This window comes from Lissotriton helveticus, chromosome 3_1, assembly GCF_964261635.1.
Source record: "Lissotriton helveticus chromosome 3_1, aLisHel1.1, whole genome shotgun sequence".
Taxonomy (NCBI): Eukaryota; Metazoa; Chordata; class Amphibia; order Caudata; family Salamandridae; genus Lissotriton; species Lissotriton helveticus.
Window position 1 is genome coordinate 836,418,908 of NC_136061.1, and position 72,089 is coordinate 836,490,996.

Consider the following 72,089-nt stretch of genomic DNA (forward strand, 5'->3'; position numbering starts at 1 on the left):
TAGACCTATTGCTGTGGAGGTGACAGTATTTGAGTCCTGATCGAACTCTGGTGAAGGGCTCCCCCCAGCTTGAGTTGGCAAGGATGTTGCTTAATCGATGAGTGAGGTGTTCCTAACCAGTATATATATATATATATATACATATATGTTCTACTCTTTGCTATTTGTACATACTGCATTTTATTTCAATTGCTCATTTAATTGTCCTCTTGATATGTGGGAATCCGCATTTACGATATATTTGGCCTACTGTTTTAAACATTGCATTAATAAACTTGTGTGTGTTATTTTTAAATGCAACCAAATTTGTTTTCTTGCTTTGCCTAATGGGAGTGCTGCGTCCATTCCTCGTCTCTGGCGAAGTGCTGCTCAAAGTGTATTATTAAAGGCGCAGTAGTAAATGTTTCAGGGGTTGGGTGTGTCCTTTTAGTGAAAAGCACATACATTAGACTTTGGGACAAAAGATAACTTCCTGACTTCCTAAGGTTATGACATACAGAGGACTTGGTGCGCCGGGGGTACTTTAGAGGGAAGGCTATGCTCATTGACGAGGCAGGCTACTGAATATTTGATATGCAATGACCTGATCCAAACATGTCAATCTAGTCTTCGTCTTTTCATTAATAGACCTTGGAGCAGTAAAGGAAAATAACACCAATTGACAACTTTCATTTACACTAGTAAGATAATTACAATAGGAATCAGTGAAGGCATGTTATCTTTATTATGGCCTGGGTACTTTGTGAGAAGATTTTCATTAAAAAAAAGACACTTTTTTAAAATTCACGATTCAGCCTTAACAGAATCCCAGTATTAACTGTAACAAAGGGGATTTCTTGGGGTGGGCCGTCGCTCACCTCAAATAATAATAAGACTTTCCTGTCATGGTGAAGCTCAAGAGTCACTAAATAGTAAGGTGTACTTAAAGGTCCTTTATTAATACTTAAAGACAAGGTTTAATGCTTTTCAAAAAGTGTCATTTTTACATGTATTTAGGCTGCTGCAGTCAGTCTACACATGGTAGGGCTGAATCCATGTTTTCTAGACTCAGTCTGCGGATAACTCAAAAGGTGCGGCAGTCCTCAGGTGGAATTTAAAGTCCAGGCTGTGGGAACAAGGACATAGAGGCAGGCTGAATAAGTCAATTAAGGGTAAACAAGAGTTTTAAGTGCAGCAAAAATAGAGTCCAGAAAAAAGCAAAAAATCAGGAGTGAGTAGGCAGAAAATGCGGATGTCCTACAGTGAGACTTAGGTTTTGTAATAATTCTGCACCCACCTATCTGTCAGTAGAAGTACTAATTTTACAATAAGCACAGTGAAGGAAATTGGGTTACTTCTGGAGGGAGTGAAACCCTTTTATAGTAGCAGCCACAATTCCTGTCAAGGTGAAGTCACAAGTAGTCAGGCTTAACTTAGATGCAATGTGTAAAGTAATTATGCAGCACTTCAAACAGTAATAAAGTGAAAACAAAACACAAGAAACATTCCACTTCAATTTAGAAGACTAGAGTAAAATCAAAAAAATTAATTTGAAATGAAAACAACAAAAATCCAATCAGTAGAACCGAAGATATGCAATTTAAAACATTTCTGTGAAAATAGTGCCTAAACGCACAAAGTACCAAATGTGGTTATTTGGTCACACCGGACCGGGACAAATTCACAAATTCTGACCGACTGCAATGCATCCGGGCCAGATACAGGGAGTATGAAAGGTCAACTGAACAAAGTACCATAAAAACTGGTTGCAGAGCACTGAGATATCCTGCATCGAGGATGTGTCTTGTAGCGCAGTTCTGAGAAGCTGTGGGATGTGATGTGAGGTCCTCCATCGAAGATACATCACACAGCAGCGGTTCGGATGAAGCCGGTGACAGGGCTTACGACGTGAGGACCTGCATCATCATCGAGGATACTGTCTGAGAAATCGTGCGATGCAAAGTCCTGTGACAGGGATGCATTGCGCAGCAGCGATATCAATGACTGCAGGCTGCAATGCAAGGTGCTGCATCAAGGATGAGTCCCTGAGTGGTGGTTCTGATGTGGACCTACGAGGAGATGCATCACTCTGCATCTGTTCTGCCCAAGAGATACAGCTGGGCAGGCAAAGCACATTTAGACTTGGTTCCAAGGTTCCAGGACGGGGATGGCACTACTTGGTGGGCATGACTCACAGCAAATAGAGTCCTTGTGCTAGGTTTAAGGTGGTTTGAGTCTTTTCTTTTTCTGAGGCTCTGATCCGGCGGCTAGCCAACTAGTCCATGGAGTCACTCAGGTGGTCCTGGGTTCAATATGTAGGTCAGTCCTTTTTGTTCAGGTAGCAAGGCATCAGGCACTATCACAGCAGAATAGGAGGGTAGCATGCTTTCTTACAGCATTGCAGCAAAGCAGTCAATCTGAGTCTTCCATAGGTTCAACTGTGCACTAAAGAGTTGGGTCTAAGGTTCCAATATTTATACTTGGTGCCAACTTTGAAGTAGGAGAAGATTCTGGAGGTTTCCATCACCAAAGGTGTTTGGAATTTTCAGCCTCCCTGTCCTTGCCCAAGCTTGTTTGGGGCGACAAAAGACTAGTGTGAAACCCTTTGTGAGTGTGCTCAGGCAGAGCTTTTTTGATGTGCAAGTGTGCTAGGTGAAAGCTCCTCCCTGCCATTAAGTCAAAGATGGCCCATCCTCCCAACAGCTATTCCCTCTTTGTCTCTCAGTCTGGTCTGGGAGCAATATAGAAGGACCAACTGCAAGCTACACCTTGTTATGAGACAAAGGATACAGGCTGAAAGCACCACATGGTTTGGAGAAGAAAATGCTAAGTTTAGAAAAGTAAAAAGAACAAATGATGGACGGAATCTGAACAAATCAAACATTCAACCCCAGTCACAGATTGTTTTAAAAGTTTCAGCACTCCATCCATCATCTTGTTGTGTTAAAAGGTGACATTTTCAGAATTATGGCCTAAAATCCAACTTGGCCATTGAAGGGTGTTTTAAATTACAATTCTTTAGATACCAAACTCAACATTCCTTTCTACTCCCAATTGAATGTTATCTCTTATTAAATGTAATAAAGTAACCCAACATTATCCTATGAGAGAGGTAGGGCTTGCAGCAGTGAAAAACAAATGTAAGAATTTTTTATTACCAGGACATGTACAAGTTTAAGGTAAATGTTCAACTTTTTAAATACATTGCACCCTGACTTATGTGATGCGTAGGGCCTAATATAGGGGTGGCTTATATGTATGAAAAACTAAGGTTTAAGACTGGCAAGAGGTTTATCATGTCAGGTAGAAATGGCAGTTTAAACTGCAGAGACAGGCTGCAATGGGAGGTCTGAGACATGTTTGACAGTCTACTTAAGTGGGTGGCATAATTAGTGCTGCAGACCCACTAGTAGTGTTCAATTTACAGGTTCTGGGTACATGTAGTACCACTGTACTAGAGACTTATAAGTAAATAAAGTATGCTAATTGGATATAAGCCAATGCTACTGTGTTTTAGGGAATGAGCACATGCACTTAACACTAGTTAGCAGTGATAAAGTGCACAGAATCCCTCGGCAAACGAAAATTAGAACAGAAAAAATTGAAGCAGAAAGCGAACAGTTTGGTGGAAGACCACCCTAAGACTGACAGGTCTAACATGTGCACCCCTCAATTGAGAGACGGGAGAACTACACAAACTCCTAGGAGTTTTCATCACTAAGGTAGACAAATCTGGATAAACCATCATCATTTGTGTGGTCTCACCCAGGATGGTGCTCCACCATCAAGTCTATTCCCTGTAGGGAGATGGATCATCTCAACAGCTTAGGATTTTCACCCCTAATTTGTATGAGCTTTCCAAAGGATTTGTGGTCTGTCTGAACCCGGAAGCAACTCCCCAAAAAAGGTATGGTCCCAGCTTGTTCAGTGCTCAGACCACAGCAAAGGCCTCTCCCTTAATAGCACTCCACCTCTCTTCCCTGAGAAGTAATATCCTGCTAATGAAGACTACCTGTTGGTCTAGGCCCTCTTCATTTAACTGTGCTAAGACAGCCACTACACCATGATCTGAAGCTTCTGGACAATTAACTACTTGGAGATGTAGGGTGTCTTGAGTATAGGTGCCGTACGCATGTCCTACTTGAGGGTGCCTAAGGCTTTCTGAAAGGCCTCTGTCTAGATCACCTTTTGGGATGCTTATTTGAGGTCAGCTCAGTTAAGGGTGTAGCAATGTTGCTATATACCTTAACAAACCTCCTGTGAGGCCCATGAGATTTGAGGGGATTCCAGGCCAGGATAGCCACAGTCTTGGCCTGGGAGGATTTCACATTACCCACAACCACCATGAGGCACAGATGCACCATGGAACCCTGCCCTATTTGACACTTGCTGGCCTTGATAGTCACGCCGGCCTGCTGCAGGGCCTTAAGCACCTCCTGGAAGTGGAACAGATGTTCCTCCCAGGTGGAACTGAAGTCAGCTTTGTCATGATGTAGGTAGTCAGCACATAATGCCTCCTTCCCAGCCAGGACCCTCTGTCATCAACCTCTAGAAGGTGTAAGGGGCATTGTTTATGCCAAAGTGCATTACTCTGACCTGGAAGTGGCCCTCTGAGGTTGATAATGCAGACCTCTCTTTCGACCCTTCAGTCAGGGCAATCTGCCAGTACCCTTATGTGAGATCAAAAGTACTGTGGAACCTGGCAGAGACAAGCCTGTCGAGGAGCTCATCAGCTCAGGGGATGAGGTGAGTGTCAGTCTTAGTGACAGAATTGAGTCCCTGCAGTCGACACAGAACCAAAGCTCTGGGAAGGCACCCAGTGGAACAGTGGCACACCACCAGCACAACTGGGCAGGACCAGAGTCTGTTGGAGGGCTCAATCACCTGTAAGGCAGGCATCTTGGAGACTTCCTCTTTGATTCCAAATCTCACCTTGTTCGACAACCTAGAAATGTTGTTTTTATACAGGCATGCCGTCTCCTGTTTCTATGTCATGGGTACATAACTGTGTGAGCCCAGGGATGAGGGAGAGCAGCGAGGCAAACTGACCCAATGCCAGAAATGAATGAGGAGAGGTTAACACCCTGTAATGATCCATTGTATGCCCTGGAAGACAAGAAGTCAGGGAGAGGTCACTGCCCTCTTCCAATCTAATCTGTCACCAGGAGCATGGTGACCTTGGACCTCTCAAAGTGTGGACTGAGGCGGTTAATGTGGAGCACCCTTTAGGGGCTTCTAGGAGTCATTATATACGTCAGCTAGGCGGTATCCCCCTTCAGCTCCATATGGCTCTGTTCAATGGGGGAAACAGCCTTTATATCATGGCTCGAACCATGCTTTGCCTTAACAGTGCGGTCCAAATCACGGATGCATCTTTACAACAAATTCCTTTACCAGGCAAGTTGTTGTTACAACGACTTGCCTTAAGGAAAGCATTGTTGGATTGATGTTGAACTTTAACACTTTCCATACTGTTGTACAGACTTGAGTTAGAAAAGTAAATTATACTATTCCAACTTCAGCGCTTTCCCTAAGGCAAGTCATCGTAATGACTTCCGTGGTAACGGAATGTGTTGTAAAGATCCATTTGTTGTACAGACTGCATGATTAAGGCAGATGTGATTAACACCTGCGTGGGTCTGACATAAAACCATTCAATGGTCTTGGAGAGCTCTGGGCTTCTGACTAGGCTGGAACCCCACCAGAGTCGCCTTCTGGTCGTACTGGAGTTTCATTACTTCTTGACTGGCCTCAAGACTGTCTTTAACCTTGTTACAGATTTGATGCAGCTGGTTACAGAGAGCCAGCAGATAGCTGACTACATCTTGAGGGGGTTTCCCAGGAGCTTGCCATACTCCTCTTTCACAAGGCTGAGAGATCCCCTAACAGGGTGCCCATAGAGGAGATCCAATGGGCTAACCCCCACCCCCTTCTCTGTAACTTCCCTGTAGGCAAACAGCAGGCTTGACAAGAGGGTGTCCCACTTCCCCCTCATGGACTCAGGCAGGAACATTGTCATGGCTTTCAGGATGTTGTTGAACTTCTCAACAAGCCTGTTTGTTTGAGGGTGATAGGGTGTGGAGAACTTGAAGTTTCCCCATACTCATTCACATTGACTTCATGTATGCTGGCAAGAAGTTTATGCTTCTGTTAGACACAACTTCCTTGGGGAAACTCGAATGGGTAAAAATCCCCATCAGGGCCCTAACCACCGCAGGTGCAGACACTGTCAGAGGGATGGCCTCTGGGTACCGTGTGGCCTGATCCACCAAGACCAGGATGAACCTGTTGTCTAAGGCTGACGTTGGGTCCAAGAGACTAACAATGGTGATGCCCACCCGTTTAAAGAGGGTGCCAATGACAGACAAGGGTACCAGGAGAACCTTTAGCTTTTACTCTGTTTTCCCGCTGGCTTTCCAGGCGAGACACGACCTAAAGAATTTATCTGAGGCTGTCTTCATCTGGGGCCAATTTATGTGGGGACTAGCCTGATGAATGTCTTGTCCTGCCAAGGGTATATCATGAGTAGGGCTCCCGGTTTTATGGTATTTATTTTTTGGGCATTTCCGTCTGTATTTATCCATATTTATTTTTTGGCTATTTTATCTGTATTTATCTATATTTATTTTGTGTTTTGCGTATAAATGGAGTTGTAAAACTGTACATAGCTATTTAACTGATAGACGTGCACTTCTCACTTTGATGTCTGTGGTGTTTTAGCTATTTAAGCTGCCAAATATTACATAACAATACATCTATTGGTAAATACTAAGCCTGGGCGTAGCACTTCGCTACGCCCACGGAGTGAGCGTAGTGTTGCCTACTTCGCCATTTGCGAAGTAGGCGTAGCAGGCAACACTACGCCCACTCCGTGGGCGTAGCGAAGTTGCCCGCCACCCGCCTCCCTCCCGCCCTCCCTAAATACTGAAATAATTATTTTAAAAACAATAAAACACAACTTACCTTGCATGCGCATTTCTCGAGAAATGCGCATGCGCGGGCGGCCGCGCATGCGCATTACTATCCATGATGGCGGCGCGGTTACCAGAGGGAGCCCCGGAGACGCAGCCGACAAGGTAAGTGGTGTTTTATTGTTTTTAAAATAATTATTTCAGTATTTAGGGAGGGCGGGAGGGAGGCGGGTGGTATTTAGCGAGGGCGGGAGGGAGGCGGGTGGCGTGTAGTGGGGCTACGCGAAGTGCGTAGGTGGACGTAGTTTCTGGTCCACTTCGCGTAGCTTCGCGTAGCCCCACTACGCCTACTACGCATTATACCATAAATTTCTAATTTAAAGAAATTTCAACCTGTTTTTAATTAACAATGCTGTTCGTCTGCTCAGCTGCTGGCATATAATTCATGAAAGACAGCACGTAGAGTCACTGAAAAGAAGCACAATTTTCTGTATTTATCCACTTTTAAAAATAAATACAGACTGAAAACACATTGTTTTCTGTCTGTATTTATCTGTAAAAATCCGTAAAAACGGAAAACAGGGAGCCTTAATCATGAGCCAACTCTATTAGGAAGGCCCTGTAACATTGGGGGACCATCAGCACATGGGTTGCCCCAGATCCATTAACCTTAGGCTCATTATACGGGAGGTAATTCTCCAAGCAGTTAAAGTGATCGCCAGATCCTGGGCTTCAGTTTGCTGCCTAAAGCCCCATAGAGTTAGGCACTTTTTCTGTGCCTTCCTGAATTCTTCCCAAGTGGGCACACCCTCGTATTGCCATCGACCAAGCTCAGGCAGGTCTCCCATGGCAGCAAGTCCTCCTCAGTAGGCTCAGGGGTGGCTTCCTCAGGTGTCCCATCACCTGGGTCTGCTGGACTGTCAGGACTGGTTTCTTATGCCCTTTCCTTCCTGCCCTTATTCTTTTTGGCAGCTGCCTGGGCCATTCTTTTAGGTTCCAGGATATCTGGGCTTATCGTTTGGGCAGCCATGGACCTTTTGGTCATACAGGCCCAGGTTTGACTAGAGCTTCACTTCCTTCCAGACAGTGTGCTCTAGGTCATTGCCTAGTAGAATATCTATAGTCATGGCAGGGCTCGCAGCTACTTTTAGAGAACCTTAGATTCCCCCACAACCCCCTCCCCCCCCACTCAAAGGGAACAAGAGCCACTGGGAAGTGACACTCACCAATGTTTGCGACTTGACCTGGTGGAATGTATTATGGATGACTAACTCTGAGGACACCAGATGACACCTCACAGTAGTCACACTGACCACTGTGTCTCTCAGAGCCCCCACCCTTCAGCCATTGATGGTGACCCACTGCCTATACTTGGACACATTGGAAAGCATATGGTCTTTTGGCACCATCTCTCTATCCCTAGTGACACTAATGTAACCTATGCTCTCCCCTGATGCTAAATGGGACCACCTCCTCCCCAAGCGCTACACTGCCCATCCCAGGTGTCTAAGGTCTGTGTCCTTTGGGACATTTGGTGACTCCACTGGAATGCCCATATTTGCAATACTCAGTACACTGGGGGATTAAACTCCCGGCCTGTTTGTCACAAAGCCCTTTTCATTTAGGCTCAGACTGGGACTGGTTACTGTTATTTCCTTGGGGATTATTTTGGGGGCCTTTAGAGAATTCTTTATTTTTTAGATTTTCTCCCCCCTCTTTCCTCTGGTAGGACTCCTGACCATACTTATGGTAACACCCCCCAGATATCTTCTTGGACACTCTGGTGCTGACCTAGAAGTCCTCCTCCTTTGCAAACTCCCTGGGAGCAGTGAGCTTACTATTAATAAGGTAATGGCACAACTCTGTAAAACAGGTATTGAACATGTGCTCTCTCAATATCAGATTAAAAAACCCAGTAAAACCATTAACTTTTCTGCCTTGCACCCAACTATTCAGTGCTTTGCTGCAATAGTCCAGGAAATCCTCCCATGACTGGTTCCGCAACTTCTGGCTATCCCTGAACCTAATGCTGTATTTCTTTGGACTGAGCCCAAACTTGGTGAGAAGGATGGCATTATTGGGAGTGTACCTCATCTGGGCCCCTACCTCCAGTGTAAGTAAGGCATCCCCCTCTAATGTAGGAATGTGTTACCCAAGTGATGCCAACCAATATTCTTCTGAGACCCTGTGCATCTTAAGGGCCACCTTTTATGCGGAAAACCACTTGTCAATGCTATCACCTTACACAAATCTGGACACCAGATCTTTAGATATGTGGACTTTCTTGTACCTCCTCAGAGACTGCAGGTATGCTGCTACCATCGATGCTGCAATCTATTTGTCTGTTCTTAAATTCCAGCTCTCTCATCCCCACTTCATAAGCCAGAAGTAGTTTCTTTTCTTCTAAGGCTCTCTCAGCCTTCTTTTGTTCGACTTCCATCTTAACTTGTTTGGCCACCTGCAGCCTAAATACCCTGTCAGTGTTCCTGTTCACAGCTCCTCTTGGTGCAGACCTTAGGAGGACGCATTATTTTCCGCTATGGGAGTGATCTGCAATCTAGAGGTAAGACAATCCCCTACCCTGTATGCTGTATCTCAGGACCTGAACACAGGTCCTCTCCTTGCCGCTCCATATAATTTTCCTCATCCTGGTCACCTGTCACGGTCAGAGTCTGGTGAGCTCTAGCCCAATCCCTCAGAGCTTTCTGAAGCTCCAACTTTTTGGTGCCCTTTTTTGCCGAAGTCCGCCAGAACTCCCTGAGCTCAACCACATTGTAGCTCTCCAGGTTGAGGAGCTCAAATTCCATTTCTGCAGGTATTGCAACAAAAGGCGGTCAGGTAGAATGAGAGTGAATATGGAAAAAGCTAAAAGTTCCAATTGAAGGAGAATTAAAAAAACAACTCAAATTGGTATCAAATTATTTATCTAGGTTTTTTAGAGTAACAGAAAGTCACTGAATGGCACTGCACAAACAAGCCCTAATCCTCACCACTAAACACAAATGTAGGAAATCGGTTACTGGTTGGGTGGAATGAAATCTTACCCAAAGAGAAACCACAATTCCTGTCAGGGTGAAGTCACAAGCAACCTCAAATTAACCTGTGCTTAACCCTCTGGTAGTTTGCGACAAAATCAGCTAGGCTTAGCTTAGATGAAATGTGTAAAATATTTATGCAGCACTTCAAACAATAAGAAAGTGAAAACACACACAAGAAAAAAATAATCCACGCCCATTTAGAAAAATAGAGTAAAATGTAATAAATTATTTGAGACCAAAATAATTGTAGAACCTGAGATATGCCGTTTAAAAAATTTGTAGTGCCTAAAAGCACAAAGCACCAACTGTGGACTGAGAAAAAGTTACAAGTTCTGGCCGACTGCAATGGGGTGAGGACCGGATACAGGGATCAGGTTAGGACAGCTGAATAATGTACCTTAAATGAAATCCTGGTTGTGGATCACTGTGAGATCCCATTTGAGGTTGCGTCATGCAGTGACAGTTTAGAGCAGCATATTGCACAGCTCCGGTTTGGGAGAAGCCTTCGACTGTGCTTGCGATGCGAGATCCTGCGTTGTTGCTGAGGATGCCTTATAGGAAAGCTTGCGATGCAAAGTCCTTCATCAGGGATGCATCATGCAGTGTCAGTTCCAATGCGGAGCTGTAAGGAGATGTGTCACGCTGCATCGGTTCTGCCCAAGACACCATGACTGGCTGGCAGAGAACCTCTAACCCCACTTCAAAGGGTCCAAGACTAGGGAGGTGCCACTTGGGGGGCAAGATACACAGCAAACTGAGTCCAGGCCATGTACAAGTTTAAAGTACATGTCCAAGTTTTTTAATACACTGGACTCTGCCCTATGGGTTGTTTAGGGCCTATCCTAGAGATGCTTTATATGATTAAAAAAGAAGGTTTAGGCCTGGCAAGAGGTTTATCTTGTGAAACTGGCAGTTTCAAACTGCACACACAGGCTGCAATGGCAGGCCTGAGACACGTTTGACAGGTTTTTTAAGTGAGAGACACAATTAGTGCTGTAGGCCCATTATTAGCATATAATTTACAGGCCCTGGTTACATGTTGTACTACTTTACTCGGGATTTATAAGTATATTGCATGTGCTATTATGTTGTAGTCGAATGCTATCATGTTTTATTGTGTTGGCATATGCACTTCAGCACTGCTTAGCAGTGTTAAAGTGCACAGAGTCCTATAGCCAATGAAAAAAGTCTGCAGGAAGACCACTCTAAGGCTGACAAGTCTGACACATGGATAAAGATTATAGGTGTAGCTTGTAGTTTGAGCCCTCACTACAACATTAAAAAAGCATTTGGAATGCAATAGGTCTCACATTCACGCGAGGTTGAACTATTGGCATTGCAAATGACAATGCCTTTTATTCATGATTTGGGTTTTAAAACATAAATAAAAGGCATTGTCATTTACAATTCAAATAGCTTAAACTCTCGCAAATGCGATACCTATTGCATTATGTAATAATGGGATAGACAGATGATCTTGATGTTTCCAAGTAATTTATTGGAGTTAGTTACAAGTTGGAGATATAGTAGTTATAAGCCCCACCAGGAGTACCTAACCAGGCACTCAGCCCCAATCTAACTGACATTTACTACTCCCAACATTCCATATTGCATCACTGATGCATGGTTCCACTGACACAGCATATCACATGTCAGGTTAGGATATTACACATTACAATAAAGAGCCTTCTCAAACCGTTGGTAGATTGTAAATATCAAAGGAAGAGATGGGCCTGCAACGTCTTCAAAGTAGTGATAAATAGTACAGTGAAGAAGATGTGTAAGTGTTTTAAATTACAAAGACACAAAGTGTTAAGTGGGAGTTGCATAGGATCTGAGCTATAAACACTAACAAAGCGCTCCAACACTTTTCGCTCTGTGATTACACTGTCGCGGCTCAGGAGGAAGAGCGGGAGGGAAGGCTATTTCCTGCCCTCTCCTTGATTTGAGTGTGCAGTGTGACATTGCGTAATGCCATTGATATATTTGGCCTAATGAAAAACACTCCAGCTGTAGTTGGGCCCTGGCTTCACCTCCTGGTGCAGGCCGGACTGTGCTTTATGGCCGGCATGGAGGGAGGGATGGTCTCGGCTGCAGCTCGTGCCTCGTGCAGTCCCCCTGCTGTTACTAGTGAGCTAGAGGTTCTGAGGTGGTGGTATTGGTTTTGGTGGTGGTGGTATTGGTGGTGGTGGTATTCGTATTGGTGGTATTGGTGTGGTGGTGGTATTGGTGGTGGTGGTATTGGTGGTGGTAGTCTTGGTGGTGGGGGTATTGGTGGGGGTATAGGTATTAGTGGTGGTGGTACTGGTATTGGTGGTGGTGGTAGTGGCGGAATTGGTATTGGTGGTGGTGGCATTGGTGGTTGTGATATTGGTGGTGGTAGTGGTATTGGTGGTGGTATTGAAATTGGTGGTGGTATTGGTATTGGTGGTGGTATTAGTATTGGTACTTATGGTATTGGTATTGGTGGTGGTTGGTATTGGTATTGGTGGTGGTTGTATTAATGGTGGTGATATTGGTGGTGGTGGTATTGGTGGGGGTATTAGTAGTGGTATTGGTGGTGGTATTAGTGGTGGTGGTGATGGTGGTATTGGTGGTGGTATTGGTGATGGTATTGGTGGTATTGGTGGTGATGGTATTGGTGGTGGTGGTATTGGTGGTGGTGGTATTAGTGGTGGTGGTGGTGGTATTGGTGGTGGTGGTTTTGGTAATGGTGGTGGTGGTATTGGTATTGGCAGTGGTGGTATTGGTGGTGGTATTGGTGGTGATATTTGTGGTAGTGGTGGTGGTAGTGGTATTGGTGGTGGTGGTATTGTTGGTGGTGCTATTGGTGGTGGTGCTATTGGCGGTGGTAGTTTTGGTGGCAGTGGTATTAGTGGTGGTATTTGGTTGTGGTATTGGCGGTGGTGGTGGTATTGGTGGTGGTGGTGGTTGTATTGGTGGTGGGGATATTTGTGGTGGTATTGGTGTTATCAGTGGTGGTAGAGGTGGTGGTATTAGTGGTGACAGAGAGTATTATAGCTGTAACCGGTCAATGTCAGTGGCGCTTCTCCCACCCCTTAATGAGATGCTAGGGGTAGCTGATCTGCCTTGTGATTGGTGAGTAGAAAAATGGAGGGGGGTCCGTGGAATGCGATACCAATATAGAAAAGCCTCCATTGCGAAAATTCAAGTAGCGCAGTGCAGCTACAACGAGGGGGAGGCGGAATGCCAATGGCACCATCAGGCAACAGATGCAGCTGGGGATGAGGGGTTGCTAAATCATACGAGGGGAATTCGAAATACTCTACTCCTCCTTCTTCTGACCAACGACTGCCGGCAATGGATAGGGTTGTTCAAATGGCAGAGTAACAACTGGTGGTTGATTCCCTGGGGAATTAGGCAGCACCATTTCTATGTCCTGGCAGATGACAGTCAAATCACCTGTCCGTATCAAAGGTCTTCTTAACTACTGGGTTCCCACCTTCCTAATTCTCTGAAGTGGGTGGGACTCTTTCCCCTTGTCAGACGTTTGGGGCCTTGAGGGGTCTTTTAACATTCTGCTGGGGACCTGAACCACCCTCTATGTGAACATGCCCTGTACCTTTTCTGACACTCTGGTTCTGAACCAATGGTCAGCCTCTTTTCTAAGCTCCCTAGTAATAGTGAGCTTGCAGTGCCAAACACCCAGTGCCATACTTGATAGGTGTACAACATTGTCCCAATACTGGTGTGACTGTTTCTAGCTAGCTTCAGGTGATACTTCTCTGGGGTTAGACCAAATTTGCGTGTGAGGGTCTCCTTCATGGAGGCACACTTAACATTGTCAGCTGCATCTAGGGCCAATAGCGTATCCCTCCCAAAATCATCATGTGCTTCCCTATGCTAAAGTCCACGCACTCCCAAGTTCACCTCTGAGACTCTGTGCATAAGCAAAGCTAACCATTTAGCGATGCAATTCCCCACCACATAATTAGGCACCAGCTCTTTTAGGATATGGACGCTCTGTTTAACTTAGCACTTATGAATTGCTGCCAGCATCATCACATGAAACCCTATGGGACCTTGAGGGTTGGATACACCAATTGATTTTTTCCTGGTCAAAGCTTTTACCTTCTGACCTAGTCTTTTTTGTGGAGCTCAAAATCCACCATCAGTGCATGCCGGGAATCTCTATTTACTTGGAAGGTCAATTGAAATTGGACACCATTGCTGTAAGGTGCCTCTCTGAAGGAAACACTTATGAAGTTAATTCACTAAGTCATTGAGACATTTAGGTATAATCAAACAGAAACTGCACTTTTCCTTGCATTCTTAACAGAGCAAACGTTTATGGATATCTTTCCATATGTTTTATTGAATATGTCATTTGCATAAGTAATAGAATATAAAATCGATTTCTTTCTCACAATTTCAGTTGTTATTATGTCTCTTTTCCTGGTGTATTCTTGAAGAGTATTCACTCTCGCATTTAAATGATTACACATAAATGTCTCAATGACTTAGTGAATTAACTTCATAAGTGATTCCCTCTTTGGTTCATCCATAGAGGTACATCAGGACCAATTGTTGTTCTTACCGCTTTGCACCCAGGTCCTCTTGACATCTTCCATTAGTCTGTAAAGGTGTCCATCTGGCAGACTTTAAAGTCCCAAAAGTTTTTAAGTCCCCACTTTTCAGGGGTTTTGGAGCAACTCCTTTGGGTTACTTCTGAGGATGTCAGGACCTCAGTGACAGCACTTAATGAGACAGGACTCACACCAGGAGAGGTGACTGGAAAGGGCCAGCCCATGTGCAGTTGGTACTGGTCAATTTTGCACTTCAGGAAAAAGACCACTTCTTTGTCCTGGGAACAAGGGAGAGCAGGTCCAGTCATTCAGGGCTCCTCTCAGGTCACAAACAACAGGTCAGGTATTTTCTAGGTCCAGAAAGTGTTCTGAGGAGGATGCCTTGGGGTGTCACATTCATGATTGGAACCAGCTAGGGGGTGAAGTTGGCTGCTGGCTCCTACCAAACTGTAGGTGAAAAGTTCCCAAGGGCTTCTCTACCCACTTTTGTAACAGTTCCTGTATAGGTGATTTATTAATATTCAAAAGCACGGTTTTTCACCTGTCAAAAATGGTTACTCAGGGTATGTCAGAAGAAATGCTTTCAGGCCAACTTTGTTGTTATGTTATGTTACCAATTCTTGTAGAATGGATGGATGCCCAGAAACGGGCTTCCCATTGCTATCAGTAGTGGTGAGAGAGATGATACTCTGATTATGTGAACAGATGGGTCCTTAGTTGTTTTCTAAATCAGACCCAATTTTAATTAGCTCTTAGATGAATAGGGAGGGAATTGCAGAGCTTCTATGTCAGGTAAGTAAAAGACCGCCCTCCACTTCTGCCCCTTTTGATGGCGCAATAGCCACTGCAGTCCACAGATGACATTTAACTTCCAGTCTCTGGGTCAATTTTCTATGCCACATATTTAGGACTTATAGGCAAGTTAAATAACCCAGTTAGGGGTAAGGTAATTTACCCATGTTGAAAGAGGGAACACATACCCTTTACTCCTGTTTTGGTGGGCAACAGTACATAGAATTCCAAGTCCAGAAAAAATAGGGTCCAGAAAAATGCAAAAAATCTGGGGTGACGATGCAGAAAAGACGAATCTCCATACTCACCTTTCGGTCAGTAAAATAATTATTTTTAAGAACAGCATTGGTAAAGCCTATAGGTCTGGCTTCTACTTTGAGTCCTCACTTAAACATTTTCAAAGACTGCTGGGGTGACAAAACAAAAAAATCAATTATTTTCTGTATGTAATGCATCTTTGAGATAAAGAATGTGTGATGATTCAGTGCGCATTCAATATGCAAAAAAGCCCCTTATGCCCTGCAATGCTAGCAATTGATAGAAGATGCAAAATGTAAATAGCGTGAAGCTAAAGAGAAATAGTTCTCTGGGTGGAAACCAACCCCTCTAAGTGTATATTTTAAAACATTGGTAGCAAAAGGTAACACAGGCAGCTATGATCGTGGATCAGACCCAAGGCAGACCTAAAACAGGCCATCCAAACTAATCATAACTGTATAGTGAATATAAGACTTCAAGGTTTTAACATGTATTAATGTTAAATGTGTTTACAATGGTCCTGTGAATGACCTACATAGTAAAGGTAAATCATCAAATAAACATCTAGGAAATTATATAGTAAAACATAGTAAGGTAGTAAGTAATGTATTAAATTATCTCCAAGTCATAGGATTGTACAAAAGGCGACAAGATATCAGGAAAAGCTTTAACACGTTTTTCTATATTGGGTGGTTTCAGAAAGTGTGTTAAAGAACTTTCAACTTATGGTTCGTACACGTCTTGATATTTGTTTCTTATATAAGCAAAAATGTGCACATTTTAATGTGATCATTTTGCCTCTGCTTGTTATCCACTTATTGGAAGGTGGAGGGCGATTATAAGGGGACAGACCTGGCACGGGGAACTATACTCCAACATGTCTTCCACGCGGGAAACATCCTTTACAACGAAACTTTTACAACGCAGTGCTTTTACAACGCAGGTTTTACAACGAAAACCATTACAAGGCATTGAGCTGGGGGGCGCTCTAGGATAGGGAATAGATTTAATTTACTATCCAACACCTTCCCTAGTGTCCACGGGGACTGGAGTTGGAATAGTAAATTAAACTATTCACTATCCAGCACCACAAAGCGCTATGCGTTGTAAAGGTTTGCGTTGTAAAAATTGCATTGTAACAGCATGCGTGGTAAAAGCATGCGTTGTAACGTCATACATCCCTTCCACGCTCTAACTTTCATGGAACGATTTCCTCACAGTATTTTCCGGCTTCAATTTGTGTCTCTAAGCATGAACGCCCCTGCTTGGTGAAAGAAGAATAGCTTGATTAAAGGACTTCTGCAATTATGTGACACTTGAGCCACAGTGTTTGCCTCATAATTATGGTTTTGCCATATAATCCTAGCATCTGCTGCATCAATTGAAGATCTCATAAAGAATTCTAGCTCAAACGGATCAAAAGTTACAAAAAAGCACAACACGTGTGCAGTGGAAGACCATTTGCAAAGGATAATTGGTAACCTTTCAGTTGCCAACTACTTTATTCAGGTTGCACATCGTTGCTAATGAGGTGCACTTTGTCCTAGAAAGTATTAATAGCTGTTAAAATTAAAATTATTATCAATTAATACTGCCATAGGTTGTGCTGTATTATGCTGTCTAATTTTCCTTTGCTGCCACATTATTTTGTCAACCCTTCCACTTAACTTGGTATCCATTGATGCTTATTTCAGTGGCAATGTCTAGAAATAAGTGGATGAGTGGAAGTGGCCTTCACTGCCCACTCATGCAATATTATATTGGATGTCACTCGTCAAATCCTTATACCAACACTTTGTGTGAGAGAGAAACGGATTGCGTTAAAAGAAAAAAGAGCAATCACATTGAAAGTGACAGAAATAGAAGGCAGAATGAACAGCCTGCCTTACTGTATAGTGATTGGACCATTCTTGCACTTTTCTCATCCTGCCTCGCAAATCCCTCCACCCTCTGCATGCAGGATCCACCTCAAAGATTTTTCAAATATCGGAGACAGTAAAGGTCAAAAGTGATAGATGACACTTCCATTCCATTTATCTGTAATCAGTTGATCTGTATGGATTTGCAAACTTAGAAAGCAAAAGATTAAACATTATTGATCAAGTGAATTACATTTGTGCACCATCAGGGCTCTTCCTCTGCAGATTGCAACACACAGTTGTTGAGTGGAGATTGCAAGTTCTATAAAGCAATTCCAGACCATTTTAAAAACTATGGGGGATATGTACAAGAAAATGTTAGAGCGAGGTGTAATGCCAAATTTCGCAATAGCGCGCTCTGACATTTTCAAAGCCAAGGGATGTGCCGTATTTACAAAAATATGGCGCAACCCTGCGTTTCCCCTAGTGATGGCGCTAAAAAAGCTGCCTAGCGCCACAGTTGGCCCCCTTGTGCCATGTGGCAAGGATGCCTGCACTGCAGGTGCAATTGTCCATCTTCCTGCACATAAACAATGTTTAAAGCCAATTTGTGGTTTCTATGTGTGCTTCAGAATGCAGCACACATGGAAAGAGCAAAATACGAGGAGAAAATGATAATGTCTCCGTTTATCACCATCCTAAGACCAGGTTATACAGGCCTTCATTACTGGTGCTGCCCCTTCCTGGTACACATGGGGCAGTGTCAAAAAGCAAAGGGTGCCTCTATGTTCTTTTGATGGTCTTATAATTCAGGTAAGGAGACAAACCAATTTGTTATTCAAGACGACTTGGTTGGAATAAACTCACTGATCATTTTCCAAGTTAAAACTGGTAAAAAGAACATTAGAATCTATAATTTGGAAAATAATATGACAATTAACTAGTTATAACAATTAGTAATGGCAGCACAATTCGCCCTATTTGTATATATACATTTCTGATATTTGGAAATCCCACAAGGGCACAAATTCACCTTTGCCAGTGAGGACAGCTTGATGATAGGGTGGAGTTGGGACAAAGAAAGTGAGTTTTATAATCTGTCTGGGAGTTAAGAGGGGGAGAGGAGTCTGACGTTGAAGCCACACTATTGTTAGATTACACAAAGTTTGCACTTGTGCAAGAATATAGGGTCTCATGATGATGGTGGTTGGACGAGCATCCAACCACCATCCTGTTGGGAACGGGACCGCCCAACTAACTGTCGGCGGTCCCCTCATCGGTATTAGGATGCGACCGCAATGTGTATTTTTTGTACTGCTGCGTGTGCTGTGGTACTTGCCACATAATGCAGGGATGTTTAGGGGTGAACAATAGGTCCAGGAGGAAAGGGGGGCCTGCTAAGTCACTTTCTGCCTGCAATTACATGGCAGGTTAACCACCATGAAACAGCTAGCTGAAACTGACATTGTAATCTAACTACGGTGGAGCCTGAGCAGGCACCACAACCACTGTAGGGATTACAGTCTCTCCGACAGGTTCCTTGAGCCCGTCGGATTATTGTCGGCCAGTCTCTTCACCCTCCGCCTATCCGTCTACCATCATAATGCGGGCGGCAGGCTTGCATGGTCCGATGGCGTTGGGACCACCACCGGCGGTCTGATGGTGGCGGTCCCACCGCCATCGTAATGGGACCCTCAGTGAGTGTTATTTTACACTGATTTTGCTGTCTACCCAATATGATCTAGGGAAAACCACTTTTGCTCCAGTTTACATTACATACATTTTTGCACCAGGGAAAAAATGGAGACACAAACGTTAAAAGAAGTTCGCAAAGACTTATGATGTCTTCTGTTTATAAATTATTATAGTTTGTTTTTAAGAAAAAAAAATTGATCCATTAACAGTTGTTAAAACATAAAGTAAAGTCAATTCTTGTCACTAATGCTACATTCTTGATAAAATGAAGCACATACATTTTACCTCAGAAGTAGGTTTATCTTCTAAATGTAATGCCCCATTAGCTATTGTGTCAGGACAGAAGAAAAAGTACAAATCATTGGCAAAGCAATTCTCGGAAATATGGAATGTCAGCTCTACTTCCTATCATAGAAATAACAAAAAAATGCTAAGCAAAATTGCTTCACTTTGCACCAGCACAATGTTCATGTAATATGCCGTTAGGTTGCAAATAACAAAATGTTTGGTCACCAAAACTCACACATTTGTTGATGATGATGGGATTGTTGGTTGAGATGAGATCTAATCAGACTATACACGCTGCGAGAGAAAAACGTCCCGGGATCCAAAATAAAAGTGGCCCCCATTAGTGAATAAGAAAGCAAAAAAATCTTGCAAATTGGGACAGTTTTACCCTTGTAAAGGAACCTTATGTAAGTGTTTGCAAAGTGTGGACATTTGCATGGATTTAAGCTTGCTGCAGGCAATATCTGTTCAATATCAGGGAAATCAACGGTAAAACCCGGTTCAGGATACCAACCCATAAATGAGGCCCACAAACATCCAAAAAACAGTCCCACACACTGACCTTGCAGATCAGCCCATCGGGCAGTGCCTGATTGTGCTATTGCCAGTCCAACACTGTATACAGGGTGATAGTTTGCGGCTCATGTATGAGAGCTGCTCTTCCGAGGCATTTAATCTGCAGGGAGTCTTGATATGGACTCATACTCAATCTAGGAGCCAGGATATGATTGTAAGAAGGTGTGCTTCAACTATCTTTATTAACTCACTGTGTGTTACGGTTATCTTTATTAATACCAGGAACTGTATATTCACTTGCATTTCTCTCATTCTGAATAAGGGTGGGCATAATAGAAATTTTGGCTGAAAAGCTTTTCCATGATTGCAAACTTGGGCAATGCTCATGACTTATTGGGTCCGGCAATTGCCAAGACCTTTTGATTTTTAAAAAAAACGATGTACAATTTACTTTTTTAAAGGGACTTTCAGCAAGTTTTCTTAATCCATTGGTCTGTTGGTGTGTCATTCACATTTTGTTTCCGCCCTGTAGAGCATAAAGCTTGGAGCAGGGGATCAGCTCACTTAGGCCACTGATTAACTTCACTTTGAGTGAGTGCACCTTGCTCTTTCACAAGGAGCATATATGCACACAAGCTAGTTCCCTTGTATGTATGTTTTTAATTTATTACTGTAAAATTGCCTTTGTGTTTAGAGTCTGATGGGTGCTTTGTGCCAGATGTGAGCAATGGCCTCATCAGATCCTGCCACCTGCAAATGTTGAGGTTAACATTTTTTGGGATAGTCGTTTGTTTATCTGACCTTCTCAGATAACCAAAGGACACTCCAAAAGGAATTAACAGCATAACAGATTACATCCATTTGAAACTGATCTGTATTAACTTCAATCAAAAGCTTTAATATTATACATTTGAATTCACAAGTAGGCACTTCTTTAGAACATGATAATTCTGCACTCAATTGCACTTATGGTTCTATAAACACGGAGCTTCACAATTCATCATATAAGTGCATGAACCCACACCTACCCCCATCAGAGTCATGCACTTTCGGTCATTACGTGGTCAGAAACAGTTTGAACCAGTAGTACAAGAGGGAAGATAAGATAACTCCAAGTACCATCGAAGGTTAGGAAAACGCCAAGGGAGGCAAAGGGAAAAGGACTGGTAACCTCTAAGGTTATTAGGTGTTGAGGCTAAGGGGGGACAATTTAGGGAAAGAAATGTACACAAAATCCAGGGGCTGTAAAGCATGTGGGAATATACCAGTAAGTTGTGTGAGAGGGACTGCATCCTTGAGACTTGCTTTTAGCCTGTCCTGCAAAGCTAAGATGCCTGAGTCATGGTGGTTTTTGTATAAAAGGAGTGGCGTGTGAGCTGCCATTTGAGTCTGTTTTCAGTCCTAATGGGTTGGTTGGCTGTCCACAGCCATTACAGTGAATAAAACTATATTATATTGCCAACAACCTGTGTCTTTGACTTTTTTTCCAATGAACATTTGGCGAGCCAGCCAGGATTCAAGTCCAGTCTACACCAACAGCGCCCAAGGAACAAAAGGCCTACCCTGACTGAATCGAAGTGTGCTTAAATTAAGGTAAGCAGACACTATGCTTAACTAAATGCTATGCATTCATATGGGTCATCGTGTGGTCGTGCTGTCACATAGGTGAGTCTGACTCTGTGTCAATTTTGATTAAGTGATACATGTTTTTATCAATAGAGAAATAGAATACAGGACAGTGATATTTTGTATTTGTGAATACTCCATATATTAATATGAAATTATGCATTACCCGGGTTAGACCAGAGGTTTGTGGCTATAGTGTACGTTGTGAATTACCCAATGTTGGACACTGGAAGACCTAAGTTGAAGTATTACCCTGTTTTACACTGGAGAGATAACCTTCACAGACTTGAATAAGACTGAGCAACCAGAGGAATCTGATGTTTTGTGAAGGAGACAATTGGGAGACTGGTGTCAATAGACTTTACTCTAAGCACTGCCAGACACTCGGGAAAGGGCAAAGAGACAATAGAGAGTTCGTTTTGAAGGTGAGATCCCCTCATGAACACATGAGGAAGACATATGTAAACTTTCAGAACAAAATAGCCAAACATTGCAAGGAATGGTATAAGGGAACAAAGGACCATGTCTATTCATGGCCCAAAGATGGCAAGATTGATGATAAAACAAGAGATCATACATTAACATGCATTCATACTAAATATACATGAAAGAAAAAGTAGAAAAGGGACGTGTTAGACATGTCATCTTTGGCATGTTTTTCCCATGTCTTTTTTGCTTCTGACCACCTGTTTTTGACTGTGAGCTGCATTTTGTTTTGGCTAGTTTTAGAGCACTTTACCACTGCTGATCAGTGCTAAAGTGCAAGTGATCACTGTGTAAATTATGATTTTGATTGGTTATCTATGATTGGTATATGTGATGTACTGGTAAGACTCTAGTAAAGTGTGCTGTGTGTGCCCAGGGCATGTAATTTAAATGCCACTAGTGGGCCTGCAAGGCTGAAAATTCCATCCACATGAGTAGCCCTGTAAACATGTCTCAGACTTGCCACTTCAGTGTCTGTGTGTGCAGTTTTGAGCTGCCATTTTGACGTGGCAAGTGCACCCAATTGTCAGACCCAAACCTTCCCTTTTACTGCATGTAAGGAACCCCTAAGGTAGGCCCAAAGAAGCTGCCTGAGAGGGGTGCAGTCTATTTAGAAGGTGGGACAGGTGCTGGTGTGTTTTACATGTCCTGATAGTGAAATATTGCTAATTTTGTTTTTCAGTATTGCAAGGACTATCTTTCCCGACGGTTATCATTGGAGCTGCCTTGTAACCTCTTACAAGTGTAACTTCCAATTGGGAAGAGATAGAGATTTGGAGTTGGGGTCCCTGAACTCACAATGTAAAAATACATCTTGAAGAGAAGTTGATTTTTGAATTGCGTGTTTGAAAATACTACTTTTAAAAAGTAGGCATTTTCTTGCTTTACCAATCTGTGTCTCTGTTTACCTGTGGAATCAATGTCTTGTTTAGGCTGTTTGTGCATTCACTCTGGACAGTCACACAAAGGAAGCTCAGGTGTGCCCTGCATATCCTGATGGCCCATCACCAAGCTGATGGGTCTTCCTGAGCTAAAGTGGTAAGAGGCATTGTCACTGAATAGGGCTGTGCCCGTCCTCACACAAAGCTGTCTCCACACCCCTGTAGTATGTCTGGAGTCAGGGAAAGGCAGGGTCTTGTGCACTACAAAGACTTTCCTTTGAAGTTTGCCTATTTCAAAGGCAGAATCCTGTTTAATTACTAGAGCTGTGACACCATAACTTTAGAACACTTCTGGACTAAGAGGAGATTCTGAAAAGAAGAAGAGCTGGAGAAGCTGTAGGAAAGGTACTGCCACTTTGCTTGTTGCTGTGTTCGGCTGGCCTGCTGCTTTCTGCTTCTGTCTTGTAGAGTGAAAGGACTGAACTTTGATTTCTCGTATCCTGCTTGACAAGGTTATCCAAGGGCTTATATGTGCTTGCCTCTTATTAAGAAGTCTGAGGACCATCTAAGACTTCACCTGCTCTCTGAACTCCTCTGCTGGGAGTAAAGACCTGTCAAGTGGTGCCAATCCCAGTGGTGGGCCCTTGAATGTGGCTTTGCTGCAAAGAAAAGAAGAAAATCCGCGTTGCCCCTCAGTGCCTGTTTTTCCTGACGCACCACCATTGTGCGGCAGAAAAACCAATGCGGCACCGTGGTGCAGCTGAAGAATCGTCGAAGTTCCTTCCGTGCGGCTGGAAGATTACCACAGCCCGAGCACCATGCCACTGATGTCCAAGACACCCACCCCGACCCAGTGCAGGCCCTGCTGTGCGGCTGAAGAAATCAACGCATCACCTGCTCATGGCTGGAAAATCATCGTAGGGCCTGGTTTGACCCAACGCACCTGGATTTTTGATGAATCGCACCTGTGCACCAAGTAGTTCATTGACGTTGCCCTGCAGTAAGGGACCAAGGCCGATTGTCTGGATTTTGACGTGTCGCCTCCCCTCACAGTAAGGAACCAACGCATCACCTCCTCTGGCAGTAATTAACTGAAACTCATCACTTCCCCCGGGAGTAAGGAACTGATGCATTGCTTTGCTGTTTTGGCGCCACTCCTTCCCTGCACCTGCATTCATCTTTGATTTTGACGCATCCCAAATACTTTATGATAAAAGTGACACATCCATAGTTTCTATGGACTGAACTATTTTGAACCATTTTAAAGTGATATATTTGCTTGTGTATGTTGGACTTTTCTTGCTTTGGTCTTGTTTTGTTTAGATAATAATTAGTTATGTTTCTAAACTGGTGTGTTGTCCATTTGTAGTGTTTTCATTGTGTTACTTTGTGTTTATGGACAAATTACTTACACATTGTCTCTGAGATAAGCCTGACTGCTAGCAAGGGGGTGAGCAGGGGTTATCTTGGGTGTGTAACTCCCTTACCCTGACTACAATAAGGGTGACTACTTGGACAGGGTACAAACCACTGCCAATTAGAGACCCCCATATCTAACAGGAGGTTATATTAAATATGTGGCAAGTTTTTTGTGAGACTACAAAGAATTCAAGTCCAACAGCACCAATGGAGGCACCATCCCCAGAGATAGCTGACTCTTCGACACAGCCCTACAGAGGAGTACACCCTATATTACAGCCCACAGGATATCAAAATCCTATAGTAATAGAACCCCAACAAATAGACATAAAAATTACAGTTCAAGATTCACAGCAAGATACAGAAGTCACAATTCAGAAGTCACAACAAAAAATACAACCTCCTCAAATCTGTCCAACACCACTTACATTTACCGCCCCCCTACAACAAGAGATAAGGTGCTGACTCTTTGATAACTTAACACAAAGTGAACAACAACAACAGACCAGTGGTCCACCTCTTTCCCTTGGAAAATGGAACACCGGACATGTCAGAGAAATTAGATGACTGCATATAAATACACTCACAGGGGCAACTGAAGAATGGCGAAACACCAAACAGATTCAAATATGGATAAATAATACAGCACAAACAGTGATGTCAAGAAAGTAGGCAAAGGTAGAAAAATGGGCAGAGTATCCGGGTACATCAATTTATAGGACAAAGGACGTACATACACCGCTTCATGGGACAGTCCCGGAAATAGAGGTGACACAATCAAGAGAATGGGCAGCACAGGATAGTAGACTGCGGGTCAGGTGGTCACACTTTCCTCTGATGGAAGCTGACATTGGTGAAACTAGGGTCAGAAAGCAGGAAATAAACCCTCTTTTAGGCATCAAAGGTCAAATTAATAATTATAATAGATATCACTTTCATCATAAACCAACACATCTATGTTCGGTTAGGGACACAACTGTAGATGATGGCACATATGTCTTAAAAGGAAGGGCCATTGACTTAACGCCCATAAAAATAAGAGAACAAAATGAAGCAGAGTTTCACTGTCAACCCTTCTCTGGCAATTTGGCAGGATGGACAGAGACTGTGGGCCATACACAATGGCCCAGAGAGGCTTCATTTCAGCCACAAGGTTTGGCTACAGAGGAAGACTGAATATTTTATGATGTTGAGGAGCTTGACTGGGATGCAAAAGGTGTCTCAGAGTATGGCGGAAATATGCTATTGGCAGACCCAAATTAGCAATAACACACAGGGTGGACCCCAGATTGGAATATAGATCTTGTCAAAATGTGGCAGCAATGCAATTATCCCTCATTTAAAAAAGGAGGCCGACTATCAGTATATATGCCATGGCCCCAGATGGACAAGGTACATTTGAAAAGGGCCCTTCCCATACTGGCCAACGAAGCATGAACATGGATCAGATGTTTTGAGAAGCACACTGTAGGAGTAAACCTTGCCATGGGAGATATAAAAGGTTTATTGAGTTGTTTGACAGGAGATGAGACCAACTTCCTTTTTTGTAGAGCAGGGATGGGTCAAGTAACAATGGTAGACAACACATATGACGGTTCCTTCTTCAACAATGTCTGGCAACACATTTGGAATACCTTCCTGCAGACATACCCTGATAGACCATACATAGGTGCCCTTATGGCAGAGATTATGAAGGGAAAGGAAGAAGTTACAGATTTCCCATCAAGGAGGAAGGAATGCTGGACACAGGAGCTAGGTCAAATGTGGGAAAAAAGAGGGGGAAACACAATATTGTTATATAATATCATTAAAAGGGGGCTGCCTAGCGATGTACAAACCAGCTTAGATTGTGTATTATGACTAGAGACAAAACCACATCTGGAAATACAAGCATACATACTTCATTTTTATAAACGCAAACAAGAGAAAGAAAGAGACTGAATAGAACAGACAGAGAGGGCAGCAGCAAAGTTGGTGTAACAGAAACTTAAAAAGACTAGTACAGAAGGGCCATTGTGATGGTGCCACAAAAGGCCCTCATACCTCCAAGACAAATGCATGTACCAGAAGGGGAAATGGCAGGTTGGATAGAGAGAGGATGAGGAGGTTTTTCAAGAGGTCCGGTATTAGCACACACGAGAGGAAAAGGCACAGGCCAGCTGTGTTTTTATTGGGGCAAGATAGGCCACTTTGCCAGGGAAAGTAGGAAAAAGATGAGAGATCAACAGGCCCTGGGATGGGGCACACAAAAAGAACAGGCCAGACCACCACAAAATCAATGTACCCCACAGCAAGGACATTGGGTTGAACAACCTCAGACTCACCAGACTCCACAGGCCACAGACACAGGGGGTGCAGCAACCACAAGCACCACAAAGTATGCCACAAGGAACAGGGAACACTGTACGCAGACAGTCACACATACAAGTAGAAAGGGTAACAGTGCAAGGAGGTAATCCCTTCTTCGTCCCACAAAAAAACACCAGAGATGCACAGAATACCTATTTCTCCCAGTGAATATGCACACAGAATACATCTATGTGTCCAGTACTATTAATAACCCACAGGTCAGACAAGGAACCCACTGTGATAGTAACGATACAAGGTCCCCCACCAGGGGATAGATACAGAGGCCACCGTATCTCGCATATAGAAGGGGAGACTAAACAACCACTTTCCCACCAAACAATGGGCACATAGGGGTTCTCTGGGTTTGTTCTGAGGGATCCTTTTACCAAATCAGTGAATATGAGAATAGGAGATAGAGAGTTAGAGCAACCATTGTTATACTCCCCAGAGGCACCCATTAAGCTGCTAGGTAGAGACCTGATGAGTAAACTAAAAATGACAATTTCTTTGCTAGAAGATTGCACAATGTCATGTCACACACCAGGCACTGCAACGGGCAGAATGCTGTCCCTGTTAGCTCACGAAGAGCCAGGGCAGCAAGTACAGCAGAACCAGTAGTACCAGAGGCCTTTTTGCAAGGCACCTACACCCTAGTGGCACACACACCTGAGTTAGCAGGTAAGACAGTGCAGTTACCAAAGGAAATACTGTTCAGATGCATGAAGCCTGTGGATCCTGCAGATGAACAAGCCATGATATTTGACATATCGGATCTTGCAATTAGACCAAGATATGCAGTACTGATGTTCTTTGATAGGATCCAGGAGCAGTGGGGATTGATTATATTTACAGACCCACGAGTTAAGTTAAGAGACATATCAGATGAAGAAATATTTGAGAACAACTCACTGACCAAAACAGTGGTGTTTAAAATGGACATCACTATTAGAGCACAATTACAGTACAGGACAGTGCCAAGACATATGAAGTACAATTTAATACAGGTAGAGGGCCTGATACGGGTACCAGAGGCCTTATGGACCAAGGGACCACATGACATAGGCCTAAGAAAAGGGTCAGAAAATGTAAGGATAACTCTGAAACCAGGGCCGATACTGCCCTGAGAGCGCCAAAATCCCTTATCCAAAGAAGCAGAGAAAGGTATTTTACCAACGATGCAAGATTTACTAGAGTAAGGAGTAATATATGAGGGGGACTTCACCTTGCAACACCCCTATTCCAGATAAGAAGGCAAAGGGGAAAAGTTGGAGGATGGTACAAGATTTTCGCCCCTTGAATGGTGGTACATGACTAACCGGGGCGTAGTGGGTGGAGTGGGGCTATGCGGAGAGCCACAGAGTTGAAATCAAACTCTGTGAAACTCTGCGTAGCTCTGCTACGCCACCCGCCTCCACCCGCCTATTATTTTAAACATTGACAGTAGTTAATAAAAAATGAAATACAATTACCTTATCTTTGATGCAATTGCCGGTGACAGCAGACAGGCTGGCAGGGTTTTCACCAAGTCAGTTGCTGGTCAGCTGTTCTTGCTTTTGCAGCTCTTCAGTTTCCTCTTTCTTCTTTCAGGTTGGCATGATCTGATTTCCTGGTAACAGGGGCTCCCTTAAAAAGTAGATGTGGGGCCGTTAGGGGGGTGTAGGTCAGTAGCCAATGGGCTACTTACACCTGCGGTCACTATGCCCTATATATGGACACTTCCTATGGGAAGAGGGTATAACCCTGTCCCAGAGTTCCTAATTCTGCCATCACAAAGATGGCAGACTTTTAATTTTAGAATCTACATCCGGTACCCCATCTTAGGTGTGGTAGTTGCCTGAGGGTGAATTTGCCTTTCTGACTACTCATTTTTTCACCTGTCCAGGTGTCAAATGGGCCCTGCACAGGGGGATTGGCATCCTCTGAGGGAAGCGAGATTTGCATACCAAAGGCGGTGGCTTCTTTGAAGCTCCCTGCCTAGGAACGCTAATTTACAGGTCATCCCACTGGAGAGGGTGTAAAACACCCTGTGCTGGATGAGGCTTTATTCCTGACCTTCCGGGAATGTGGACTCTTACCTCTGGGGATCAGAAACTCATCTGAGGTGGCAGGTTGGTCAGAACCAGTCAGCTAGCACACTAGTAATTGGTAGTTTTCAGGGGAAACCTCTAAGGTTCATGCAGGGCCGTTTCTGCCATTAGGCAAGTCTAGGCAGCCGCCTAGGGCGGCAAAAGGGGGAGGGCGGCATAAAACATTAGTTTGGGAATCCCGGCCCAGTGAATTGGGAGTGGCGCCTTTCCTATATTACCAATGTTCAGCAATGAACTGCCTAGTGCTACCACACCCACTCCTCCTTAGTGTTAGTGCCACTGACATGACATCTTTTGGCGGCCCGGCGTCATCATTTGCAGAAGATCACACTGTTCTTTCAACTTGAATTGGTGCCCTCCGCCAGAGTAGGGTGGTAGCGCCTGTCAGGTCTGTACACTTGGACAGACTGTTACGACCTACCCCCATGCATGGCTGCGCCCCGGAGTCTACTGACTTCGTAATAGTTGCAAACAATGTGACGCAGACATGCAGTGCGTCGTGTTTGTACAACGTGCACTATTATTTCAAAATGCCAGCCTGCTGCCTGAACCAAACCTCCTGTCTCTTCAGACCTGGCAGAGCCCCAAGGGCGGCAAATGGAGGTTCGTGCCCCTGGTGAAGCACCTCACCCTCCACTACGTTGAGAGAGGGGGCGTGCGGGGTGTTTGGTACCCAGAAAACTGGAGCCGCTCGCCTTGTACTGGGCCATCTTCCGCAAGGAGGCAGCTGCAGAGCTCCGGTGGGCAGGTGAGTCCAGGGCAGAGGGGCACGCAGTGTGTCCAGGACAGCAGGCGACATGACGCAGAGTGTCCTAGCTGGACAAGCAGTGCACAATGTGTAAATGATTAGTGAGCCCTGAAGTGCAAGTGTGTCCAGTGCGCAGTGTAAGTCCAGGGTAGTAGGTCCCGCTGGGACTGCAGTGCAAGTGTGTCCAGGACAGCAAGGCCCATAAATATTGCGTGTGTCCAAGATACCAGTGCGTGTCCGGGATAGCTGGTAACGCAGGGCAGAGTGTGCTCAGGATAGAACATGAATTGAACATCAATTGAACATGAATTGCAGAATTTGTCCCCACTAGAATAAACGTGATGGCGGTATTAAAACGCCCTTGCATCCGGACAGTGTTCTCAGGGAACCTCTTCAGCAGCGCTGCCCTGCAGAGGCCCCTCTTGCGTCTCACTACCCGGATCCAGCAGGACTTCCAGTCTGGAGATCTCAGCGTGTGTAGGTAGGAGTCCTGTCACAGTGTGACATGCTCACCCCCTCCTTCGAAAGATGTCACTATCCCTGCCTCACCTTCTTCTACCCCGTGCCCTCCTGCCAACTATACCCTAGTCGCACCACCTCCTTCTAGCCCTGTCACACCCACCTCTCTCTTGCCCCCTCTCTTCGCTTGCTGCCTGTCATGCCTCCCTCTCTCTACCTCCTCACATGCCCTCCTCTTATTCTGGGATCTCCTGCCAGGGCCCCTTAGATCTTCTGTCATGGGGGCTCTCCCTAGGGCTCACATTATTCAAATTTCTGCATCTTGTCCTTCCTACCTGGACTTGGAACACTCATTTTCACCTTTCTTTTTAGGCGCTGCGTCCCATCACATGGTAACCGCACATGGTCATCACGCATGACGGGGAAACACTTCCCACATAGGATAAAAGACAAAACCTTTCCAACCACATACCATACATGGCTTAGTTTCTGCCCATGTAGAGGAGTGCTTCAGTGCCCCACATATGGGTAGTAGGCACTATATATTGGGGAGAGGATGTAGCCATACGGCTAGAGCGTCAACTTTGAAGCTGACGAACCAGGTTCGAGTCTGGGCAAGGATGCTCAACATCCTGTGATTCTGGGCAAATCATTTAATCTCCCTGTGCCTAATAAAAATAAAAATGAATGTGTCCATCTGTAACTAAACTGGTGCTCATGTAAAGCACTCTGCTACCTGATATCCTCGGGTCAAGTTTGCGCTAAATAAAACTCTAAAAAAAATATACATATATATATAACTGTTACAATACAGGAACACTGGGGCTCTTCATCTGTGTTCCCTGTGGTTGTGTTTGTCGGGTCCATGGGGCTTCTCAGGTAGCTGAGTCCTGGCCTCCTTTTCTAGGGTTCCTCTAGGCTTCTGTTTTAGAGCCCCGGGGGCACTTCTTATGGGTCCCTTTGGTTCCTACTGCGGCATCTTCAAATCTTGTTCTGTGGTGCCCTCTGTACTTCCACTCTGGTGTCCTCCTGTATGTTCCTTTTTCGAGGTCCCACTGCACACGACTTCAACAGCCTTCTTATTGTAGTGTTCTTATTGTAGGTCCCCTGTCTACTACATGTCATCGGTTCCCAACATATTCTCTTGTGTAATGGTTATCTGTTACATACCCTTAGGTAGAACACTGGTTGAACCTTCATAATTCCAACACGTATTTGGGGGGAGGTTCTTCTAGCCTGGATGATAGAGGGAGAGTGATGGTAGTAAAAGGGAGGGGGCGGCATTTTTCAATTCTCGCCTAGGGTGGCAAAACACCTATAAAGGGCCCTGGGTTCATGTATTTATTAAATCCATCAATGGAATCAGTGTGGGTTTATCAATACAAGGTGTTTGATACAGAACACCATATATTTCAGTGAAGCCATCATTTAGTTGGGGGAACTAGGTTTTACCAGTACCCAGCACATATACTTAAAAGGTTTTACCTGTTCACTTGTCAAGCGCATATTTGCTAAAGCATATTTTGTCTACACATGTAGCATAGTGACTGCAGGTATGGCACAGAGGTATGTTTGCCATGTTGTATTTTCACTTTTGTCTGCACCAAGACACTCCGTCTGAATGAGTTAGGGGAGGGATCCCTGAGTGTGGCATAATACATGCCGCAGCACTTTGGAACCCTCGTTGGCACCAATGCCCTAGGTACATGGAGTACCATTTACTAGGGACTTACAGGAATACCAAAGGTATTGCAAATAGGGGGAACAATTGTGCAGTTTTAGTGAGGGAAAGAGATCTGGCACTGGGGACCTGGATAGCAGGAACCCAGTGCATTTTCTGTCAAAATTGCATTGAATACAGGCAAAAAGTTGGGATAACCATGTCAAAAAGGGGCACTTTCCTATACTGGGGACACAATATTTGCATTCATGTTTAGCACAAGGGTACTGTGATTCCCCACGCATCTTCAATAGGACAGTGAAAAACGATGTATCAAACATTCAATGAAAAAGTACTCTTTTGCAATACGTGGATAACATTTTGATATGTAGTCCCACAGAGCACATACGCAGACAAGACACCATAGGTCTCCTTTGTTTGCTGGCAGAGAAAGGATACAAGATAGGCAAAGACAAATTGCAATATGGTCAAACAGAAGTAAATTACTTGTGACAACTAATATCCAAGAACGGGAGGAGAGTGACACCTGATAGGGCAGAGAGCATAAGGAACATGCTCATCCCCACAACAGCTAATGAAATACAGCAGTTCTTAGTATGTGCTACTACATAAGACAATGTGTATTTGATTCTGCCACTTTAACTTAACTATCGTTGGTCACACTAAAAGAAACCTGTACTAATAATAACAGGATAAAATGGGCTGATGAAAGGGAGACGGCATTCCAGGAATTAAACAAGCATTTGCAATGCAATAGGTCTCGCATTTACGCAAGTTTGAGCTATCGGCATTCTAATTGACAATGCCTTTTATTTATATTTTGGTTTTACCTGACCTGTAAACACAAATGCGCCCTCGCACCCAACCCCCTCCCCCTGCCCCCCCCCCCCCCACCTCACGAAGATCAGCACCCACCCAGGCAGCAAGAGTGTCCTTTCCTCTCCCAGGCTCAATCCATGGCTTGGATTCTGTTCCAACTAGCAGCAGCAGTATTGAGTATTATACTCATGGATAAATCATATTTATAAAGCACACAGTTACCCCCTGGCGTTAGGCAAAAAATGTGTAGGCACACAACAGTGTCACGCAGCAGAGCAGGCTTCTCTCGTTCGGACAGACCCCATAGCACAGAAGCAGCACTATTGAGTTGTGTTTTAGTGGTGATCATTATATACTGTACTTAGAAAAACATCACAAAAAGCGTAAATACACAACACTCAGGAGGTGATGTCACTAGTCGCACGCACAAGCACTGTTGTCGGGTGGAGCACATGTGAAGTAGGATGCATGTATTCTGCACTTCCCTCAAAAGCAGGCGGTAATACATCATACTTGTCTCAAGACACAGGTCAGGCACGCGTCAGAAACGAGGGAAGGTTCGCATACATACTCATACTAGACTGAAGTCACAATACGTGCACAAGGACACATCAAAAAATGCAGAGATGTCAAACAGCACATACACCCACGATGCATTGTGAATGCCCCCCCCTTCCTTTAGCAGCTACAGTGGGTAATGTTCTTGATGGGCCATCATAATTAAAGTGGGAGGGTGAGTGAGTGTGTGAAAGGGTGGAAGGATAGATGCATTGATGAATAAGTGAAAGGATGGATAAGTGAAAGGAAGGGAGGATGAATGAGTAATAGAATGGAAAGATGAGTGAAAGGGTGGGTGAATGATGGGATGGATTAATGAGAGGATGGATGAGTGAGTAGAAGGATGGATGAGTGAAAGGGTAAATGGATGGCTAGAGTAAAAGGCTGAATGGATGCAAGGATGAATGAGTTAAAGAAAGAATAGATGAGTGAAAGGGAGGGTGGATGGAAAGGTGAAAATGTTGATTGAGTGAAAGGGTGAATGCATGGACAAATGAGTGAAAGGGTGGATTTAAGAGTGAAACAATATATGGATGGATGACAGCTCAAATGGTGGATTGATGAGTAAAAGGAAGAATGGCTGAGTGAAGGATTGAGGATGGATGGATGAGTGAAACGGCGAATGGATAAGTGAAAGAATGGTTGATGGATTTATGGATGGGCAGATGGACGGAATGGTGACAATGATGGATGAAAGATTAAATGAGAGAATATAACTGTGAATGGGTGGGTGGAACGATGAAAGAATGAATGGATAGATGCTTGGATGGAAGAGGCAAGCAAGCTTTTCTGGGGAGTGTTGCGATGACTTGGTGCCATAAGAGCTTTGGTTAAAAGAAAGAGGCATTTTACATTCTAGCTAATCCCTTGTACAGATGTCCCAAGCGACATACACACACACAAACAAGCACCACACATTTAAAGACATACACAGATGTCGCAATCCCCGCACACAACAGACATTAAAAGACGCGGACATGTACACAAATTTCCAAGCAACACACACATCACAAGACACGCACAACACAGATGTCACAAGCAGACGGAAGGGTTAGTCAAGGGTGCCCGGCCAGTGAGGTAATCCGGGCTACCTTGGCCTTGAGTGACGTTGCTCAGACTGACACAGAATCCCAACCTAGAGGTCACGGGTGGGTCTGAGACGGGTCATGCAAGGTCGGGCAGGAAGCAGAAATTGAAAAGTGCCAGCGCAGGAGTGACCGCAGCACTTCATGCATTTACGCGTCTCCTTTGCACTACTGGTCCTAGTAGAGACGTCACTCACATATGTTATGTTAACAACTTCTACAAATACCCATAGGTATCTCGGCGCTATGGACTGTAAGGATTAGCGGAGAGCTGGTGTGCATGCATGCCATTGACGTACACTGCATTGTGTACAGGGTTTGGAGCACCGTTGCCAACCGCTAAGTGGCCTTGGGTAAAGGGGTGGGTGCACAAACGTCACCTAATGGTGGAGTCACCCGCATGGATGTGTGTAAGTGTGAGGTCACTGATTGCTGCTGATGTCACAATGTCAAGGGCTCCCTGCAAAGTACCTCACTGCCTTCACACCTTGCCGATGGCGTCACTGTGATGCCAGCCTACCCGCTAACATCACTATCATGGCGACCACTTGTGATGTCACTATCATGGATGTCACTGGTGACGTCAACATGCAGAGGACGCCTGTGATGACGTCACACATTACGGGTGTCAAGAATTATTCTCCATGCATTATTTGCAGTGGTGGCCTAGGTGCCCCCAGACTCTCAAGGGCGCCTGTCTCGGTGAAGGAGGGCATGGGCCCGGGCACACACTGCCGCCAGCATGTCAGTGTCCAGGTCCCGTGGGCCCAGAGGGAGTGCCGAGGCCCCGCCTCTCCGGTAGCTCCAACCCTCTGGACCCCCTCGCCCCTCTGGAGAGGTTTCTGGGTGTGTCCTGCACTGGGAGGCATGTGGAGAGTAGCCGCCTCCCTTCCAGGAGGCTGCTGACACTCTTTCCCTCCCTCCATCACTCCGAGGAGGTGGCCGCCTCTCTCCAGCGCCCTCCCTCACAGCCCCCCTCCCCTCCCTCTCTGCACCGGTCTGACAGCTCCGCTCCCCGCCTGGGTCTGACAGCTCTCGTCAGGGCCCAGCTCCCACCTCGCCTCGGCACTCAGTCCAAGGCTCAGCTCTCTCCGCGGCCTGCGGGGATGTCGTAGGTTCCTCCCAGGCTGAACTGCTTCACTCCTCCTCGGGCTTGAGGGTGAGCACTCCTTCCCAGGTTCAGCCATCCCACTGCCTCAGGTTTCCCTCCATCTGCAAGAGACAGCACTCCCTCTGTCATAGTCACATCAGGGCCACAGAACCCCCCGCCCTCGTGATGCCCAAACCCGCAAAGAACACACAGACACAAGTGTTAAGTTTGGGAAAAGTTTGCTGCAGGTTTATTATATACAACATATGTAATGATGGTGGGTTATCTTACGGACGATCCACGGGCAGGCTGCATTCTCGCCACCTGCCCGCCTGTTGAGCCAATCAGCATAGTGGCGAACCACCCAACTGCTGCACAATTATTATAATTATACTACACACGCCCCTTGCAGGGCGTGACTAGGCAAACCCCCGGCTGCACAGGCCCACAACCGCCCGAAGGACTACTGGGGCGCCGACATGAGTTCCTGCACCTCCCATGAGGTGACAGGTTAGGCTCTGGCACCCCTATGTGCCCGCTGAAGTACAGTGTTTGCACCTCTCTTCTTCCGGATTGCCCAGTAACTCCGCCTGCAACGAAAAAGGAACACATTAAAGCTCCCCCTGGAGCCCCCCTCAAGCAGACACTCTGGGTTCTAGGAAGGGCGGGGAAAGAGTGTCCCGAAGCTGTCGCGCAACGTCCGGAGCGGCAAAGAGGCCTCCAAAATGGTGCACTGGGGTCATATACCCCCTGAGGCTCCTCCTAGCCGCCCCGGACGTGCGTCAGCGGCCCGCCTTCCTACTGGGCGATTCCTGCCCAGGCGAGGAGTGGCTGGCCACAAGGTGGGCAGGGGCAGCCCTCCGTGACTAGGAGCCCGCCCTCCTGATAGCCACTACGTGGCCTCGGGCAAGCGCATAGTCACATCAGGGCCACAGAACCCCCCGCCCCCGTGATGCCCAAACCAGCAAAGAACACACAGACACAAGTGTTAAGTTTGGGAAAAATTTGCTGCAGGTTTATTACATACAACATATGTAATGATGGTGGGTTATCTTACGGACGATCCAAGGGCAGGCCGCATTCTCGCCACCTGTCCGCCTGTTGAGCCAATCAGCATAGTGGCGAACCACCCAACTGCTGCACAATTATTATAATTATACTACACACGCCCCTTGCAGGGCGTGACTAGGCAAACCCCCGGCTGCACAGGCCCCAACCGCCCGAAGGACTACTGGGGCGCCGACACGAGTTCCTGCACCTCCCATGAGGCGACAGGTTATGCTCTGGCACCCCTATGTGCCCGCTGAAGTACAGTGTTTGCACCTCTCTTCTTCAGGATCGCCCAGTAACTCCGCCACAGCCCGTGCGGTGGTACCCGCCGCCGCACTGGCCCCCCACCACTGCTACTACCCATTACCTGCAACCTTTGCTCACAAGTGCTTCTTTAAGGTCTAGGAGGAACAGGTCTAATCCCACAGGCGTGAGGTGAACACCATCCGCCTCAAAGTTACCCTTGACTTTGTCCTGAATCATCTCGTGTTTGATGAAGCCCAGGCCCCTCCGTTGGGTGAATCTTTTCATGGCACTGTTGACTCTTTTCCTGGACCTTTCAATTCCCTCACAAGACTTAGCGCCCCGCCAGATTCGCATTGGGACAATTTCTGACCACCAAATCTCACACTCGCGCATGAGCCCGCAGATGACCCCCAGGTCCGCTTTCATTTTTTGCAGCAAGGTAGATCTCCCCAAATTGGTCAGGTCATTGCCCCCCAGATGAATTACCAAATGCTGCGGAGGAGGCCCCGCCGAGGCAAGGGCTTCCTGTAACCTGTGCAGCAAGCTGTTCCATCGCATCCCAGGAAAGCCCAGCCACACACATTCCAAGCTCTTGAAGCCCCGGGTCCAGTTCCTGATTGCTGCCCACCGTCCCAACCTGGCGACTGTGGAGTGCCCCAAGACCCACACTCTTGACCCTGTCAAGAAAAGACGCAATATGTTCAAGACTGTTTATTGAATAAATTGAACACAACAGCAAAATTGGGCAAAAACCTCCAAATGGAGCACAGCAAGCAAATATACAAGAACATGGACCTGGCAGGATACCCTGTTCAGGGGCGTATGTAACGTTTATAGCAGGGGGACTCCCAATGCCCTACCAATTGCACCGTGTCTGGCTGCAAGCCAGCTTTGAAGGCTGATGTTGCCGCTCCTATACGGAAGGAATGACTGGAGAACCTTTTACCCTGCTTCAACAAACCCGCCCGATCCAGGCAAGCTAACATAATTTTATCCATCTGGTATTTGGTCAGGGGGCTGAGATCCAGGTGGATGAAAAGGTAACCCAGTACCGCAGGACGGTGCACCAGGTAGGATTGTAAGGCGGACACCGGGCAGAAGCGGGGATCACCGAGGGGGGCCAACCGGATGACCGACCCTTTGCCAGCCTGATCAGTCTTGGACCGTCTGAGTGTGATAGTCAGTCCTTCCGAGAGGCAAATGTCCGCCACCCCAAGGGCGTCCCCAGACTGGTCTGCCTTGGAGCGTGCAACTAACTCACTGCTCCTGAATGCCCCAAAAAATGCCAAAATGAAGGCCGTGGAGAAAAGGGAAGCCTCGTAGTGAGAACACACCACCGACTGTAGGACCCCCAACATGCCCTGCAACGTGGGGAACTCAATAGGGGACCTGTTATCAGGAGTCTTAGGTTCTTCCCGCGCCCAGCCTTTCAGAGCTGCCCTGATTGCAAAGGACTTAGCTGGATCACCCTCCCCGGACAACCTAGCTTCGTGGCTGATGGCTGCCAGGTGGCCACAGACCCAGGAGTGTGATTTGTTCTGTTTCTTGGCCCAGACTACGAAGGCCCGAACTCTATCTTCCAGTGGAAGGGCCCCCACACCTAATTCAGCAGTAGCTTTGAGGAAAGTGGCCCAGTGGCTAGCATAACGCTTCCTTGTTCCTGGCGCTAAAGGCTTCTCGCCTAACTCTCTCAGTTCCTGTTCCACTGCAAGATGCGCCAAAGTCCTGGTGCGAAGGGGGTCATCTCCTTTCTCGCCTGTGGGCAGGCCGCCCGGAAACGGTCCCACTGCAAACGAGAAAGAGCGTCAGCCGCTACATTTTTGACCCCTGCAATGTGCCTAGCCCTAAATTCCACATTGCAGCGCAGGCACCTGCTGGCCAGTTCCCGAAGTAAGCACAGAACAAGGGGGCAACTAGCTGTTAGACCATTGATGGCTTGGACCACCGCCATATTATCCGACCAGAACAGGACCTTCCTGTGGGACAAATTGGCCGGCCAGAGATGCAAGGAGACCACAATAGGGAAGAGTTCAAGGACCGTTATGTTGGAAGTGATCCCCCGCGTGCGCCAGGCATTAGGCCATGCCTGCGCGCACCACAGCTCCCCAAGGATTGCCCCGAAACCCTCCCGCCCAGAGGCATCGGTGAACATACTGATTTCGGGACTCTCCACCCACGGGGACCTCCAAATACCCGTCCCGTTGAAGTCTGACAGAAATTCATCCCACATCAATAAGTCTTTCTTTAGGCCTGAAGACAGTTTTACAAAGTGGTGGCGTTTAGTGACTTTAGCAGTGGCCCTAGCTAACCGCCTAGCAAACACGCGACCCACTGGAATGACTCTAGCCGCAAAATTCAGTTTGCCTAGGAGACTTTGTATGACCCCTAGCGGTGCTTTGTCCCTTCCCAGCAAATCTTGAATGTCCTGTTTCAGCCCCTGAACCTTCTCGGGCGGGAGTCGAGACACCCCTGTAAGTGTGTCCAACTCTATGCCCAGGAAAGTCAAGACCTGTGCCGGACCCTCAGTCTTGCCAGGCACCAAAGGCACCCCCAGGTAGCTAGCCAAGTCAATGAAGCAGTTCAAACCTTCCTGACATTCCTGCGTGCCCTCCCTTCCAATGAAAAGGAAGTCATCAAGGTAGTGGGACACCGCCGTGACACCGGACTTCGCGGAGAGGGCCCATTGTATGAAGGTGCTGAAAGCCTCAAAGAAAGCGCATGATATGGCGCACCCCATTGGCATGCACTTGTCAACATAGTACTCCCCATTCCACTTGAAGCCCAGCAGATGCTGACTGTCCGGGTGTACAGGCAATAAACGGAATGCTGCCTCAATGTCCGCCTTTGCAAGCCATGCCCCCTCCCCCGCTCTCCTCACTAGGTCAATAGCCATGTCCAGGGAACAGTAGGAGACAGAACAGGCCCCCTCTGGTATCCAAGAGTTCACAGAATTGCCCTCTGGGAAGGAAAGATTGTGAATTAACCTGTAGGCCCCCGGCTCCTTCTTGGGGACCACACCCAGCGGGGATACCACAAAATCAGGCAGAGGGGGGACATGAATGGGCCCGCCACCCTCCCCAAAGCCACTTCCTTGCAGATTTTCTTGTCTGCGATCTCAGGGAGTTCCCTAACAGACTTCTGATTCTCTGCCGCTCTGCTGACCCTGGGACCCTGGGACCCTGGTAAGGGATCCTGAAACCCTCTAGAAAACCTACAGTCAAAACATTCCTGTCCTTCTCGTTGGGGTAGGACCGCAGCAAGGCCAGCAAGTTCGGGATAATGACAGGAGACGGGCCCTTAGCATGAAGGCGGGCGGGGTCTCCGCCGGAGACAGCTGAAGCAATGTGATCAGGGTGGGCATGCAGGGGAGGATGCTGGGGCAGTGGCAACGTGGGAGGAGGGTCGCTAGGCGGCAGAACTTTGTAAGGGGCTTATTTGTCCTTGCCAGAGGCGCTGGTTGCAGCCTCACGTTTGTCACAATTTGATCCTGGATGGGCCGCACCACATTTACTGCAGGAGTGTGCAAACCTGCATGCCTTACCCCAGGTGCAATTACCCGCGTTAAACAATCTGCATGTTGCATTGAAGCCCTTCTTGTAGACCTGTCTATTGAACCCCCCTCCACCTCTGCCCCCTCGAAAGGACTGTCTGAAGTTACCTTTTTTCTCCGAAGACCCTTTACTTGTTTCCGCCTTAGCTTGGGGACTGGCCTTGGCAACAGCTTCGGATTTTCCCTTCCCCATATGCTGCATCCAGAGTCTCACTTCTACCTGGTCCCAGTCCAGCTCTGGGCACACTGACATTTTCTTGTGAAATTCGCAGTCGTACAAGTAACACCCCATGCCTGTAGAAGATTCCGCTTCATCAGTAATGACACTGGCGTATTGGAACAAACCCTGTGCCTGTTCTGGGAAACGCTCTGTGATAACTGCAGCCAGAATTGAGAAAGCCTGTCTCCAGCTCTTGATCGTTTTCTCAGGCCAAGCCTGGAAACGAGCTTTCTTTTCCTCATCCTTAGAACCCATTTTCCTAATGTCAACACCATAGGCCCCCACCATCAGGAGAGAAAAGATGTCTATAAATTCTCTGCGCCAAATACCTTCCTTCGCTGCTTGTGGTATCTGCCAAGCGAGGGAGCATTTGCCAGACAATAAGGGAGCCATGGTCATCAGTACTGCTGGTGGCGTGGGGGCCGCGCCCGGGACAGGCGTCGGAACCGCTGGGAGCGCAGGTACCGCTAAGGGCGCAGGCGACAAAGGGGGCGCAACAGGGGCAACTGTAGAAACAGGCGTGAGCGCGGGGGCTGCTACGTGCGCTGGGGAAGAGTGGAGTAACACTTGAGCAGGGGTAGGAGTGGTAGCGGAGGAAGGTAGTGCAACATCCGTCTGGGAAGCCACCTTAACAAGGAGGCCTGCAGGCGCTGCACAGCTGTCCCCACCTGGGACAGGGGACCCACCCCACACACGAGCCACCGCTGCCTCCTCCGGCAAAGGGAGGGGGACAACAACCGCAGGCTCCACCACCCTGGGGATCACCGGAGGCGTAAGCCTCGATGGAGCGGCAAGCAAACCCGCTCTAACCTCGGACATAAAAACAGCTAGGGTGTCCGTGAGCTTACCCAAATCCTCACGGGTGGCAAATTCCACAGCTGCAGCCACCGGGCGAGGGGGTGGGGGGGGCTTGCCCGAAGCACCGCTGGGGGGGAGGCTGGTGCGTGCACAATAACATTTCTCACGGGTTCAGCCACCCTGGTCTTGGGGGGGGGCTCCGCTGGGAAATCTTTCACCGTCGGTTTCCTCGCACGCTTGGGCCTCACTGTGCCAGAATCCTCCACAATGTCTATTTCTGGTGCACTGAGTGCGGGGGCAACCCCAGGGTTTCTGGGGGGGTTGGCCGACAAAAGTTCACTGGCCCACGCCACCCCATTGGCCTTGATCATGTCCAATAGCGCCTTCATCTGGGCATCCTGGGAGGGACCTATCCCTGAGTCATCAACCTGGGAGGTCTGCGTGAAAAGCGGCGGGGACCCCTGCCCGTCCATGATATCCTTTGGCTCTTCCCCTGAAAGAAAAATTACCGTGAGTCAAAGACCGAAACTGGACGATGAGCACACAGTACATGCCACCTACGCGTGATCATGGGCACACCCCACAATAGACACGGTGATATCTGCTGGGAAGAAGCCTACTACAAGAAACATTATGGAAATAACTGGCTGTGCACTTTCACAAACGACTGAACTTACAGCAATCATAAGAGATGATACACGAGTAGGCGACATAAAAAGACCGTGCCTTATATTGTGAAAAAGGTTGTAACTCTGCCACTAGCGGCCATACAGAGCTCCCTCGAGAACATTCCCGCGCTGCTTCACAAGTATACATACCTCCCCGACAGGGGGTGTTGAAGTGGATCACTGACATAACCTCGACAGACCGAATATCGAGTGGACAAAATATCGATGACAAATTATCGACAACAAAATTATCGATTGCCTATACTTAAACAACAAACCACAAAAATATCGAAACCACAATATCGACTAAAAATAACAACGACTACAACAATATCGACTAACAACAATATCGACTTCTAAAACATCGATAATCACATATTTAAATGAAAAACAGTCAAAATATCGAATACAAAAATATAGATAGCAAATTGATCGATTTTTTAAAATATCGACATTACTATTTCCTTGAATAAATCACTTTATTATTTAAAATAGAGGCATACTAATCATAATTATTCAAATATTGTTTATATAAATTTATAAAATATTTTATACATTTTCCTAACATTTATAAGACACAATTAATACAAACATAGATTTTATAATACATAAACAATGTTTTGAACGACTAAACATTTCATACTTCAAAATATATATATTTCTCCACTTTACAAAAATAAAAATAACATTACCTATACTAAATAAGGCCTTACACATTACAAAAACGTTAATTGGCGTCACCCATATAAGGAAAGTAATTAGCATAACAGATAAAAAATTCAAATCCACAAATAAAAACAGACTATCAATTTAAACAACCAATCCTATTTCTGAAACAATTAGACTAATACTATATAAACAAGATTACAACAAACTAAAAATGCAGGCTACATCTCCTAACTAAAGGAAGACGAAACTCTGCAGGATTTCTGAAAGAAAACTGATTGACTGCAACATAAAGACAGCTACACCTATCTAAAGTAAGTACTACTACATTATTAGCCATCCAAAATGTAACTCTCAAACCTCACACCTATGTTTAAAAGCCAAATACCTAAAATATGTTTTTTTTTTACTACTTATCCTACAGACAAAAAGAAAATACAGAAGACCTACACAACACCTGGACATCAAAAGTTTAATATAAATAAGTAAGTATATAATTGAAATGTAAATTAGACATTTAATAGATAGGTAACTAAATAGAAAGTAGCTAAAACACCTCTATCACAATATCATAAATAGTAATAAAATATTTGTACACATTTTCTCTACTTCCACAGGTACTAAAAGATATACACAGAAAATAACAGTTTAAAGAACATCAACACCTGAAAAGAACTACTTGAATTCATCAAAAGAATTACAGGTAAATTAAAAATGTATTAAACTGTATTATTAGAATACAACATTATTTTTTCTAAAATTGTAATGACATTCTCTTTTAATTACCTCCTAGAAATACAATACTATCATGACTGAAGGAGCTAAATTCATTTATTCACAAAAAGGGAAAATGCTTCTTTGTTACATGGGATATGTCTACACTCAAGAGAAACAAAAAGATTTGAAAGTGTTTTGGAAGTGTACGAAATATTATGCCAACAAATGTTATGGTAGAGCTATAACTCAGGAAACTACTGTTACTTATACTAAAGAACATAATCGCCCACCCAATGTAACAGAAATAGAAATTAGACAAATGCTAGATTCCCTTAAAGAAGCTAGTACTAGAACAGATCAACCAACAACTGCTATTCTGAAACACCATTTAAGTGTACTTCCCCAACATGCTTCTAGCCAATTACCATCTATCGAATCCCTTAAAAGAACTGTAGCTAGACAAAAAAGAGCAACATGCACTACTCCTCCCACACCAAAAACTTTTGAAGAAGTGCAAATTCCCCCTGAACTCTCTGTAACTCACAATAAAGATAATTTTATACTCTATGACAACAAATCTAAAGATAAAAGAATTATAGTGTTTGCCACAGCAAACAACATGACTAAACTTACCCAATGCCAAACTTGGATGATGGACGGTACTTTTTCTGTATGCCCCAAACCTTTTTATCAATTATACACCATCCATGGTCATTTCCAAAATGCAATTATTCCATTCCTTTATGCCCTTCTACCAAACAAACAGCAAGCTACCTATCAAGAAATACTAACTGAAGTCATTCAACATACTAACAACTATTTTCCACAAAAAATTATCATTGACTTTGAAAAAGCAATGATAAACAGCATCCTTAAAACATACCCACACACAGCAATACAAGGTTGTTATTACCATTTTAATCAATGTATCTGGCGACATCTACAAAAATCAACCTTGAGTATCCAATACGCCACTGATAGCACATTTGCTTATCAAATAAAAAAACTCATCGCCCTAGCCTATGTTCCACTAACAGATGTAACTGAGCACTATAACTTATTAATAGACAGCCACTACTATAAAAGAAACGAAGAAAGACTAAGCCCTATGCTTGACTACTTCCAAGACACATGGGTAGGAAGGCTACACAGATCAGGCCATAGAAGACAACCCAAATACCAAATAGCTTGGTGGAATGTCTACCTTAGCACACTAAATAAGGAAGCTAAAACAAACAATGCAGTTGAAGGATGGCACAATGCCTTCCAAGCAACTACAGGCCGAGGAACGCCTACCCTTCACAAATTAATACAATCCTTACAAAAAGAACAGAGTTACCAGGAGCTCCGAATGGAGCAATCAGTAACTTTGATCGGGCCTAAACTCACCAAAGAAAGTAAAAAAATGTATAACACACTCCAAAGTCAAGTTACCCTCTATCCAACTAGCAAAGGACTAGAATATCTATCAATGATTGCCAAAACTATTCTTTAAAACATTACATAACTATACACATTAAATTAAGCTTTTTTTCTCTAAAATCCTTGATTTTAACATGTAACAATTTGCAATTAAATTATCAAATACATAATATTAACATATATAAAATTTATTTAGATAATGTATTTACAAAATGTTACATACAACGTAATTAAAGCAAAATTTAAAACAGTTTACCCACCCATAAAATTATTAGAAAATACTTACATTCTGTTGCAGCTTCAAACGTAATCCAATTCCAAACAATCCATACGACACCATTGCAAAAACCCATACAATCCATGGAAGCCCAAACAAAAATGCTAAAATAGAAGCAAATCCATAGCGACTCCTTTCCAATGTAATAGACACGAGATACAATAGAAAACCCGAAAAAAATAATGTTGAAAAAAAAACGCTCCAGGATAACTTGAAATCCCTAAAAATTGTGTTTAAAAATACGAGTATATAATACTCGTCACACAACTCTGATCGAAAAAGAAGGACCTCCTCAAAAACAGTAAAACGCGAAGATAACCTGGAAAAAATAAAATACATACCCACCCACACAAAAACACCCATACATATATAAATACACATATTTGTACACCAAACATATTATCTTAGTAACATTTAAACATATTACCTCACCTCACACACCTACAACAAAAACGCGGTAAAAATCAAATATCGTACACTCTACCTAACACCGAACACACAATCTTCTCTTAATAACCCTATCTACATAAACCTAAACACACCACACATACACTAACAATAAGTTCATTAACTTGTAAAATACAATTAAAACAAACTTACCCTCTCTAACACGAAGCAGCATCCAACCGCGATCTGTTGAAGCACCAAATAAGCCTTTGTAACATTACGAGATTAAAAAGTAGTCCCTGTATACAGCAAAATCCTCTTTAATTTCTATATTCCAACACTTAAAAAAATACACTGAGTATTATATTAAGTGTAAATAATTATTTAATTAGTAGAAAATTATTTCTTAAATATACATTCCTTTCAAATAATTATTCAACTGTTATATGATACTTGAAATAATATTTGATGATTTATATATACATTGTGAAAATAATCTGTATGTAAAAAAAATTGCATCTATAACTTTGTTACAAATAATTTGTTTATAAAAAAAACAAATATTAGTTGAAACATTATGTATGTATATAAAAATGTATTTTTGTGTTTATCTTTGTAAAAATTAATATTATAAATATTTTCAATATTCATAATATTACTTTGAAAAATATATGATTTCTTTGTAAAAAAACAAAAATGTAACTGTTATAAAAGAAATGTACATATTTATCTATGACAATATATTCAATGTGTATGTGAATAAAATAATTGTTATAAAATGAAAAGTACATATTACCAATTTGTTTCTTTACCTATTTAAATAACAATATATGTTAATAAACATAAAATAATGTTAATATCATTTATGTGTGAAAAACATATATATGCACTTCATATATATTTTTGGATAATAAAAACTGTTTAGTAAAAAATTTCAATTGAAATAAAAAATAAATCTCTACTTACAATTTATTTATTAAATGTTAATAAACTGTTTTTCATTTATTGCATTTAACCCTGTGTATGTTTCCTTCTTTATTATTGTATATAAATCTAAATTGCATATCAAATATTCTATATAAAAATGCATTTTAAAATGTAATCTTAGTAAAAGTGTATTAATCTTTTAAGTACTACAATAACAATAATTATAATTAAAACAAACTTTTTCTGTGTACTGTAACAACTTTATTATAGTATCCTAGCAATAATAATTTTTTATATAAAAAAAGTTTTCTTATTTCCACTGCACCAATTATAAACTTACAAAACCATACTACACATTAAAACCATACAAATTACAATTCCCATTTCACCAATTGTAAAGTCATGGAAGGTGCTGGACACTGAACCCATACTAATTACTATTTCCACTCCAATGGGTGCAACAGTTGGGAAAGTCAATACTTCATATATTAATAAATAAATAACAAAATATTATCAATATAATTTTGCTAACAAATGATTAACTATTTAATTTAACCTAATAATTAATATATCCAAATTACTAAATAACTATCGTTATTTCTATTACTTACCTATTAATACTAATTTACAACTAATTACCAATAATTATTTAGATAATAAAAAATTAAATGTAAATTTTTTTCTATTAAATACAATAAAATAAAAGATGTATTACGTTTGAACACATACTTTTACAACGCATACCTTTACAACAAATTTTTTACAACGCAAATAGCATTACAAAGCGTTTATTTACAACGAATGTTTTTACAAAGCAAATACCTTTACAACGCATAGCATTATAACATAAGTATTTATAATTATATAATATATTATTTAATGTAAATTAATAGAAAATAATTTAATAAAATGAAATAAAATTTAATTAATTTAATGAAAATTTAAATTGACCTTATTTTTACCCTTTACCCCTCTACCCTAAAACCCCAAACTGACCCTGAACCCTAAAAACACCCCTTTACCCACAAACTGAAAACTGACCCTGAACCCAAAAAATACCCCTTTACCCACAAAATGAAAACTGACCCTGAACCCTAAAAATACCCCTTTATCAAGAAACTGAAAACTGACCCTCAACCCTAAAAATACCCCTTTACCCACAAACTGAAAACTGACCCTGAACCCTAAAAATACCCCTTTACCCACAAAATGAAAACTGACCCTGAACTCTAAAAATACCCCTTTACCCAAAAACTAAAAACTTATCCATAACCCTAAAAATACCCCTTTACCCACAAACTGAAAACTGACCCAGAACCCTAAAAATACCCCTTTATCAAGAAACTGAAAACTGACCCTCAACCCTAAAAATACCCCTTTACCCACAAACTGAAAACTGACCCTGAACCCTAAAAATACCCCTTTAGCAAGAAACTGAAAACTGACCCTCAACCCAAAAAATACCCCTTTACCCACAAACTGAAAACTGACCTTGAACCCTAAAAATACCCCTTTACCCAAAAACTGAAAACTGACCCTGAACCCTAAAAATACCCCTTTACCCACAAACTGAAAACTGACCCTGAACCCTATAAATACCCCTTTACCCACAAACTAAAAACTGACCATGAACCCTAAAAATACCCCTTTAGCGAAAAACTAAAAACTGACCCTCACCCCTTAAAATACCCCTTTACCCACAAACTGAAAACTGACCCTGAACCATAAAAATACCCCTTTACCCACAAACTGAAAACTGACCCTGAACCCTAAAAATGCCCTTTACCCACAAACTAAAAACTGACCCTGAACCCTAAAAATACCCCTTTACCCACAAACTAAAAACTGACCCTGAACCCTAAAAATACCCCTTTAGCCAACAATCCAAAGCTATAAGATTTTAAATATAATTATATACCTACCAACACTTACGTTGTAATGGTATGCGTAGTAAAAATACCTGCAAACTAAAAACATTTGATCTAAATACATGCGTTGCTATGGTTTTAGCGTTGTAAAAGTTTAATTGTAAAGGTATTAAATTTTAAACGTTGTGTGCTAAACTTTGTATACCTTAAGTAAAAAATATTTTTTCCTTATTTATTATTATATTACTTCCCACTCTATTCCCATATAAACAGACAACCCACTAAAGAAAAGTAAATAATTAATGTAACATAATTAGCTAATAATAAATTAAATAAAATAATTTACCAATTATATTTTAATTAATGAACAATAATATTTAAATTAACATTAAATTAAATATTACTACCAATTAATAATTTTACATATTTAATTGATTATATTTAAATTACTTCCCACCCTATTCCCCTATAAACTCACAACCCCCTACATCACATACATTATTTAAAAAAACATAATTAGCAATTACTCAATAAAATTATATTAATTACCAATGTAAATTTATATAAGTTCAATACATTATTTGATTGACAATTATTAAATTATTACTACCAATTAATAATTTAAACTTTTGTAAATAATTATAATAAAAATACTTCCCACCCTATTCCCCTTTAAACCCACAACCCACTACATGACATAAAATTTATAAATTCACATAATTAGCTATTAATAAATTAAATTATTTACCAATTAAATTTTATATGATTTAAATATATGATTTAAGTAACAATTATTTTAATTTAACTACCAATTAAGGAAATTACATATTTAATTATATAAAATGTAATTACTTCCCACCCTATTCCACTATAAACCCACAACCCCCTACATGACATAAAATAAATACTTTTTCATTATTAACAATTATTCAATTAAAGTAAATTAATTACCAATTAAATTATATATAATTAACATATTTTAATTAATTTACAATTATTTTAATATTAATACCAATTAATTAATTTACATATTTAATTATTTATAATTAATTTACTTCCCACCCTATTCCCCTATAAACCCACAACCCGCTACATAACATACATTTTTTGAATGAGCATAATTAGCAATTAATCTATTTAATTTAATAATTACCAATTAAATATTATATATTTAAAAAAAAATTAATTAACAATTAATTAAATATTAATACCAATTAATAAATTTACATATTTAATTAATTATATTTAAAATACTTCCCACCCTATTCCCCTAAAAACCCACTACCCGCTCCTAGAAATTATTATAGTATTTGAATTATTTATTAAATTTAATAATTATTTTTTAAATTATTTCTATATAAATAAATAAATAAATAACATATATTTTAACAATAAATGTATTTATAAAACATAAAAACAGTGTACATTAAACTATTAGATATTATTTATATCCATATTATTTGTCGATATCATGACAGTCGATATCATGACTGTCGATAACACAACTTTCGATATTTTTTAACTACTAAAAATGTTGATATTTTTTACTGACGATATTACATACTCGATATTTTATCTATCGATATTTTTTAACATACATAACAATCGATAATAAAAACTTCGATATTACTTACCTCGATATTAATGCCATTTCGATATTCTGGAGTCGGTATTATGTCCATTCTAAATAAAAAACTAGATATTTAGACTGCACACCTGTTGAAGTAGCTCTAATCCGCGCGGCGCCGGGCGTGCGCAACAGACAAATGATGCGAACGCAGTCTGAAAACGGGGAAAAGGTACAAATAAATTGATGCCACATATGCTACTCCCACTGTGTGGGGCCCACCGCAGCGAAAATGAATGGCACAATAAGAATGAGGTGTTGGCAGCAACCCTCATTCTTGCCGGATAAACCGTTACATGTACCCGCGCCACACGCCCCGAAAAAGGTGCGCTACATTGTGAAGGAGGCGCGAGGACAGCTACCAATATGGCTACCCTGAACCCGGCCCCCGCCAGAGTAACCTAGCCCTTACAGCACACACGTCCACTACCTGAACCAACCCCCGCCTAACAGAAACGTACCTCACGAAGTAGCAGAAGCAGCGAGGACAACGTGTCACCGGGAGTGAGATAGGAGGGGATGCAAGTACGGCCTGTAATTGGAGAAAAGACACAGTTATCAACTCAACCCCCACCGCTGCCTCATAACGAGGGCCTGGAGCAAGTCTTAATGGCCCTGAAGCCGACCCACACGACCAGCTACCTGACTATCTGACTCCGGCTGCTACATAGAACACAGTACAAATTATCACACAGAAATGTTGAACACGGAGGCGACGTGAAGGTAAACACCCAGACTATCTTTACAACAAAACACTCGCTATGTACTTGCACAAACTGTAAAAATGTATCCTCTTTTTATTAAAACAAACTGGTTTTGATATCAATTCAATTGCTTGTGTTATAGTTTATACTCTCTTCTTGGGTAATAGTTTGTGCAAGTACAAAGCGAGTGTTTTGTTGTAAAGATAGTCTGGGTGTTTACCTTCACATTGTATGTTTTCCCTGACCCAGGATCTTCATCCTTATCAGGGGGCCCTTGATACTTCACATGAACACGGAGGCGACGACATGGAAAAGCAGCATAGCCCTGACTCGACCTGCTGCAGGGCAAGCCCGATCGTACCCTAGAGCCCGTCCTTCACCCAGCCAGGAGGGGCCAGCGCCTAGAGGATCCCGCTGCGCTTGCACTCAAGCAAGGCACAGATATTAAACCCCTGGAGCCCCGCAGAGCAACTTGGCAAACGCAGGCGAAACCCGGCATGGCGCCGTGGCGCTCGGAAGGAAGGGGTTTTCAGAAAGCTGGGAAACATCAGCGGCGGGAAGCCATAGCAGCAGGCCATGTGCACCACAAAACAATGCATCCCTGAATCCTGTGCCCCGGCATGCCACCAATGACATGGCAGCACACCCAAGGCCTGCCCCTTAAAATGGCGGCACCCCCCACCACGTGGCAGCGCCCGGGAAGCATTCGGCTTCAAGGAAAATGCTCGGGGGCCACCGCGCTTCACATGCCAACCAAATGACACAATAAGGATACTGTAACCCAACACAAGCATACCGCCGGCCACATTAGAACATGCCCGCAATGGAGATGGTGAACATGCTTAGCACCGCAACAATTACACAAGCGTTGTACTTCATTGAAATACACAAGGCAAGACATGACCAGATGCACTCCTAAAACGTGCATATTCCACCTAGTAATACTGCCCTTCAAATATAGAGAACACGTAGGGAAGCGTTAGGCATCGTTTCAATTTACAAAGCATGACATGTAAGAAAGCGTGTTTAGCCCACACATGAACTACAACCCCCAACATGATGAGCAATGCATGAGCGGTCACAAGTATGCCGGGGGCATTGCTGGAATAGAAGATATCATGTATATCATGTCCATGCAAAGCAACATTCAAGATGGCTAACCAACCAAAGCTGCACTATCACGAAAGCAATGCAGTAAATAAAACATTTCCCATAACATTTCACATACACGTCATTTTGAGCGCGCGGCAACATGATCGATGACCCCATAAACAGAATTCTAAGCAATGAAACAACGCTGCACAAGGCGAATGCCGAAGTGGGGGTCCCGCATACGGGTTCGCAAGAGAAAGGCTGGTGGGAGCAGAGACATAGACGTAATCACATCGACCCTGCCCGGCCCCGAGTGAAGGAATACAACTAATCATCCACACAGGGCCCTGGCCGAGACAATATAATGTGCGCCTTGGTGAAATTAAACATTTTCCCCCCTCGTTCGAACGGGGCACACAACATACAGGCAGCACCAGTGACCGTATGAGGCTCACATAATCGTCCGCGCCCCAATATGGAAGGGCGCGGTACGGAGAATACCTTATTGCCGTGAAGCCACCGAGGGACACGAACCCCCATGTGCAGCCCCATTGCCACGTGGGCAAACGGCATAGCCCGCACCCCGCAGGAAGGGGCGGGGGGGAACACGTTAATCTTGCCGCATTTCGACCGAAAGGGACACCAACCCACGGGCAGCCATAGCGTGGGCTAACATTATCGCCGCACCCCGAAGGAAGGGCGCGGGGGGGAATAAATCTTTCCCGCATTGTGACCCCCACCTCCACAGCGGCCCGACGCTAAGCGAGCCGCCTAGCCAAAACTCAACCTTCCAGAGAGGGAGTAGGCGGAGGGGGGGCTAGGCCCATAGGCCTCACTAACCGTAAGAGTCTCCTGGCGAAAGAGTGTTCCGACGCTGTCGCGCGACGTCCGGAGCGGCAAAGAGGCCTCCAAAATGGTGCACTGGGGTCATATACCCCCTGAGGCTCCTCCTAGCTGCCCCGGACGTGCGTCAGCGGCCCGCCTTCCTACTGGGCGATTCCTGCCCAGGCGAGGAGTGGCTGGCCACAAGGTGGGCGGGGGCAGCCCTCCGTGACTAGGAGCCCGCCCTCCTGATAGCCACTACGTGGCCTCGGGCAAGCGCACAGTCTGGGCTTAGCCCCCCGTCCAGACTGGACTATCTGCACACTGTCGGCGCTCCTTACCTCTCCGGCAGAGTGGTCAGTACCCTCCCCCGCTCCCACAGAGGGGTCAGTACCCTCCCCGTGCACTCACTCCTTCCCTCACAGGCAGAGCGGTCAGTACCCTCCCCCTGCTTCCACAGAGGGGTCAGTACCCTCCACCCGTGCACTCACGCCTTCCCTCATAGGCAGAGCAGTCAGTACCATCCCCCCACTCCTGCAGAGGGGTCAGTACCCTACTCCGTGCACTCACTCCTTCCCTCTCTGGCAGAGCGGTCAGTATCCTCCCCCCGCTCCCGCAGAGGGGTCAGTACCCTCCACCCCGTGCACTCACTCCTTCCCTCTCTGGCAGAGCAGTCAGTACCCTCCCCCCGCTCCCGCATAGGGGTCAGTACCCTCCACCTCGTGCACTCACTCATTTATTCTCCGACAGAGCGGTCAGTACCCTCCCCCAGAGGGGTCAGTACCCTCTTCCCTATACTTCTCAGACTGGGCAGTCTTCACTACCTCCCCGTGGCAGTCAGTGACTTCCCCCAACCCTCCTGACCGCCCCTTCTACCTCCCTATCAGGCATTCGGTCACCTTTCAGGCTCAGCTGTCAGCTCCCTCACCCCCTTTGAATATCAAATTAACATTATTAGCAAAAGCTCTTCAAATGTTACGAAAGTTACAGCACAACCGAACGGGAAGCGGTTCAAGGTGACTGGACACACACAGAGCAAAAACCCAACCCCTAGTGGCTTCAGTCACCCTCACAAGTGCTGCTGGGTGCAAGTATGAAATAGGAAGTGATGGCAGGGCCCTGCAGCAGCAGGCGGGTCTGGAGTGTGCAACCCATGGTGCGTAACACACTGCCGGCAAGACACAATGTGTACACAGACCCCTCACATCAATAAATCGCACTACAGGTTGTGCAACTATTTCAAAATAAGACGCTTTACACAGATATTGAAATGCTGTATAGTGCCCCGGCCAGCACACAGCGCAGAACCAGGCCTGGTGTGCAAGCCACAAACAACCACCACACAAGTCTCCCCACAAACAGTTAACTCTGTGATGTCATTACATGCAGAAATTGTGCGATACGCAGAGCCCCTTGACTCGCACATTAGGCTAGATGCACAACGTCCTGCTTTCATTTAAACAGCTTCAAAGCACTCACCTCAGACTGAGGGGCAAAAGAGGACAGCCGAGGCCCACCCACACCCCTCAACTCCTGTCTGGGTACATTCACCCCCGTCAGCCAGCACCAGAGGCCGCATCCTCTCCGGATCATCCACTTTAACAATCACACCCAACACACAAGTCAGAGACGGTTTCACGTGGTGCCGATGTAGGAGCACGAACATACAGAATTGTGCAATCACCATAACTTTGTGCAAGCATTACAGCCACACGCACATACCACAGCCTCCAAGCATTACAGCCACACACACACCACAGCCTCCAAACATTTCAGCCAGCGCACACTCCATAGCCTCCAAGCATTACAGCCACACGCACACACCACAGCCTCCAAGCATTACAGCCACACACACACACCACAGCCTCCAAACGTTTCAGCCAACGCACACACCATAGCCTCCAAGCATTACAGTCACACATGCACAGTGCCCTGCAAACACAATCCGGCCACCCACTCGGCAAAGACTCCCCAATGCCGAAGAGCAACACTTCATAGACACTGCATATTCGCAATTGCACAAACCCCGGCAGAGTCTCCACACGGGCCTGTAGAATTGCACACAAGTCAGGGAACGGCAAACAAAAATGGCAATTTCACACAATCCAATCCCAATGTGAAAAGGGCACTAACCAGAAATTGAGCATGCGCTTTTGCGTTACACACTTGGGAAAGTAAGCCGTGGACTTATGAAGTGGTTAAGAAATGCTTAGAGGGTTCTACCAGAAACATAAGAAAGTAACCGAACTGTGAGCTTACATAACAAGGTGGAGCATTAACTGAAGAGGCTGAAGGTGGGAGGGCGGGGGAGATACTCTCCCCTGCTACAGTGTCTGCCGGCAGACGCTGAGAGGGAGAGCCCTGCTATTGGGGGAGAGCTGCACTCCCCATGCCCCCTGCCCCTCCGCTCTCCGTGATGAAGACTTTTCTTTTCTGCTTGTTAAATAAACAAGCAGATAAGAAAACTCTTCACGACAAGCCAGAAAACAGGCCATGGTGTCCGGAGGGGCTGTCCGAAAAACGGACAGGGTGGCACCCAAAAACACTCCTTTCCATTGGGAAGCCTGCGTTTACCATAAATGCTGACGCTACCCAATGGAAAGGAGGGGCGGGGCTTACAGTACCCTTTTTCTAACAATATCTCTCGAAGGGGCGTGGCAGCTTCGCTGCTCCGCCCACGCGAGACCTAAAAAGGCAACTACAAATGCTCCACTGCCAGGCACATCAGACTACAGCAAAATATTTGATCTCTTTTGCCACTGTGTTGGATTGACAATGACTGCAGTACTGGCTCAAAAGATATCCATGGAACATAAACCAATTGCATATTACAGTGAACTGTTAGAACCCATAATGAAGGGTCTCTAACCTTGTTAACAAGCACTGGCCGCAGCAGGATTTGCTGTCCAGAAATGCACAGCCATAGTGATGGGATCACTACTAACACTAATGCAGTATTTACCATCCTATAGAAAGTCAGGGGCACCCTCACTACCCAGTGGGCATCTGGCTATGAAGTGATACTTTCACTACCACAGCTGCACGTGGTGTGCTGTCTCTCAGTCAATCCAGCAATGCTCTCTGCCCACCCGGTTATGGACAATGAACAGGTAGATGAATGTGGCACATGCATATCTGATTAAGTCAGTGTGGTAGGAGACAACCCTATCCTAGGAAGCATCTTTATCTTTGGTGATGGTTCCTTCTTCGTAGATCATGAAACATGGATCAGACATTCTGGAGCAGCAGGTGTCAAAGCTGAACAGCGTAATTCCTCTGACACATTGCACATTGTCAGCCAGATGTCACAGCCTTCCCATTTTTCGGCACAAGCAGCAGAACTAGTGGCCAACATTGAAGCAGTTCACCAGGCTAAGGCATTCAAACTGACTGACTATTCAGACTCAGCATATGATACCACTACAGTGCACACCAGCATTCACAGATGGGGAAAAAAGGTGATTTCTCAAATCTGATGGGTCACCAGTAATGCATAAAGTTTTACTATCGCAGCTGATAAAAGCCTTGGCTTTTCCTGCCAAGGTAGCGGTGATAACGTATGCAGTACACACTGATCAGCAAGACCTCATCTCCAAGGGTAACACCTTTGCAGATTGGGCATCAAAAGAGACAGCAAAAGCTTCTCTGCCATTTTCTGATTTCACCTCCACCATGATGAACATCAGGCAAGAGCCTGCTGATTAACTACTACCTACCTATACAGAGATAGCAGGCTTGCATCTACATGAGTTACAAGAACAGGCTCTACCACATAAAAGAGAGTTGTGAGAGTAGCGAGGCTGCACCCTGTCGGCATCAAATTTAATTTATAGGCAGGAGAGTTCAGGGAAGTCAGTGATGCCACAAGCCCTGTTGCTCACAGCCCTAGAACAGCCACACCTCCCACACAACCAAGGAATTCCTTCTAGCTACTATACAAGCAGACTGGTTAATCAGTAAATTTGAGGATATGATCACCATGTACATTGCAGAACAATACAGTCCCAAGCCTACTCTTAAGGTTAAAGCTTCCACAATACCACAACCAATTGGTCAAATTAAAGCCTAAATCTTGATTTCATAGATATGATCAACAAGTGCAACAATAACAGGTATTAAATAGTTATTGTTTGGCCATTCTCACGATGGATTGTAGCAGGACCCTATATATTATGATGCTAAAGCGGCAGCCAATTTGTTTTAGCAGTTCCCGTGCCAGCTCTTCCTTGCAGACTCTGCAGGTCTCCACATTTCTTGCTACTGCACTGTTTGTCTCAGATTTGTACTCTGTATTATTTTGTATTGTAGTTGCTGATGTTATATTGTGCCAGTCATCCTCTTACCTGTCTAGTCCCTGTAACGTTTGCCCCGCACACTTCCTGCCATTTTTTGCCGTTCTCCTGCCTTCTGCTTCCCGCCACCCAGCGCCCCGCCTTCCGCCAGGCCGTAGTTCATGGAGGCCACAGTATGACCCCATTGAGCAGGTCCTGTGCCATCTCCCCCTGCATGCCGGATGGAGGACTCTCACCTCCCCCGCTCACTGCCGCTCTCTTCTCCATATTTTGCGCTACTGTACTGTTTGTCTCAGATGTGTACTATTGTTGTCCAATGTATTGTAATTGCTGCTGTTATATTGTGCAAGTCAGCCTCTTTTATGTCTAGATCAGCCATCCCTGTTACGGTTGCACCACTCACTTCCCACCGTTTTTTGCTGTTCTCCTGCATTCTGCCACCCAGCACCAATCCTTCCCCCAGGGTCCAGTTAATGGAGGCTGCAGTGTGACCCTATTGTGCAGGTCCTATGCCAGCTCCCCCTCGCAGCCTCTGCAGGTCTCCCACTACTGTGTGTCAAGTGATTGCATGCCTCTCTGGGGACCCTCTTCTCCCCCACTCAACGCCGCATTCCTCTCCGCACTTCTCGCTACTCTGTATTATTGTGCATTGTATTGTAATTGCTGCTGCTATATTGTGCCAGTCAGCCTCTTTTCTGTCTAGATCAGCCGCCCCTGTTATTTTTGCCCACGTGCACTTCCCACTGTTTTTTGCCATTCTCTCGCCTCCCGACACCCAGTGCCCCTCCCTTCCCCTGGACCTACTTAATGGGGGCTGCAGCATGGCTGTGCAGTGGACTTGTTTCTAGCATGCTCAAGGGAAGCTTGATGGAGCCCGTCTGTGCCTGGACCTCACACAGCGTCAGGAAACCCTGGCCCTCCGGTCAATCCACCACCAAGCTTCTGGCCCCCAGATGCCACAACAACTGCTGCATCACCTCTCCCCGATCCACCAGAGGACCCTGTACTTGCCACCACTGCCGCTTCACCTGCAATGTAGGGCCGCTCGCCCACATCCACCCTGAATACCACAAACAACTCAGAAATGCCCCAGTGCAATCTTCTCAACACCCATTCCCTCTGCAAACATGCCACAGAAATCTGGGATACCATCACCACTCTCAGCCTGACATGATCTTCATCACTGAAACCTGGCTCAACCCTTCGCAACCCCGGACATAAGCACTGCAATACCCGACGACTACAAGATGATAAACTGAGTCCGCACCAACAAACACATTGCTATCATCCACAAGGGGACTATCTGATGCACTGCCTCCTAAAACAACACCACACCAATCATGGAACATATCTACTTCCAACTCCTAACTGACGACAGGACGACCATCAAAAGCACCCTCACCTATAGACCCCCAAGACCGCGATCCGCATTCTGCGACACCATCTTCAAATTCATTACCCCTCTAGCCATCGACTTTAAGCACTGCATCCTACTCGGTGAACGGAACTTCAACCTCGATGACCAACGGCTCCAACTCCACTAATCTCCTGGAAAGCATGAGCAACATCGGCCTCACCCAACAAGTCACTGATCCTAGACACAGCGGAGGACACACACTGGACTTGATCTTCACATCAAGCAACAGAGTCGAGTACATCCATGTCACCGAACTCACCTAGACCAACCATGCCATTGTCCATTTTACCATCACAGGTTCCCAGGGCACAACCACCAAGTTCCCAAGCTTCTCTCACTGCAGGTGGAACAAAGCGACCGAGACCCAGAGGACACAGGCCCTCACCACAATCCAGCCTGATGAAGAATCAGACCTGGAACAGGTCGTCTAGAGCTTTTCTGACTGTATCACCAAAAGCACTAACAGAGTCTCCCCCATGAAGCCTGACAAAACCTGCAGAGCCTCAAGTCAAGCCAGCTGGTATACACCTGAACTCAGAACCATCAAGCACAACTCCAAATGACTAGAGAAACAATGGCTCACCACCAAATGCCCCACCGACCAAACAGCCTTCAAATCAGCCCTGAAAAAGTTCCACCAAAGGATCGAGGAGACACAAAGAAACACCTTCACAGACTGCATCGAAATTATCACCAACCACATGAAGGAACTCTTCAACATAGATAGGGAGTTCTCCATCAGCCCCTGAGACCATAGTTCGCCCTTCCCAAGAACTCTGCAGCAACCTGTTGGACGACTTCCACAGCAAGATAGCCACCATCTACAACAACCTCTACCCCAAACCCACCAACTTTGACTTCAACAACCTCCGCCCACTCCAGGTTACTAACCACTCGATCACTACATAGAAGCCACTTACCATGCAGATCACTACAGCCATCATGTCCTCCATCCACTCCGGAGCATGAACAGACCCCTGCCCCCATCATTTCTTCAAACTCAGAACCAAAGAAATCAGCGCGGAACTCACCAATGTCCTTAATACCTCCATCATCACTGTGCCTTCCCCGACAGATGGAAACATGCTAAAGTCCTTCCCCTCCTGAAGAAACCCTCCGCCCACCCCAGCAAACACAATAAATAATGCCCCATCTCACTGCTGCCATACCCCACCAAAGTCCTTGAGAAGGCCATCAACCACCACCTCACAGAGTACCTAGAAAAACCATGCTCAATGCCTCCCAATCTGGCTTCTAAGCCAACCCCAGCAATCAGACCGCCCTGATCAAATGAATCGCAACCTTCCTCCTAGGACGAACTCAGAGAATCTGCCTGCCATCCTTCACCTCAGAACCCAAGAGCTTCATCTGCGGCGTACCCCAAGGATTGTCCTGCAGCCCTACTCTGTTTGATCCCTACATGACACCCCTCGCTCAGAACCCATGGACTCAACATCATATTCTACACAGAGGACACAAAACTCATTCTCTTGCTCACCAAAGACCCCTACACCACCAGAACAAACCTCTGCAACATCATGACCAGTGTCACCGACTGGATGAAGGCCAACTGCCTGAAGCTCAATATGACAAGACAGAAGTACTGATCCTTGGAAAAAACACATCCTCGTGGAAAAACAGCTGGTGGCCCTCCGAGCTCAGACCCACACCCACACTAACCGACCAGGCTCACAACCTCAGTATCATCCTCAATAGAAAACTCACCATGAAACACCAAATCATTGCAATCACTTCCTCCTGCTTCCACAACCTCCACATGCTTCAAACAATCTACAGATGGATCCCGTCAACACTATAACTTTCAATTCATTAAGCTTTATTCGATTTGAAAATACAAATCATAAAAGCGTACAAGTTAAAAACATACAAATTAAAATCCAACAAAAGTAGAACTAGCAAATGATAACACAGAATACTGACAAATTTAAAACAAAGAAGAAGAAAAAGTAACCCGCCCATAAACATAGGTACTTTGTTAGAAATGCACTTATCACAAAATTCAGCATTTAAGCAGACCCGCCAATTCCTTAGATTGAACCATCACATAGGCAGTTAATAAAATCTTCCATAAAGATGATTGTTGTATACAGCGTCAGAATAATTACGTGGAAAAAAGTTACTGCCATTCATTTCCAAGGCGCTTCTACCCATTGGATAAAAAGACCCTGCCTTTGGCCTTAATGAAGAAGTATATAATGAGTTGGGATAAAAGTCATGTAGATCCCCAGTACTTATGGGGCCGTCTTCTTTTTGACGCTGCCAGGTTTGGAGGTACGGAATGATACGTCTGCTTCAAAATTTTACTAAGACCAAATCCCCGGGCATGTCTTTTCGGAGGGGACCCAACCAGCCCACCCTTCTAACACTTAAAATTCTACCGTCAAGATCTGCTGGCAAAGGTCTATTCTTTGATAGCCAATATGTAGCCTTATTTTGTAGGTCTTGTTGGCTTTCAGTTTTCCCCTGTTCGAGTGTGGGAACTCCCGAAAGGACAAATACGAAGGGGGCAGCCTCCGGTGGTAGGTGGATGTGAGGTGGTTTGATCGACCCTGTTCTAACAAAGTTTTGCTGTGCTGGAACACGTTTTGGATGGACTTTGGGGGCCTTTGGGACTGGTGTGAAGAGGGGTGGTACTTGAATATGTGCATTAATGCTTAGTGCAGATGACTTAAGGGGTTCAACAATAACAGGTGGGTGAGAGAGCTTAGAGGGTACCTGATACTTTATAGAAGCCAAATTTACTTGGAATGCACCCTCTAATTTCGTAAGCCTATCCCCAAGCAGTGTTATTTTTTCCATCAATGGTGAAACGACGGAATTAATCAGCCGTTTAACTAGAGACAGTAAGGCCAACTGTGATGGAGGCGCTAGGTCATCCAATATTTCCGTAATCTCAACCGAATCTGGAGTTAGGGGGGGAATGGAGGCAGACAGTGAGGGGTTTAGACACAATTTAGATTGTTTGGGATGGTTACCGTTGTGTTCGGCTTCATCACACTTCCTTTTGGCAGATACAGGGCGGGATGGAGGCGTACTTCGTACACCGGATATGATAGGTAAAGTAAGATCGCGCGGGCTGTTGATTGGGTTTAGTGCACTTGGGTTTTTTACACAATGATTTGGGGGAGTAGTAGGTTCGGGACTGCTTGCCACTAGAGCATACTTAGTTCCGCACAAGTTACTCAAATCCTCTAACCATGATAAGGTGTCCCCTGAGTTGGTTGTGGGTAAAGGGGATTGCTTACTAGTTATAATTTCTATAGGAGGAGAAAGTTCATTAATATCTGTTAGTGGTGGAGATGTCAAGGTTAACTTGTTTGGGTGGTGAACCAGTGTCCCTTTGGACGGATCCCTCAGCGGGATAACTATTGTTTTAGGTACCCCCTTCCGAGTCATCTTAAAATATGGGTGAGTGATTAATTAACAGAAGAGGGCACTATGATATATAAATTTCATGAACAAATAATATTTCCCTTAGGTTAGTCAATTGGTGTTTTTAGACAAAAGGGATAAGTCTTTAATCCTTCTTACAAGTAAGGTCAGAGGGCAGGGAAACACAGTCCAGGGAAACACAGTCCAGGGTCAGGTCTCCTCCCGCACGATGCAGCAGAGTGTCCTGCAGTTAGGGGCTTTGGCGGGGCAATATATTTCAGCTGGCGTCCTGGGGGGGGGCAGCCAGGCAGCGCAAGCCAGGTGGTGAGGCTCAGGCAGGGACTCCTGGGAAAGTGAGTCCCTGCAGCGCCGCTCACAGTGCTGCCTTCTTCAGCCCAGCCACACAGCGTCCCGAGCAGCAAGTGCTCCTCTCCCCGGCAACTCCTGCAGATCCTGAAAACGACGACGCGAAGCGGGTGCGGCTAGAGGTAGGCTTTGGGGCAGGGAAACACAGTCCAGGGTCAAGTCTCCCCCCGCACGATGCAGCAGAGTGTCACTCAGCATCACCCTGCTTCCGTTTCGTAACAATGCTTACTCCGTATGTTTTAAACGACAATGTCAATCAAACTTATTGGTGCTTTTTGACTCACCCTTTTCGCTTTTTATAGTCTTTTTCCACGAAGGTGAGGGTGGGTCTCCACCTCCTATCCAGTCCCAACCGAGCCGCCTCGCTACCTCTCTGCGGGTCAGCCCGCCTCCTTCAAGCCGGCTGAACCGTCTGCCGAGCCACCTTAAATGAACCAGCTCCTGCCCCTCATTCGAACGCAGTCTCGGAGGAAAAATATCCCAGGCTGTCTCCAAGACTTGGTCTTTGTACCGCAGTGCTTTACAGTTTTCTCTAAGACTGGGGACCGGCGTCTTCACCAACAGCGTTTTCCCGGCTCACGGCTCCAATCCAATCACCAGCGTCTCTCCCCAGCTGCGGCCACGCCGCTCCTCCAAGCAGCCTCTCGGCCAGCTCCCGTCTCCACTATAAAAACTGTCACCCAGGCCCTCGTCACCAGCCGGCTTGACTAGGGAAACATGTTCTACTTTGGTATCACCACCCAACTCCTCAAGAGACTCCAGACAATATAGAACACAGCAGCCCTCAACCTCTCCAAATGAACCCACATCACCCCCACCTCAAGAACCTCCTGTGGCTCTCATCCAGAAGAGATGCCAGTTCAAACTGCTGGCAAACAGCTAGAGAACCCTACACAACCAGGGTCCAGCATACATTAACCACCGCATGAACTTCCACCAATACGCCTACAAAACCTAAACTCCCAGATACCCTTAGAAATAATTGATTGCTTGATGAGAGAAGTCATACCTAGGTAGGGCATTTCAGAAGCGATCCCTTCTGATAACGGCACTCACTTTGTTAATACAATGTTCCAAAACATCTGCACCTCCATAACGGATAAACTGTCATCTGTTCATCACCCCCCAAGTAACAGCATTGATGAATGGCTGAAAGGCCTCCTAAAGAATAAAATAGGAAAACTTTGTGCTACCCTACAAAACAAATGGCAGCATTACCTACCATTAGCTTTCACACTCTCAGAAATCAACCAGGCAGCGATCATCACACCAAATTGTACCAGGATGCCCCATCTTATATGTCTGAACTAACAAAAGCTGCAATTTATTTTCTTACCAGGTATCAAAGAAGGAGAAGTGCACCACCGCAGCCCACCTGCCAGGACCGGTAATAATTGACCAACAAGTGTACATCCGCAATTTTATTCGGAAATGGAGGGACCCAAAAATCGACTGCCCCCTTCTCAGTGACAATAAGTAACAATTATTTAGCATCACGATGCCCCCAGATTGTGCAGGGTGACCAGCACTGGAAGTCACAGGGATGGTTTACGTCCATGATCACTGGAACCCCAGCATCACCTTTGCTTGCAGGCCAATATCATTATGGAAGGGCACAAACGGAGATAGCAAAACAATAGAGAGGTGCCAACAAGTTAGGGAGAAATATGTAACATGTTATACCTGGATGAAGACAATAAATAGCCATAAGTTAGTGAGAAGACCAATTATATTTTCTTTGTGTTTCAGAAGAAATGGATTCACTAATGTAGGAAGAAATCTCAACTGCAACACCACAATATATAAAACTGACATGCAGAGGGGCACCTGCAGCCTGATGGACCACTTTTGGCAGTGTGGAGAACTGCTTTACTCCCAATTGTGCTCCAGATTAGGGAGGACTTTGTTCCCTGGTCACCCTCTATGCACCCATCTTGGTGGTGAGTGCCCCAAATATTAAAGAACTACAGGAGCACCCCATAAGCCGTATGTTGAACTTGGCCCTGTTTGCAGGGTCATCCCTGAACATTTTGCCTTCCTCCTGGTGTTGGTGGTTTTAGGATTATGGGCACTTTATCACTGATGTCTAGTGTAAAGTGCATGTGCTCTCTAGGGTAAAACCTGGTAAGACTGGTCTACACCTGTTTGGCATATTTATTTTACCTACCAGTCCCTTGTAAAGTGGTATCTCAGACAGCTGTAGGTGCAGAGCCATGTGCAGGGGGAGAACAAAGAACATAGCTGGTATACGTATTGGGGCTGTGACCCTATGAAAGAGTGCTTACTTGGCTCTGGGCGAAGAGGACGGCAGGGCATCAGGAGGAACTGCCACAAAGGACTAACCCTCTGCTGGAGGGGCCTGTGAGCTGGCCTGCCAGGGCCCATCTCAGCCCTGTGTGACTTTGGGCTGGAGGAGAGGACGGCTCCTGTGTTTAGACCCCTTTGTGCTGGCCTGCATGTGCCTGATGGTGGGTAGCCTCAGGAGTCCCCCAGGGCTGAGTGTTTTGCCCCGAGGGAGCTAGGAGCAAAGTGGAGAGCACTCCAAGATTTCTGGGCCGTATAAATTTGAGCCCCTCATGAGGGTTCCTGCTGGAGTACTGTCATTATGGAGGCAGAGAGAGCCATTGCACTTTAGCGAGAGCCCCGAGTCACCTCTCACTGTGGCTGTGAGGAGCAGTGGGCCCCCGCTGCAGTGGAGCGCCACACATTACCTTTGTCTTGGGCCGCAAGAGTGCGTCAGCGAGAGGAGCAACGCCGAGAGCCCACCCCGCAGTTTTGCACCATGAGGGCTGCTCTACACCCCTTCGGCGGAGTAGGGCGAATTGATAGCCTTCCCGCCGAAAGCTGAACCGGAATTCAGGCAACATCGGCAGCCTGACTGGGCCGGTGAGGTGTTCTCCTCAGGATAAATAGCAGGCAGGATACCCAAAGTAGTTGAAGAAACAGCATAAGCTTATTGTACATCTCATGCAAGGGACCTCAGTCACCAACAGTCCAAGCCAGCTGACAAAAACATTCCACTAATGACCTTCTATCTCAAGGGGAAGAGTACTACAATAGAACACAACCTAGAAACCTAAAAAAAGATTACGCAATACAAGGCACAGAAAGGCGAGACATAAAAGCAGAATACCAAATACCGTCCCCCTTATAGCGTAAACATGAAGCAATACAGAGAAAGAAAAACAAACAACAAAAAAACGAATGAAATACTTAGCGAACACAATCTTTGAAACGATGAGAAGAACACCTCCTGGGTGCTTGAGAAGTAGAGCAAGCAGCAGGAACCCCAGTACCAAAGGAAACACAAGGAGGACACTTGACAATCCTACCCAGGTTCCAGATCCTATGGTCACTGGTCTTGACAGCATTGTTGAATAATTTAATCATTTGCAAGGGATTATGAAACTTTGAGGCCGTAGCACCTTGTTTTGCTAATTTCACTCTGACCCCGTCTCCAACAACTATAGAAGGTGTATTAGCAGCCTTCCTCACATCAAACAAATCCTTCCTCCTCTACATACAGCCCAAACTACTTTTCCCTTCAACCAGCAGTATCTTCAGACCCACAGTTAGACATTTTCCTGCAGGAGGCCACCCAAGATGGAATTATATTGGTAATGGTTGACATACCCTTAAATAATCTAAAGGGAGCCACTCCCGTGGATGAATGAAGTTTAAACCTATATTCACAAACCTTTCTTTTGATGGCCAACTCCCAATTATCACCAGAAACCACTGCTAGCTGCATTGTATCTTTCAACACTTTGACAACCCTTTCCATGGCACCATTACACCCTGGCAGCCTTTTAATGTTTTATACCCCTCTCCTCCAAATATTCCTCAAAGAAATGCGAAGTAAACTGAACTCTGTTGTCGGACAATAAAAACATTGGAAACCCTTCGCGCTCAAAAAGCTCTTCCAAAAATTCCACAACAACCTGAAATTGAACAGAATTAACAATTAAAATTTCAGGCCATCTAAAATATAAGTCCATTGAAACCAAAACAAATCGATCCTGAGACCTTAACTTCACAGGTCCCAAAATATCAATTGCAAGATCAACCCAAGGACCAGAAGACTGTTCCCGGATGATCATTGGTTGCGTCCTACACTTCAGCACCTTGTCACTCCCAGTACACTGGGGGCAATTGCGAACAACACTTCCTATGAAAACATCCATCACTGGTCACCAGTAAACCTCTATAACCCTTTCTTTGGTTTTTGCAATTCCCATGTGACTCACATGGGCATTGTCCACCAGCATATCTTTCAAAGCGTCAGGAACTACCAATTTACTACCTCGGATCAAGATACCACTCACCACGGTTAACTCATCTTTGACATGCCAAAAGCCTTTAAGATTTTCATAACAATCATGCTTGTTGCCCCAACCATTACGAACTTTTACCAACACCAGTTCAAGACATTATCCTGATCAACATTTTCTCTCCATACTTCCTCTGAAGAGGAACTCTCAGTGATAACACAAACATTCACCTCTTCTTCAAACTCCTCACCAGAAAAGAACTCAGACTCCTCTGGCACATCAGCAATATCATTTTGACTACAAAGCCTGGAGAGACAGTCTGCCAAAATGATTTTAGAGCCGGGAAGATAAGAAACATCAAATTGAAACTCTTGCAAGGCAACAACCCACTTCCTAATCCAGTGAGAGACAAAGTCAAACCCTTTCTTGCAGAAAACACCTCTAAACGGTTTGTGATCAGACACAACATGAATCGATTTTTCCCACTAAAACATCTTTAGCTTGCGAATGGTCCAGTAGACTCCCAGAGCCTCTTTCTCCATGACAGAATAATTACACTCTGCACCACTCGAGGGTCTGGAAATGAAAAGAATGGTCCTTTCAGAACCACCACCTTTCTGTACTAAAACAGCACCCAAAACTTTTGAACTAGCATCCGTCATGAGTTATGACTCTGTCAAGGGATCAGAGCTAGATAAGGAAGGGGCAACATTCAAACACTGTTTGATGACATCAAACTCTTCACTACAGGCATAACTCCACACAAACTCACAAAACCTTTTTTAGCAAGCTACACAAAACTTCAGTTTATTGTGAGAAATTGGGAACAAACTTGTTTTAAAATTCCGCCATGCCCATTTACTAATTTCTCTTTGTCATTAGGGTATTCCAAGTTAGAAATGGCTTGTACTAAAGAGGGTTTGGGTTTAATACCAGAACCAGAAATTAAATGACCCAGGTACTCAATTTTCCCAATATTAAATTTGCATTTTTTCAGATTTCAGAGTGAGAACAGCAGAAAATAGCCTTTCAAAACCAGAGTAAACCTTTTATCTTGTTCTTCAAGGTTAACACCAAGGACAAGGATATCTTCTAGATATACTTTGATCCCAGCAATACCACCGAGAACTCTCTCCATCACCCTCTGAAAAACAGAGGCCGCTGAGATAAGTCCAAAAGGCATCCTGAGACACTTGAAGGTACCAAAATGCGTGATGAAGGTGGTAAGATCTTGTGAAGTTTGATGAAGCTTGACCTGATGGTACGCTGATGAAAGGTCCAATGTAGAAAAATGTTTGGCTCCAGCCAAAGAGGACAACTTTTCAGTAATATTGGGGAGAGGATAATGGTCCGCAATGACTTCTTTATTCAACTCCCTCAAATCTATGCATAATCTAACCTCCCCATTGGCCTTGCGAGCCATAATGACTGGAGAAATCCACTCAGCCGCCTCTACCGCTTGAATGATTCCATTTTTGATAAGCTTATCTAACTCATTTTTCATGCTATCTTTCACTAGTAAAGGAACACCTCTGACCTCTGATACTTTGGGTACATCTCCTGGTTTGATCTTTATGTGGTGATCATTGTTCCTGAGGCAGCCTAATTCCTTGCTAAAGGCTTCTGGATATTTGGCAATCCAGACATCAGCCCCATCATTTACAGCTTTAACAGCAGGCATATCCCTCAAACACACCTTGTTACATAGCTGTTGATCATAAATACTCTTAGGAATAAGGGTGATTTTGTCACCAGAGTCAAATAGCATTTTTACAGACTGATCATTTATCAATACATTCCCAAAATGCCCCTCTTTTCTTGAATCAACAACTTGACAAATCTCAACAACTTCACGATCTTGCTCGTAAACATCAACTTCCCTAACTTTCTTCTGCTCCCTCTTGGATTTACAGCAACACGACAAATGGCCTTTCTTGCCACAATTGGAACAGGAAACCTTCCACCCAGGACAGTCTTTAAAGTTGGCCATGTGCCCAGGATTGCCACACCTGAAACATTTACCCTGAAACAAAGTGTTACTAGAAGGTGAAAAACTTTTAGAAGGTTTGGCTGAGACCGAAGGCCTATCAGATCTTCTCTTAGAGGGAGGTTTGATACTAACCTCTTTAACATCTTTTTCATCTTTCTCAATAGCACCGTTTTTTAGCACTCCTTTCTAATGGTGTCAACACAAGCTTTGGAATGCTCATGGGACTTCAAAATAGTAATAACTTCTTGTAAGGAGGGAGTATCTCTTTGCCATAAACTGTCCTTGGTTTTATCAACAGAACAACCAAGCATAAGTTGATCTCTCAACCTCTCCTCCAAAGTTGCACCAAAACAACAAGTAGAAGCTAGTTTTCTTAAAATGGTAATATATTGCTCTACAGTTTCCACTTGTTTTTGCATTCTCGTCCCAAAATGATAACGCTCAAGAACCATACTTACTCTGAGAAGATAATTTATGTCCATCTTTCTAACATATATTTCATATTCATTTAAAACAACAGCTTCACTGTCTGGAAGATAAGGGAGATGTTCAAAGACTTCCTGACCCTTCGAGCCCATACAATGTATAAACAAAGAGGCTTTCCTTTCCCCACTTAAGGAAATGCCACAGACCCTAGAATCATTGGCAAATACTTTTTTCCATTTGATCTATGGAACTAAAGGATCACCAGGTGCAGCTAGAAAAAATGGAGCAGAAGTGACATGTTTAAGAATTAAGGAGAGAGTTTCACACAGACGTAAGCAATTTTGAACATTTTAAGAAAGACAAGAAAATAAATGAGACAAAGGTTAAGCGAACAGCTGTGTGTGGAAGTAAACAAAGAGAACTACAGTAGTGCATGTGAATACCCACAATAAATCGCAGCTGTGCACATAAGGTTACAATAATAAAGTGAATATTAAGAATTGCAGCTGTGCACATGAGGGTTGGGATAATAGTAAGCTGTACACATCAGCGCTAGTGTAGAAATATTAAACAGCTGTGTGCAAAGCAGCTGTGCACATCAGCGCAGAAGTAGCAATGATAAAGTTTACAGAAAAGATTACAGCTGTGCGCATCAGAGCAGGTGTAGGAGTATTAAATGGCGCTTACAATGTAGCAATGAGCATGTTCCAACAAGCCTCCAGGCAAGGTCGGGCAACAGGCCTCAAGCCAACACTAGGAGAAGAACATTATGCGAGCCTGATATACTTTACGAGAAACAAAATTAAACAAATCAAGAATATAATAAAGCTGTGTGCATCAGCGCAGATGTGAAAATATGAAATAAAAGAAGTGCATGTAAGCGCTGCGAATCAACAAATGAGCCTGCTGCAACAGGCCTCCAGTCAAAACAGGCAAGCTTAGGCCACCAGTCAAGGTCAGGCAAATGGAGGCCTCCGGACAGAGACAGGCAAGTGTAGGCCTCCAAGCAACGTCAGGCATACATAGGCCTGCTCCGACAGGCCTCCAGGCAAAACATGCAAGCATATGCCTCCAGGCAAGGTCAGGCAAATGGAGGCCTCCGGGCAGAGACAGGCAAGCGTAGGCCTCCAGGCAAGGTCAGGCAAACATAGGCCTTCAGGCAAAGTTAGACAGATGTAGGCCTCCAGGCAAGGCCAGGCAGATGCAAGGAGGCACAAAGCAGTGTCTGGGGCGCGTTGTGTAGCCAGCAGAGCAGATGCCAGAAACTGGAAAACCAAACCCTACCGTGAGACTCCAGGGTACAGTACACCAGCGCGCTCCTCTGGAAGACAGGAGAAGGAAGGCTGAAAGTCATCTATGAAGAGTCCGCACATTGAATGAAGCAATGTAGACATTAGTCGAGGGCAGCACACCTGATGAGCCTCATTAAGGATTTAAGGTAAAAGCAACCTTATATCTTCAAGCATGGAATAAATCTTCAGAAGTGGCTGAGTTGGATAGCTAAGCGGAGTTGTGTTGAGATCCCTGTTTGATGAAAGTAGGTTCACTTGTCGCCAAAATGAGGGGTTCTCCTGAGGATAAATAGCAGACAGGAGACCCAAAGTAGTTGAAGAAACAGCATGTTTATTGTACATTTCATGCAAGGCACCTCAGCCACCAACAGTCCAAGTCAACTGCCAAACGCTTCCCAATAATAACATTCTCTCTCAAGGGGAAGAGTTCCACAATAGAACACAACCTAGCAACCTCAGGAAAGGAGATTGTGCAATACAAGGCACAGAAAGGAGAGACATAAAAGCAGAATACCACAGCCAGGCCTCCCCTGTCAGAGGAAGCCAGGCAGAAGCTGCTCCTGGTTGTGGGCGGGCCACTGCCTGGACGACGGAGGCATACGTGGAGAGTGGAATGATCCCTGCTGGGATTGGAAGTGACAGTGTGCTGGTACAAGGACCCCCTGGGCCCCCGGCAAAACTGCATCAGTGAAAGCCGGTGAGTGGGGCCTGCGAGAAACACTGTTTGTATCGCACTGTGGGTCTCTGGCATGAGGGGACATTGGGGAGTTTCCCATGGGTGCTGAGGTGACATTGTCTCTTCCCCCGAATTCCCGGCATGATTGCAGCTGCTCCGCATGATCGCGGGCAGCTGCAGATTTAGCGCAACACTGGGGTCAGTCTCCAAGGAAGGAGCCAGGGGGGAGTTGGGACCCCCCCTGTTTTTGTTGGCATTGTGGGGTGAGCCTAGGACCGGGCCCCCGCTGGAGAACATTAGATTGGGTGACAGTACCCCTGTGGCAGAGGTACTATAGGTCCCTGTTGCTACTGAGGGGTAGGCCTAAGGTGGGCCTGATGCACTGCACTACTGCTATTTATGTTATGCTGAGTGTAATGCAATTTAATGTCCTGATGTTCATGCCTCATGAGATGTGCACCATGGCAGGAGTTACTGTGGTGCACCGATGATTATTAAGATGTTTGCCTAATGTGTTTATGCTGAGTGTACTATTGCCAGGAATTACCGGTATCTTTGCTAACTGAGCATTCTAATGGTTCTGACAGTGGCCCGATTGGCCCTGTCATGTATATAATCCCCTGTACAGTCATACCTAGTGCCAGGTGGCACAGTGTAAATATGTGATATGTTCTGTTGTGTTTTATGAATAATACAAAGGCTATTTTTGATATAACCTTGTGTGGAGTTTCTTTGGTGGTGTGCCTAGTGTGTCGCTACCGTGTGTGTTGCACAAACGCTTTACACATTGCCTCTAGGATAAGCCTGACTGCTCTGTCAAGGGGGTGAGCTGGGGTTATCTTTGGTGTTTAACTCCCTTGCCCTAACTAGAGTGGTGGTTTCTGCTTGGCTAAGGCACTTGCCTTAGCCAATCAGAAACCCCATTTCTAACACCGTACATCCACCCTGTTACATGATCACCGACAAAAGAGGTCAGCAGAGTACATGAGTTCCTCCCAGTGGACGGATGTACCTCAAGAATTTCAACTGTTTAACCATTTCTAGCTCTATTTTCGAAGAGTGTTACCATTCATATAGATAAAAGCAACAGCAAGGTGGCTGCAGATAACATGTTGGGGGCTAATGAAGATGATCAATGCCACCAAGTAGGGATTCAATGCAGTAAAGGAAGAGCTGCAAACGAAGAGAATAATGATTTTGGAGCACCGATATGTGCTGGAGATTATGAGGGCCATGGAGGGACATGTGTGTGCCAAGGTGGGGCATCTTGCTGTACGTATGTCCCTGAGAATGATGCAGACAATGAAACCTTATCTGAGGCAATACAGACATTGCACAGCTTACGAAAAAATATGAAAAATGAAGGAGATGACTCGGGTGAATGGTTTCAGGGTTGGTTCTGTAGGCTGCCATCTTGGCTGTCAGGACTGTTTAAGGCCTTTTTGCCAATTATTGTATCTCTGGGTCACGTTTCTTGTACAGAATATGAAGCAGGATTAAGTGTCTTTTCTCACCTGTTCCATAACGTATCCATAACTCTGACAATCTTTGACTTATGAACATTGCAACAAATCTAAGCAACATAATAAAAACATCTGTGTCATTTGACAGTAAAGTGACTCGATTGGAACCATTTTGAAAAGTCCATTCAACATGTGGCACAACGCGAAGGTCAACTTCCTCCAATATGCTGTTAATTTCTTGAACAATATGGCCCGTACCTTTTGAATATATCTCTGCAGGCCCCAACATCT